Source organism: Diospyros lotus, chromosome 15, assembly GCF_014633365.1.
Source record: "Diospyros lotus cultivar Yz01 chromosome 15, ASM1463336v1, whole genome shotgun sequence".
Classification (NCBI taxonomy): domain Eukaryota; kingdom Viridiplantae; phylum Streptophyta; class Magnoliopsida; order Ericales; family Ebenaceae; genus Diospyros; species Diospyros lotus.
Genome location: NC_068352.1, coordinates 2,688,131 through 2,760,219, shown reverse-complemented (window position 1 = coordinate 2,760,219; position 72,089 = coordinate 2,688,131). Strand labels below are relative to the sequence as shown.

The 72,089-nt window shown below is 35.0% G+C and overlaps 3 protein-coding genes and 1 long non-coding RNA gene across 6 annotated transcripts; 2 read left to right on the top strand and 2 right to left on the bottom strand.

The window, feature by feature from the left end:
• Positions 1-6,984: 6,984 nt before the first annotated feature.
• LOC127792291 (uncharacterized) lies at positions 6,985-7,597 on the bottom strand. Its single transcript, XM_052322743.1, has 2 exons — positions 7,419-7,597; positions 6,985-7,233 (listed from the first exon to the last, which is right to left on the bottom strand). The coding sequence occupies exons 1-2, from the start codon at positions 7,509-7,511 to the stop codon at positions 6,985-6,987; spliced, it is 342 nt and encodes a 113-aa protein (XP_052178703.1). The 5' UTR covers positions 7,512-7,597.
• Positions 7,598-30,088: 22,491 nt separating this feature from the next.
• LOC127792312 (adenylyltransferase and sulfurtransferase MOCS3) lies at positions 30,089-50,055 on the top strand. The gene is made up of 11 exons (XM_052322767.1): positions 30,089-30,396; positions 33,932-34,024; positions 35,435-35,490; positions 35,685-35,749; positions 35,914-35,988; positions 36,106-36,184; positions 39,247-39,285; positions 39,430-39,538; positions 41,792-41,910; positions 48,639-48,755; positions 49,487-50,055. Exons 1-11 carry the CDS (start codon positions 30,159-30,161, stop codon positions 49,877-49,879), a joined length of 1,383 nt encoding a protein of 460 aa, XP_052178727.1. The 5' UTR covers positions 30,089-30,158; the 3' UTR covers positions 49,880-50,055.
• A 696-nt stretch (positions 50,056-50,751) lies between these two features.
• On the bottom strand, positions 50,752-54,325 carry LOC127791423 (aspartate carbamoyltransferase, chloroplastic). Of its 3 annotated transcripts, none has more exons than XM_052321296.1 (7): positions 54,202-54,325; positions 53,998-54,079; positions 53,341-53,898; positions 53,129-53,268; positions 51,679-51,852; positions 51,242-51,478; positions 50,752-51,110 (listed from the first exon to the last, which is right to left on the bottom strand). In XM_052321296.1, the coding sequence occupies exons 3-7, from the start codon at positions 53,864-53,866 to the stop codon at positions 51,003-51,005; spliced, it is 1,185 nt and encodes a 394-aa protein (XP_052177256.1). In that variant the 5' UTR covers positions 53,867-53,898; positions 53,998-54,079; positions 54,202-54,325; the 3' UTR covers positions 50,752-51,002. The 3 variants fall into 3 exon arrangements, with proteins under 3 accessions (XP_052177256.1, XP_052177257.1, XP_052177258.1); XM_052321297.1 differs by having other exon boundaries at positions 54,008-54,079; XM_052321298.1 differs by lacking the exon at positions 53,998-54,079 and having other exon boundaries at positions 54,202-54,279.
• A 4,606-nt stretch (positions 54,326-58,931) lies between these two features.
• Positions 58,932-68,735, top strand: LOC127792378 (uncharacterized). Its single transcript, XR_008021118.1, has 3 exons — positions 58,932-59,997; positions 65,642-65,695; positions 65,820-68,735. It is a non-coding gene; the product is annotated as an uncharacterized LOC127792378 (long non-coding RNA).
• Positions 68,736-72,089: the final 3,354 nt, after the last annotated feature.

Genomic DNA, 72,089 nt, shown 5'->3' with positions numbered 1-72,089 from the left:
CATGAATGCATGATGCAATATACTGGAACAACTCGTCGAACCCATTGGCCACGTCATCACGTGCCGTCACCTCTCAGTCATTCTCTTGCCATAGCTACAAATCCTAACTAGAACGTTTGAATGTTCTAGAGGCATAATCTAATTAGAAGATGAATCTTTTAGTGAAGGTTTAGAAACATGATACATGAATGCATGATGCAATAACATGAGCAATCATATGCCTTAGTGTAACTTTATTGGCCCAGCACGAAACCCTAGGCAAAATCTCGACCTACTTTCAGGATAATCCTAACGTTGTTCCATCATTTGCCCTTGGGAAATTTTGGCTACACTATTAAGGCGACATCCCAATCCCATGCACGAGTATCAATATGCCAATAATATCGTGCCATGTAAAAATTATGACTTTTCATGCAATATGACAAAATGATCATAACTTCAATAAATATCATGCATAATGAAGCAAACATGTCATATATAGGTTATCGGGACTAAATCACTCACCTTTAGCGTGAAGTTCGGAATACCTTGATTCTCGTGCATAGCCTCAATTTTTGTGTTGATCCTCGAAAAGCGTGCCTGAACAATTTTTCTTGCCAAAATCTCTAGAGTATTAATACATCTTCATTTCCTATTTTTCTGAAAATTTCCAACATTTTTTCACATTTGTTTTCCATTTTTTTCCTTTCCTTTTCTTTTTCTTTTTTCTTTTTCTTCAACCTTTCTTCTCCCGCACCTCTGGAACTCCTGTGCACGAACCAAAGCATCGCGGTCTCTGCTGCTGTCGCTTGCCAGCGCCACCGCCGGCCACCCCCTGCACTTTCGGCCGCCCATGTTCACTGCTCGTGGTTCCTGCGCATTGTTGTCGAGTCGCCCAACTGCTGCAATGGCAGCTCCGCAGTTGCCATGGCCACTTCCGCCGACGTCGATAGCCTCTTTAGATGCCCACCGATCACCACCTCACGCTGCCATCACCACGACCGATGTTGGTTGCTTTCGCGACCTCGGCTTCACATTGGCTTGCTGGAAGCTTGCGACCATGGCTGCCGCGAGCTGTTGCAGCCAGCTTCGGTCGTCTCTGGCCACTTCCTCGGCTGACTTGGGCCACTAGCAACGATTCCTCTCATTCCCTTGATCTCCTCAAGCTCTCGGCCATTCTTTCTCATTGCCTTGGTTGCCCCCCCGCTTGCTCTCTATTTCTTCCAAACTTCTTCATTTTCCATTCTATTTATAGAAAACCCACAACAACTTCAAGCTACCTTGGCCGACCAATCTCTCTATCTATGTGAAGTTTTTTGGCACCAATTGCTCTCAAATGAAGAGTCAATTTGTCTCTTAAGTGCTATAACTTCCTCATGCTTCACGGCCACACACACACACACACACACACACACACACATATATAATATTATATATTACATCAATATATTTAAAAATTACACATTTAAGTCCCAAAATTCATCTTTATTTCACTTATGCAACTCTCTAATTGCATTTATATTCTCAAACGTCAAATTAATTTGCGTTATGATACAGTAAATCCAAAATTAATAATTTTAAACTTACTCGATAAGGACAATTCCGCCCATACACCTACACCAGAGCTTTATTTAATCCCAAAACTACTTCAAGGTTGATCCTTACGAAAAATCGGAGCCCCCTTAAGGTTCTGTTGATTTTTCGGGAGTCCCCTATGATAATTCGATTTTTCAGCCAATTGGAATGACTATAAAAGTCTATGTGCTCTTTCTTGAAGTTAAAACTTGAAGGTTTTACTATAAAGCAACATTAACAATTTCTTGAACTAGAACCTCGTTACAAATCTCTTGCTAACAACGTAAGTGAGTTAGAAAACAATAAATGACTTACTACTCTTTACAATTATCAAAAATGAAGGAAGAAACAACAATGACGCAACTCAATTGAATACTTGGACACCTTCAACTTTGAACGAAGTGTTTGACTTGATAGAAACTTATATGAATTCGTTTGTTAAGATAAATGAGCTAAGTTTGACCCTAATTTTGAAACTCGATTTGTAAACAACCCAAGTTTAAGCTCAATAAATCTCAACTCATTAACTTGCGTATTGGCTAGATTAGAGGTTCACGAGTTAGACTCATTAGAAGTTCATGATTAACTTGTAAAAGCTGGCTTGTTTATAAATATATTATTTTATGGTAAGATAATATATGTATATGTTGGGGCGGAAGCACCTACAAAACAAGGTTAACCCCCAAGAATCGAAAATCTCAAAACCACTAAGCTTCTCGGCCAATCGACACCCCTCGCTCTAGCCATACAAGATTCCACACACAATAGGATTTACCAAGGAACATAGAGTAATCACGAAGATATGGGTTCAACAACGGCTAAGAACAACTCACCATTGAAGAGGCGATCGATCCCCATAAATACACCTCGTCGACAAATCGTCCAAGATGAACAAGGAAGGCGCAACACTCAACAAGGAAAAGATAGACCAAGAAAGAAAAGAACCCACAAAGAATTGGCCATACAAAGAAGGAGGCAAGGCACGATCAGCTGAGAAGAAGGGAATGAGAGAACACCATCGGCCGCCACACACTGGGCACAAATAAAGGAACAAATCCCTTATATGTGGGAACCCTAAGGCAAAAGGTAATGGACTTCCCTATCTCTTGAGCAAATGGGCCAAGGCCCATTTCTCTTCCAAAGAGAGGGTTAAGGGCTTATGACCCGACTTCTATTTGGACTGCCAATAAGGGTGTTGAATCGTCGGTTCAATCCCGGGCCGAAACTTATAAAGCTAACTCGAAACATCGTCATCGCCTTAGACCTCATTAGGAAACACAAACCCAACAATATATATTAGATATATATTTTATAAATATATTACTTAAACATAAGTACATACGCATACATATATTGTTATTTAACATTATTTATTAGATTTTTAGTGAGGACGGTTTCTCCATGAAATCCCATTCTTCTATGGGCTATTCTGCTTTCTCTCATCTCCTCTTCCTTTCGCGATTGTTCATTCATTTTTTTTCTCTAGAGCAGGCAGCAGACACATTTGTCTATTTTGTTCATCTTTTTCTTTCTTTTCGGCACTCCATGAACAACCAGTCGTTATTTGTCTTCCTATCGCCCCTGATTCTCTTGTCACTACCTCGCCTCTTACTTTAGACTATTGCTACATCGTCCTTCTCCGACACCTCTCGTTGTTGTTGCACACCCATCTTTTTACTGCTGCTACTACACAACCTTTTCTTTTAGTGGTATGGAGCTCGAGCTCGAGCTCGACTCATCAACCAAATTGATGAGAGTTGATTAAGCTCGAGCTCGATTTATGTTAACCAAGCTTAAACTCAAGCCTGACCTCAAATTTGCCAAGCCAAGTCAAACTTGACTCAATTACAACCTTATTTGTATCTTTTTCTTCGGCTCCTAAGAGAGGAAATTTGAATTCATGAAAAGTCTTTATTGGTCAGGGAAGCTATTAGCTTTGTACAGAAAAGAAATCTTAAAGATTAATCTTATGTTATTTAAAAATGAGTTAACAATGAGTACGTCAAAAACACTTAACCATACATATTTTTGTATGAAAAAATTAAGAGTGTTTGATTGTTTTTCATAAAAAATGTGTAATAATTACATATTTTTCATGAAAAATGTGTGCAATCAAACACACTCTTAATGTCAAAGAACATAGAAAAAAAAAATGGGTTTGAAGTTGGTTAAATCTCGAAAGATCTTTAGATAGGATTTTCAAGAAATAGATAAATAAATTAATAATAATTATTGACTTTACTCAAAATAGAAAGGGATCAATTTTGGGAGAAGTTTTATTTTACAAAAAGAAAATCAAATAAGGACAGTTTTTTGACTTATTAAATTGATTTTTTAGGATAATCATGTTTTGTTTTGGAAGATTTTGATTTACCAAATTTAGATTTTAGTCAATTAACTTGATTTTGAAATTTTTTTTCTTGAATTATACTAAAAAATTTTAGTCCACCACACATTATTTCTCTTTATAGTTAACACATCATCACGAGCCCCCTTATTGTTCGATCCCATAGTATCAGTAAGAGATTGAAATTAGACAATTCAGCGACCGATTTGATCCCTAACTCCATCGCAAATGTGAGAGCAACAAATAATTTTTAATTTTCAAAATCGCTCTAACTACTGAATTTTTTCCTTAGTCTAAACTTGAACTAAAAGATTTTTTCTTTGCCAGCGAAGGTATCCCTGGGGCAACCACATTATTTTTGGTCTATGAAACTGAAGTCCCAAAACTTTAAAAAATAAATTGCCTGTATGTGGTTTAGTATCTGTATAGTATTGGTCAACTAAACTAATGACCAAAAATCGTATTTTGCATTCTTTGACACTTCAGCCAACTAGACTTTCTCTGTGGTTGACCAAATAGTTACCTACTTTAAAGAGAAGTTGTCGGACATCTTTGTCCGATTAAAACAAAACTTTGGTAAACTAAACTTCTTGAGATTTTTCAAAAGTTGCAAATTGTTGTTTTTAAAACTTCGAGAGATATATTTAGACAAGAAAATGAGTTCATTTCTATTTTGAAAAAACTTTACTTAATTTTCAATGATATTTAAAAATAACAATTTTTATTATTATAAAAAATTATTGATTGTGACACTGAGGTTAATGCCATAGTATTTTAGTGTCAATATTAAATAAAAATTTATAATAACGCTAATTTTCTTTTCTTAATATAAAAAACATGCATGTCCAATAAAGAGCAAATGTATATAACACCTTATAGTAAATATAGAATTTTGGGTTCAAACTTTTACATACATTTTAACAGAACCATTTGTTATTTCACATGGTAGCGTTTATTAAAATGATCAAAATAAAATTGTATTAAGATAAAATTGAAATACTTTCTTAATTAAAATATGAAATAGTCAAGATAAAGGTGTGATGCATTTTAAAATTTTTATTAAACTGTTTGTTAAATTTTTTGAAATGTATTAGAAGACATAAACGTCATTTTTTTTTATTTGTAAATTTTAAAATAAATTTATTTAGAGTGGGAGAGATAAATTTATCTGAACAATCCAAGATAAAAAATTACGTGACTTCTTTTCCAATGATTGCTAGATAAATTTAACGAACACAATAAAAAAATTTTTATTTAAAATATTTTTCATATTTTATCTTTTTCAGCCCATATCTTGATTGACATACACTAGTTAAGTAAACTGGTTTAGAGTATGCTCGTTCTCTCTATCTGAAAAGTAATTTCTGAATAGCTATAGTTTTCTTTTCACATTTTCTAGCAAAAAAATAAAATAATTTTGTAAAAATTCCAATAAATTGCATTAAACTTTACAAAATGTCACTGTCTATTAACTTACTAGTTTCATTGGGTAACTAACCAGAATTGTGTTAATGAAGGGTAAAATTTTCTAACTCCAATTTTGACTTTATTTGTCAACCTTTCATCATGACTAATGTAGCCGAGGCTTTAGAAAAAGATGTCTATTTTGTTACACCAAATGTTGAAATTCTACTTAAATTTTTTAAATTTCAATAATGTCGTTCAATTTTTTTAAAATTTAAAAATAATTGTATCAACGAGTCACGATTCCCATGATTTTCAACTTAGAATAAGTGCTCCTTGTCCTCTCTAAATATTATTTAGGTGAGAAAAATATAAATATTTATTATCCTTTATAATTATTATTTAGATGAATAATCGAGTGTTAGTATTATAAAATGTTGACATTTTGAAAGATTTATAATATTTAGGGAGGTGAGAAGATGTGCAAATCCTGCATTCAAAATTGCTATTGTGGTCATTTTAAAGACTTTCCCGACATATTTCAAATATTCTTTATGTGAGGGGGAATTTATCATTTATATTAAGAGATTATAGTCAATTTTCATCTTGTATTCAATTTTTTTCATCACCAAGATTTAATCTCATGGCCTTGCAAATATAAAGGATTTAATCTTATCACTTAGTGATAATTGATAAATCATTAAATGTTTTAAATCATATTTATCAATCATCACTAAGTGTTTTAAATTAATTGTAAAACACTTCCATAATTATTAGATTAATAAATCATTATGCCATGGATTTTTCATAATTAGCCATGGAAAATACCCATGGCTTATTTGATATTTTTTGTACTAAATTATATAATTATGTATATTAATTTTTGATGTCATCGAGAGTTGGGACCCGACACAATACTTGAAAATTCCTTTCAAGTTGGGGACTTTAATCTCTTGGGATAAACTTTGATAATTAAGTTAATGTTCGATTGTAAAAAGATGAACGAAGAGGAGTAGAGCAACGAGTAAAAGAATACAATGATGGTCCAAACGTAAACTTTACTTGAGATATAATCTTGAGGTATGACCAAAGCATGGTGCTAATACATCAATTCATGTTGACATAGCCATACCTCTTAATGATTAAGACATAAGATTCGGTCACATCTAGTCTAGATACTTTTTTAGTGATATTCATATCATATTATTAAGATCAATTCTCCATTAATTCATGTGTCTTTTGTGAATTAGTCCACATATTATTTCTAGGTGCACATTATGATTTTTTAGTATGTTCTCTTACCATTGGAAACTCCCAAATTTGATGTAAGAGTTTGAACTCTCAAATCAAGCTCTTTTTCATTGACATCTCATCACTTACCAACAACTAGCATAAGAGTCACTAGAGAAATCGATTGAGTGGCCAACAATAAAAGTGGGTCAATCACTCCCTTGTCCTCTTTACTTAGAAGATTGAATGAACACTCCAAATTTTAGAGATAAAATCGATAAAATATAGTAATTTTTATTACCTATGTATTTATACACAAAGGAAATATAGATTGAGCAAACTTTTACAAAACCCCATTTAAGGATATATATAAAAATTTATCACTCCCATACAAACATTATTTATAAATACATATAGCGTCTCAGGGCGCTCGTGTAAATTAAGGAAAGTCAGTCATCCTTGGGCTTGTCGAAGTTGCCCTTTCCCGGCGGCTCCATATATCTTTCCTTGACACGGTCGACGGTGGCTTCGCCGGCGACCGCCTCTTCGGCTGCGTCTCCAGCCTTCTCACTCGTGTGGCTTGCGAACCCTTGCCTCGCCTTCTCTTCCGCCACCTTCTCGAACTCTTCCGCCGTCGTCCGCGCCTTCTCTATGTCCACTCTATGCCCGCCAGCGCCGCTTTGCTTCTTGCTATATCTCTAAGCAAAACAAGACCCAAAATAATAATAATAATTATTATTATTATTATTATTATTATTATTATTATTATTATGTTTTATTTTAACATTTTAATTGCATAATTATACTTTTATATGAGTTTTTATTTTTATATCATGCAGGTAAATGATTAAAAATAAAAAAAATAAATAAATTAATTACGTACTCTGATGGGCGTGGAGAGAGTGGCGGAGAAGCGGATGATCGGCGAGGCCCTACAGGAGGAGCGGAGCAGCCATGGAGTTAGATGGGTTCCCATGATATATGTAGTAGTAGTAGTAGTCTTGTTGAGGCGGAGCGCGACGGAGGACGGTGGCCGAGCGGCGGTGGAGAGTGAATGCGCCCACTGACGGAGAGAATCGATTCTAGTTTTATGTTAACAAACAACTTAATTTGAAGAGCAGAAGAGATGCTAGCTAGCTGGGGCATCAACACGTGGCACACGTGTCTTTGCTTGCCTAAGTGGCAGTCTATCATTTTGCCACCTCATCGGGTTGATGGTGGTTCGAAATTTTGCATCAACTAACGGGTATAGATTGGAATTTAATTTTGTATCTGGTAATAGATAGACTATTATATTTTAACAGTAGATAATTTAATTTTTGTTAAAAATTAGTTTTTTAGTCAAATTTATTAATGAAAATTGATGCAATATATATATTAATATTATGGTTATCAAGATAGAGCACTAAATTTTGTAATTACAAGGGTCGTGTTCAATTTCTAATCTTTGAGAGATTTATAAAACTAAAGACAGTCAGAAATATGAGATATTTCAAAATGGGTTTAAGCCAGTTCAACAGAGTTAACTTGGAGATTTCCTTATGTGTTGCTAAAAGGCTATAATAAAATGTTTGTCATACTAATTGATACATCTATGGTCTCAAAATACTAATCTAAGTAATAGTATTTTTGATTTATGGAAGTTAGAACCTCCATAGGTATGTCCATAATGAGGAAGACCATTGAGTGTATGGCTACAAAAATTTCGGTTGAGAAATGATATACCTTGAACATTAACTAATGACTCAAAACACACGAGAAGAGAAATGTAATGAAACCATATGCTAGTATTGATGGGTCTTTGTTGTTAGTCTATCAAGCAAGTTCCAATACAATTAAGTGAAAGAGCATTAGAAAATGAATATTTTATGGTATCTTCATGGTACCACTAATCTCTCGTCTTGGTGTTTCAACATAGGTGACTTGAAAATACGTGATTATTGTGACGTTGGTGACAATGTCTTTCCCTTAAAACAAACTAGTGGTGAACCGTGTGATACACGGAAAAATTTAATTTAAAAATAAAAAAATAAACTTGTTATTTTAAATAATTTTAACAAAATTGATAATTATATATTTTTTTGTAATCTTCAATTATTTATCAAAATTTAAGTTTAATTAATTATTCACTATTCGATATGCTAATGGAGAACACTTTTAATTCAATGTATTGTTATTTAATGTGTTAAAAAATAATTAATACATTAAATAGGTCATTGACAAAATATTTATAAATTTTTTTATTCATTATATTATATTTATTTATAAATAAATATTATAAAATCTATAATATATTCACTAAAAGACGTTTGTTATTTTCTATTTATTATATTATAATTATAAATATAAATTAAAACTCTTAAATATGGATAAGAATAAATTTTTTCAATAATAAAAAAAAATTAAAAATAAGAATTTTGATTTCTTTCATAGTCTTAAAAATGTGATACCTTAAATATTAATTAGCATTAAAAAAGCCTAGCATTTGACAACCTTAAATGATTTTTTATAAATTTGTTAAGATATCACATTTTCAAAATTATAATATAATTATTAAAGTAATTAATAATTAATTAATCACTACCTTTGGTTTAATGCAAGTTTTTGAGAGAAAAAATTCACCATTGATTGACACTTGACAAAATACTTTATTTGACTATCATATTTTAATATTCTATAAATATATATAGAATAAAGGTATAAAGATAATATTTTAAATAAATGGATAATTTTTTATAACTTAATTAATATTTTAAGTTGTCTATTAATATTTCTCATAAAAACCATGTAAATTTAATATAAATTTTAGAGACAAAAAATAGCTTGGCAGATTTTTGGAAGGAACAAAAATTTACAAACTATTCTACTTTAATATAATATATATTATATATTATTATATTATACAAAAATAATATAATGCAATAAATATTAATTACAAATCATTAATACAAGTTTTGGGGGAAAATTTCTTTTTTCAAGACTATCCTACTTTTATATATATAAAGGTAAATATTATATTATACAAATATAAGATTTTATTTAATGAATAATTTTTTATAACTTAGTTAATATTTTAAGTGTCTATTCATATTTCTCATAAATAATATTTATTTTTAATTAATTGACAGATTAATTGATGAGAAAATCTAACAGAAAATATTTATTTTTGATTAATTAATAGTATTGAAAAATTCATACAAGTTTAATACAAATTTTAGATTTAAAAAATAGTTTGACAGATTTTTGGAGGGAAGAAATATTTGCATACTATTTTACTATATATTATATTATTTTACTATAATATATAATATTTATATTATATTATATAAAGATAGAATTTTATATAAATGAATAATTTTCTGTGACTTAATTAATAATTTAAGTGTCTATTCATATTCCTCATAAATAGTATTTATTTTTGATTGATTGACAAATTAATTAAATATTTAATATTCACATAATAATATATTGAAAAATTCATGATTAGCATTGAAAAATTCGTGTATTTAAAATTTATTATTAATTTTACAATAATTAGTACATATTATTTCAAAATAATTGAAAGATTTAAATGAGTTTTAGTTGGTACAATCAACTATGAAAAAGTATTAGTTGGTACAATCAACTATGAAAATTGATTATGTTGCAAGTTAGTAAGTGAAGCACGAAAATGGTTCGGAGATGTCATTTGGGCATTTCCGAATTGTTTCCTATTTTGAAAACAATGAAGATGTTCCGAAATAGTTTTTGGGAATTTTCTATAAATTACAAAACATTCCAGGACCGTTTTACAATTTTCAAAAAAATATGAAAAATGCGTTTTCAACGACTACGGGGAAGCAACCATTTGTAGCGAGGAAGATGAGGGTTTCTAGATCCACAACTTGGGCCACTAAGAGGTTAGGTAACTCTTAGAGTGGAGGATGCAGCGGCAAGAGAAGCGAGGTAATGGCAAGAAATGCTAGACGTCGCAAGGGCGAGAGGCAAGACGGGTTGGTGGTGAGAGGCAAGGTAGCGGCTAGAATGACGAGAGAGGAGAGCCAATACGTCGATCTTCAGAAAAGCAACAGCAACGACAAAGATGGAAGATGCAGTGGTAGTCAGCGATTGGCGACAAGTGGTGAGATGGGTTAACGGCGAGAGCAATAGACACCCGAGTCGGCGGCGGCAGCGATACTACTCTGAACCTTCAGGCTTCAACGAATAGGCTGCAATTGTTTTACAAATTTGCAATTAGGGTTTAAAACTTATAATACTATTTATATCATATAAATTATAAGCTAATTTCACACACCCCTGTTTACTTTATTCTAACACTTATATTTTTAACTATTTTTCAATTATACCCCTATATTTTTTAAATTCATAGTTTACCCCACGTTTTGTTTCCTATTTTTTTGAAAAAAATACCATTTTCTATTTTTGTTTTGTATTGGAAAGGTTCTCTGTTTTCATTTTCGTACAACCTAGGTTAGTACTAGCATGAGAGAGAGTTTGTTTGAGTACCTTAGTAGAAGAGCTTGGAGTTACAACGCATGTTGATGAGATCTTTGAGATTTATACAGATAATAACTTTGCTACTAATTTTTTCAATGATCCCAAATTTTCATAAATAAAGCAAACATATATGAGATAGATATCATTATATTAGGAAGACATTGTTAGAATGATAATAAATTAATGCTAGACAAATCTAAATAATAGTGCAACAAATTAAATAATAAAATCAACAGAACCAAAATAATGTAGGGGTAGCAAATCGAGGCCTATGTGAGACACAGTGCCCTTAAAACAGATTCGTTGTCTCACTGAGAGTGCTTGAGGTTGGTTGGTGTCTATATACCATAGTACAACGATTAACGACTGGAAAGTTAGCACTAGCTTCGAAGCCTTACAATGAACTAGAACAACGATGAACACTATGTAAACAGAACAAAACATGAGAGTGGTATTTGGAATGATGGAAGTAAGAGTTGTGTGTTGTTATTTTTTTTTTCAAAGAAACATAGGACTCAATTTATAGGAAGCTTATTGGTGACTGGCATGCCTGCATTGGGCCTCATTTTTCTGGAGTGTGCGGGCTACTGTGCACACACGGGAAATTAGGAAAGCGAGAGAAGGGAAGAAAGTGTTGGGTTTATATAGATCTCATCAAATGCGCAGCGAAATTAAAATTTAGTTTGTAGGTATCCCATTTTTCAGAAATTATGATTTACAAATTGAAAGCAAAAATGAAAGGTTACCTCTTAGATGAAATTCAATTTCACCGTCAGGTTTCCTGCCGTATAATTCTCCAAGTGTAGGATACCGAGTCGGTCTTTAGAACTAATATCTAACAGAGAGAGCCTTAAGTGCACACAACATACTTGCAGGAATCAAGAAAGAGAGAGAAAAGATGGAAGAGCCCATGCATTAAAAAAAATGGGCTGCCAGCCTCTTTCTATTTAATATAATATATAAATATATTATATACATATGCATCATCACGGTAGCCTTTGGCTCCCAATTTCAATCTTTCCCATCCCATTTCGAATTCCAGTTCTCCCAGGAACCCAAGCCTCTTGCTTTCTAAATATATTATAATATTATATTATACACATGCGTAGCATATGTAATACTTCCCAATTCAATTTTTCATTCATCTATTTAGCATTTTGGTCATATTAATATACCAACTTGATCTCCTCATAACAAAGAACAAAAATCCATTTTGACCTAATTACAATATTTAACGGGTCCTACTTAAAATTTAGCTTCAATATGACATGTTACAATGCTTATTTGTGACACTTTTCCAACAATTCCCCACATAAATGAAAATTGATGAAGAAAATATTTTGACTCATTGATAGTGTTCAACAGTCGAAACTTGCATAGGATACGTAGGTTTTACCCCTTGAATCTTTCTTTGTGAAGAAAGACATATTTACTTTGCTAACTGTCTAGTAAACATGATGTCTTTGAACTATCATGTTATATGTGTAAATGATAACATATCTCACATAGGAATCTTTTTACCGTTGTTTAGTTCTCATGATTATGTTCGTTTTGGCTATGAACATTAGTTTGGTTTTGTGAGAGTTTCTAAAGAATTGAGCCATATACAATTCTTCTTTGAAGGGTTCCCACTTCTCTCTTATATATGTGATTATTTAATTTAGAGTAACCCGCTTACTTCACTTAAAATTTTTTAGTTTAAGAATCATTAAAGCAAGCATCGCTATTCTTTTTCTTACGGGTATCACCATTTCTTTATAGGAATAGACAAGGGGATAAAACTATTGGGATTACATAGATCTTATCATGTGCATAGCAGAATTAAAAAATTTAGTTTGCAGGTATCTCGTTTTTTAGAAAATATGGTTTAAGAAATTGAAAGCAAAAACGAAATGTTACATCTTTGATGAAATCCAATTTCACCATTAGGTTTTCAGCTGTATACTCCTCAAAGTGTAGGATGCTGAGTCGGTCCACCCGAAACCTCTTCTATCCAAGATTATCAAGAGAAATGGAAGTGGAAGAAATTTTTCTCAAAAATTTCTAACTCACTTCCCTGGATTCACACACAATTCCTCAAAACTCTCTCAACACTCAAAATGTTTTAAGTTATTGAAATGAAAAGTTAAGAGAGTTTTTATATAAGGTTTCATTAACCCTACTCATTAAATGGGTTGGGCTTCTCAAGCCCGTTCCATTTAATGCGATTGGGCCAAACCCAATCCAATGGTGTTTATTTGAATGCAATAGTGCCATTGGACCAAGCCTAATGTGCTAGCAAAAGGCTCAATCCAATTAATGATTAAATAATTATATTCATAATATATTCATTTAATTATTCTTATTTATTCAATAAATAAATGCACTATTATTAGTAAATTATAAAATTACTAATTTATTCATCTTCTCTTTGAAAGCGATTTTTTTTTTGGTGGGGTTTTCTGGGTTCACAAATAAATTGGCGACGAGAATAATCAATGATTAATTCTTGTAGATCATGAGTGACATCTAGCAATATGTCATGATTACCCAATTTATTGTAAAACGGGTATTGTGAACCTTTTACTACGTTACCATACAATACGGTCCTTCTATCAACCTATATCCCGACAAGATATGAGATCATGATTAGCAGGTCGAATCTCTTAATCTCGTTATATGACCAAATTCAAAATCAATTTTGACTAATTATGACACAACTTTTATGAAACAAATTCCATCCTTATATCACCTCGGCTAAGGATTTATCGTCAAGTGATTATTGGATCCCATATGATATCTTCCTAAAAAATCTCGAGGTGATAGATTCCATGTCTGATGCACACATACCTCATGTATCACTGAATTAGACACATAGATACGTATGATTATTCTTGATTAGAACAACCATATAATATCGTTGATATCCTAATCCACCAATACATAGATATCTATGTCATCTCAGGTCTAAGAACTAGTTGCACATCCGCAACTAATATTGAATCATTGACCCATGGGAAATAACCCATGTAATTCAATGTTAACAGTCTCGTTTAGTGAACCTATTATTATAACGAGCATGTAACACCCTGCCTTCCAGGGTATTAATATATGCTAGGATTTTTTTTTTTTAAACATAAACCGACAATAAATCCTCAACATAACTTTTATTTAATAACACTCTCAAATATAGTAAAGGAATGATACATTTCAAATATAACGGAAGCAAGATAAGAACCTATATGATACCTCAAAAACACAACATATGGGGGTACATACATATTGTTCGCTCAACATAACATTACCAACAATATTAAAATCTAAACAATACATTCGAATAAAGTAGATAGTCCTAGTCCCACATGGGACCCACAAAATTTCCACCACGATCATGCCTCAATCACTTCCTTGCCCTTCTAGCTGCTTGGCTCTCTTGGAATGTGGAATATTCTAGGGACATAATCCAATATCAGAAGATGAAATCTTCTAAGTGAGGGTTAGATAAGTATGAATGAATGATGCATGATGCATGGATAATTATAAACATATACCCATAATGTAACTTCCCAAGGCCCACTAGCCCGGCACGGAACCCTAGGTAGAATCCTGAACCTCTTGCAGGATAAGCCTAACGTTGTTCCATTAATTGCCCTAGGGGAATTTCAGCTACACTCTTAGGGTAACATCCCAACCCCACGCACGAGTTTCAATATGACAAAAATATCATGTCGTGCATATATCACGTTTTCCCATGCAACAGTATATGAACAAAAATTATCATAACATGTGAAAATATTATACATAGCAAGGAAATCATATCATATACGAGTTATAGGGACAAAACCACTCACTTTTCATAGTTATCGGGATACCTCGAAAATGTGCAAACTGCCTCAATTTGCGTGCCAATTTTGAAAATCGCACCAAATGTTTCTTCTCACTTCCCAAAGCACCCTAGGCAAGATATTTATTTAAATAATCAATAAAATCTATTTTTCTTTAATTTTCTTGCCTTTTTTTCTCTATTTTTCCTCAATTTTTCCTTACTAATATTCCAAAATAAATACCTAAACCCATTTTTCTCCAAATATTTTTACATAGAAAATTCTAAAATAATTTTCTAGAAATTATAAAAAGTTTCAAAGGAAAACCTGATGCGCACGCACCCTCACGCGCGAGGTGCGTGGACTGCGAGTGGGAGAAGCGCGCGGGGCCCACGCTCCGATCGTCTTCCTCGGCGACGGCACACCAGAGATCTAGTTTTTTTCGTCTTGGCTTGACTTCCTGCTTCATTCGATCATGATGGTGTGCTTAATTAGAAGCTCGAAATGAGGCTTGGAAGGGCTTCAACCGAAGCCTCAAACTCTCGGCCGACACCACCGCCTTCTTCTCCGGCGACCGCTTAAAACCTCTCCAAACTCACGCAAAAATCCTCAATTTTCTCCAGATACAAACCTCACACACACTAGAACAAAAGCCCTCTATTGATCGCTCTCAATTCGGCCTTAAACTTTCCTGATTTCAAGGTTTAAACTTTTAAAACCCTCGGCCGAAAATCCTCTATTTATAGGCCAAATCAGCCATCGAAACGCCCGTGGCCGCCTTCACCGAGGTCTCAAACCTCCCAAACCACCTTTGGGCGATTAAAAAGCACCGGCAAGACTCCTCAAAATCGTGATTACAAGTCGGCCATGGCCGACCCTTTCTCGACCGTTTTCTCGATTTTTTCGGTCACTCCCGCGCTTGCTGTCGGCTAAAGCTTGCTCCCAACGCGTGCTCGACCATCTCCCTTGGACTCCCCATGGTCGGAACCGCCTGGTTAGAGGCGTGCGTGAAGCTGTCGGCCATGGCAGCTTCATATTTTGAAAAATTACGATTAGGCCCTTGTCAGATTTGGAAATTTCGCTTTTGGCCTTTCTCACAAGCCCCTGAGATTTTCCTTGCTTCCACTAATACCCCAAGGTTCCAAGATTGACATTTACGCCCCAAACTTTCAGAAAAAATGACGTTTAGGCCTCCCTCGGGCATTTTCAAAAAAACTGCGCTTGGGCCCGATTGACTTATTTCATTGAAATTCTTTTCGTTTCCACCCGAAAACACTGAAAGGTTGCTTGAATTAAAAAAAACAAGGCCCCCTCAGGGTTCCGTCATCTTTTGGAAGCCCCCTCTGACGATTCGATTTTATCAGCCCGGGATGAAGCTGTATCGGAAACTATCTCTGATTCACTTTCTTTCAGCTCTTAAAACCATGATTAGACTTGAGAATCGATGATGCGATCTTGCTTTTGATCTTTCGAGTTTTGGGATACTCCCTTGGACCAATTCGGTGAATTTTTCGGGCTTTTTAGATACTTAATTTTCCCGAATCTCTATTTTTCCTTTAAAATAATAACCCAAAGTTCTTGGGTATTACAGAGCACCTACTCATCTTCCTTTTATATCTCATATAGAATGATAAGAGACTCACCAACCTTATCTTTTAGTATCTCATACTGAACAAGGAAGAAGATGCGCTGGCCTTTACGAGTTGCTATTATTCAGATTATGAACTCTACGGCTAGGAACTTGTTTATAGTATAACGAATTGTGGATTATTCATAACTCGTATTCTTAACTCTTAAGAATGGTATTCACTCTTTATTATACTAATAGATATATGTTTTATAATTTAAATTATATTGTAATTTAAATAAAAACATAAACTTTCCATTTAAATAATATTTAAAGAATTACAAAATTGAATCCCTTTGTGTTACTAGAATCAGTCTTCAGGGCTCATATCTAACAAACCCCCCCCCAGTAATCTAATAAAGTTTTTATAATTAAGTTGTCCCTTTGAACCTAGATCTTGGGATTTCCAGTCAACTAGGTTGGGTTTCCATTGTATCCACTTATTCTTTCATAGGCTTTAGTCCCATTCTTCTTGACAACTTTTCAACTAACTCTCTATTCAACCATTTGGTTAGTAGATCCGTGATATTATCCTCTGAGTTCACATAGTCAATAGAGATAATTTCAGTTGAAAATAGTTGTCTAATGGTATTATGTCTACAACATATATGTCTACACTTACATTATACATGTTACTCTGTGCTCTTCCAATTGCAGATTAACTATTACAATGTATACATATTAAAGACAGGTTTTTGCCATATTAGAATATCCTCTAAGAAATGGCATATCCAGATAATAAACTCAAATTCCATAGTAGATCTAGCTATGACAGTCTGTTCAGAGGATTTCCAAGCCACAGCTGCACCTGCAAGTGTTAACACATATCCACTTGCAGATTTTGAGTCTTTTACATCAAATATCTAGTTCGCATCACTATATCCTTCTAGGACATGCAGTTGGGTATCTGGTGTAGTGTAGGCCATAGTTACAAGTATACCGTAAGTACCTAAGTACTCTTACTATTGTTTTCTAATGGTTAGTGTTAGGATTACTCGTCTATGTACTTAGTCTATAGACTATATAAGGAATATCTAGTCTAGTACAACTTATTAAATACATTAGACTTCAAATTACTCTAGAGTACTTTACTTGAGAAATACTCTTACATCTATTTTTAGATAAATCAAGACTAATGTCTAATGGTATTCTAGACACACTAGAATCATTCTTATTGAATTTTTCCAGAATTTTATCCACGTAATGTGACTAACTCAAAATGAGACCATCTGATACTCTTGTGATTTTAATCCCTAAAATAGCAAATTGTAACCCCATATCTTTCATGTCAAAATTTGAATTTAACATATGCTTGGTAGATTTGACGATCTTGTTATCACTACCAACAATAAGTATATCATCCACGTAAAGACACAAAATGACATAGTCGTTTCCTATGTCCTTAATATAAACACATTTGTCATACTCATTGATCTTAAACCCATTGGTTATCATTGCATTATCAATTTTTTCATGCAATTGCTTAGACGCTTGTTTTAAACCATACAATGATTTTACCAATTTACAAATTTTATTTTCTTGCCTTGAAACTATAAAACCCTTGAGTTGTTCCATATATATTTCTTTATTTAGATCTCCATTTAAGAAAGCTATTTTTACATCCATTTGATATACTTCTAAATTTTGCAAAGCTCCAATTATAAGTATCATCCTAATAAAGTTTATTCTCGTTATAGGAGAATATGTATCAAAGTAATATAGGCTTTCTCATTGCCTATAACCTTTAATTACAAGTCTAGTCTTATACTTATCAATAGAACTATCTGTTTTCATTTTTCGTTTAAAGATCCACTTGGACCTTAAAAGTTTACACCCAAGAGGTAGATCTACTAGTTCCCAAGTATGATTCTGTAAAATAGAATCTACTTCACTTTTAATTGCTTCTTTCCACAAAAGTCTCTCTGAAGAACTTATAGCTTCTTTATAATTTTGTGGTTCTTTTTCTAATAAGCTAGAAAATCTGGGCTAAAAGATTTTTCTAATATTTTTCTTTTGCTCCGTCTAGATTCATTCTGAAGTTCTTGTTCATATTCTGAATCATGACTCTTTTTCATTCATAGTATCATATGTTCATTTAAAAGAACTTGAACTCTCCTTAGAGTTATAAGGAAACACATCTTCAAAGAATGATGCATTTCTCGATTCCATTAGTGTTCTTGTGTATATCTGGATTTTTAGACTCATACACAAGGAATCGATAAGCATTATTGTTATATGCATACCCAATAAAAATACAGTCCACTGTTTTAGGACCTATTTTCATTTTCTTTGGTGTCGAAATAATAACTTTTGCTAGACACCCCCACACTCTTAAGTATTTGTAGGATGGTCTCCTACTTTTCTAAAGTTCATAGGGAATATTTTCTTCTTTCTTTCGATGTATCTTATTTAAAAGATAATTGCTTGATAAAATTGCTTCACCCCACATGTTCTGAGGCAGTCCAGAACTTATTAACATCGCATTCATCATTTCTTTCAATGTGCATTTTTTGCGTTCCACAACACCATTTGATTAAGGTGAATAAGACGTTGTGACTTCATGTATTATTCCATGTTGTGCATAGAATTCGCCAATCATTGTTTCATACTCACCACTTCAATCACTTCTTAATACTTCAACTTTCTTATTAAGTTGATTTTTAACTTCATTCTTATAGAGAATAAATTTCTCTAAAGCTTCATCCTTACTTTTAAGAAAATACACATAACAATATTTTATGCTATCATCAACAAAAGTAATAAAATACTTATTACCATCTCTTGTTTGAACAAATTTTAAATCACACATATCTCTATGAATTAAAACAAAGGATTTAGTATGTCTTTCAATTGTTTGGAAAGATGATCTTGTTAATTTTGCCTCTACACAAGTTTCACACTTATATTTTGAATTGATATGGAAAGAGGGTATATGGTCCAAATTAATTAATCTACACAATGTATCATAATTAACATGACCTAGACTACCTTGCCATAAATTGGAAGACTCAAGCAAGTAAACCAAAGGCTTATTACTCTTATTCATGATGGTCATTACATTGAGCTTAAAAGGCCTATCTGACACATAACCCTTCCCAAGATACAGTCCAAATTTTGACAAAATAACTTTATCTGACTGAAATACTATACAAAATCCATGATTGTTCAATAGCGACCTGGACACCAGGTTCTTACAGATTTTCGGCACATACAACATGTTGTTTAGAGTTAGTTCTTTTCCAAATGTCATCTTCAACAACACTTTCACCTATCCCTCAATCTCAAAAAGAAATAGAATTTCCCATGAAAACCTTTTCCCCAACAAATGGCTCGAAGGTGGTGAACAACTCCCTGTTTGAGCAAACATGTCTTGTGGCATCAGTGTCAATCCATCATTCTCTCGGGTTAAACCAGACCAAGTTAACCACAAATACCATGGCTGACATGCTTATATTGGACACATCTTCAGTCATGGTATCCATCACATGTGCCTCATGGCCCCTGGTCTTTTTCTTCGGAAGTCTACACTCCATAGATATGTGTCCCATCTTGCCACAATTGAAACATTTCCCTTGGAACTTGTTCTTGGAGACTCCTCTTCTCGATCCCAACTTCGACTTGTTCTTCTTGTATTTGGAGTTTTGTCCATGCTCCAATACATTTGCCTTAACAACAGTAAGATTGAAATCTTTCTTTTCTGACCCTCTATTATCTTCTTCAATTTAAAGTTTAAAAATCAACTCTTCAAGGTTTATTTCCTTTCGCTTATGCTTAAGGTAGTTCTTGAACTCTTTCCAACCAGGAGGCAACTTCTCAATAACAATAGCCACTTGGAAAGATTCAATTAGGATCATCCCTTTTGCATGAATTTCATGTAAAATTACTTGAAGTTCTTATACTTGATTGACCACAGTCTTGGAATCCACCATTTTAAAATCAAGGAATCTCCCAACTATGAATTTCTTGGTTCCAACATCCTTAGATTTGTATTTTTGGTCTAAAGATTCCCATAGCTCATTAGCAATGTTCATTGTAATGTAGACGTTGTACAACGAATCATGAAAACCATTTAAAACATAGTTTCTGCATAAGAAATAAGAGTGGTTCCAAGCTTCAACTGATGTTAAACGTTTAACATTTGTGTCACTTAGTCTCAAACCATATTGAGGCTAAATCTACATAGTCTCAAACCATTTGTGCCACTTATTTGTGGCTCTTCATTGGATGAATAATGAATCTTTGAGAGACTTGGAATGCTTGAAAATTAGGTTGAGAGTTTTTAGGAGTTTTGGATGTGCAATATGTGCAATAGATATTTAAAAAATGAGTTTGGGGATATTTATAAGTATTTTATCCACTAAAGAAATAGTTAATATGAAATTTGAAATTCAAAAAATATTTAAACTTTATCAAACAATAAAAAAACATGTCTCACCTTTAATTCAAAATAAATTTACTTTTTGCATAAGAAATCAAGATTTAAAAATTCAAATATAAGTTTTTGAGACATAAATGATTAAACAAGAAAACATGTCTAAAAACAATCTCCTTTAATTTAAAATAATTTACTTTTTGCATGAATAAGAGAAAACATGTCTAAAACCGATTATCTTTAATTCAAAATAAATTTATTTTTTGTATGAGAAAGAGAAAACATGTCTAAAAATAATTCTCCTTTAATTCAAAATAAATATATTTTTTGCATAAGTAATAAAAAAATTTATCAATAAATGAAAATTCAAACATAAATTTTTGAAACATAAATGATCAAAAGAAGAAAACATGTCTAAAGATAATCCACGTTTAATTCAAAATAAATTTACTCTTTGTACCCACTTTTAATTCAAAATAAATTTATTTTTTATATGAAAAAGAAATACACTTATATCATAAAAATATTTTTGTTAATCATCAAAATTTAATTAATATGAGCAAGTTGGCTCAACAAGATATTTATTGCTAAGTATGAACATATATTTTTTATTTAGTTAATAGATATTTGTGATCTATTCATGATTAATATATAACTTTTTTTTGAATGTTAAGCTTGAAATGTAATTATTGCGACATGAGTTTTCTTTGTATATCATTAGGTTTTGATTGATTACATCACATGAATGATCACCTTACACTTCTATAGTGTGCAAGAAGAGGCTTAGTACATCTCCTAATTAGTAGGAGCTTAGTTATTGCATGTATACATACAACATGTGCTTGTTGACTGCCTTAGGGCGGTGACAAGATAGTTTTCTCTTTAATCATTATGTGAGACCCTAAAATTATAGGCCTTTTGACCTAGAGTCTTTTTATGAAGTTGAGGTTGGATTTCACTACTTTAACATACCATCCAATTACCAAAGATATATGCCTTTGTTGACCTTGTCTAGGAAATTGTTTGAGTTGAAATATGGATTCTAGGAAAAATTATCTAAAATCGCAACATGCAAATTTTGTAGCTTATTTCCCTTTTGATTATCTTTTATGTGATAATCATGAGTGCAAAAGTTTGGAATGATGATCAAATATAGTTTAGAGTTAGTTTTTTAAGGGTTTGAAAGCATTTGATTGGTTAGACATACATTATCTAAGGTATCAATGATATTGGCCTTCTTGCTAGTTGTATTATGTTAGTATAGGTGGTTGTTTGATATACTATTTTGTTCCATTCTCTATTATTGAGGTCGTACTCTAGTTTCATTTGTATGCTAATTGGGTAAAGAGATTTATTTGTCCCACATATATGAGTAGAAGATGCTAACATTTGGTTATGCATCAAATTGTATTCGAGTGGAATAAGATAAGTATTATCTTGTGGGATGTGAGTTATTTAGATTGGGAGTTATGTATTTATCATGAGTGATACATAGTAGACTCTTCCCCATAAATACATGTTTTGACGAGCCATATGAGATAAACACAATAGTACATAAAATTATACAAATTCTCTCTTATTTACTTTCTAAGACCAACCATCATTAAGGGTTTTAGGATTTGAAACGTGGACACCAAGAGGCACTTTAGTATGCTTTCGAGGTTGTCAAGCAAGAAGATCAATTTTTCCCTCAGGTACTTAAATTACCCTTATCAAGGTAACCTATAATTCTAGCTCTAATTTTTCTTGGATGTACGAGTTCTGTCTTACCTTTCTCAAAAATATTCTTTCAATTAATCTTCATTCTTTAAAACCTTTAGATGTTCATATATTTACCTATCAAATGAGGGCCTTATAATATCAATGACAAACTCCTAGTTCTCAAATCCTCAAACCTAGATAAAATCCCTAAGACAGGGATTTTGGCTCTACAAAATTCTAGGTCTAGATTAAGGGTCTTCCCTCGAGTACGATAATTCTTGAACATGCTAGAAAAATTACTAGCTTTATTGGTATGGTAATGCATGTTGATGAATAGTTTACAATGATAAATGCATGGTTTGTTCACCTTTGTGTTAAACTCCTAACCAACTTCATCAAATTGGAACTCTATTACCTCACCATCAAAGAATAAGTAATGTTATGCATCTCTAGTAGAGATGAACATAAGTGATATGGTAGCTCATGTGGACTGTATATTTGACATTACACATCTATTTAAAATATAAAAAATTAAAATCTATTAGGCGTTATTTCATCTTTCCTAGACAGTTACTGTCCATATGAATTGCCACATCACCATTGTTCTTCTCTACTAAAGATGAATATCATTACTCTCAAAGAATTGGCCACACATTGTCTAAAGCTAAATCTCACCTATGAATAATTAGGTGATATTAATGTTATAAGTGTAGTCTTATTAACCACCTACTCTTTGAATGTCCCTAACAAAATGACCAAACACCAAGCTAGAATTCATCACTTCAAGCTTGCATTCACAATCCTAACTCCAAATGGTTTTTACCCCCTCTCACCACATCGACCATGTTGCAAAACCCAATCAAATTAAGCCATCTTGCAATATGCAGAGTGTAATATCCTGAAATTTGAAAATAAATAATAATTATTCAAACCAGTGTTTGAGGACATTATTAAATATTTGAGAATTTAAGAGGAAGTATTTATTTAGGTGGTTTTGAGGAAAATAAGGAATTAAAGGTAATTAATTAAATTATTTTGAAATGGTTAATAATTATTAATTATTGAATATTTGTGGTGATTATTGAATATTTGTGGCTTAAAGGGAAATATTAATTTATTTGGGTATTTGGAGATTTAAGAAAAATGTTTATTTATGTAATTTTGAGGAAATAGGAAATTTAGGTATTTAATTAAATTACTTGGGAGTATTTATGGAAATAAGGAAATAATGATTTAATTTGTATTTTTGGTGATTATTGAGTGTTTATTGTTTAAAGAAAATATTTATTTATTGGAGAGTATTTAGGAAAATAATAAAATAAATTGAATTAGGAGATTTCTGGAAATTATGGGGTGAAACTAAAATAAAAGGTAACTGTGAAATGGGGGCGCAAGTGTCAATTTTTGAAAGTTCTCGGCGCTGGAGTAATTCTCGAAAATGGGTCGTGGATCACCTTAAATATAATCATGCGCATTATATGTACGAGGAACAGTAGGCGCGAGCGGCTATGCGTGAGCGTGTGCAGGCGGGGAACGCGGGATCGAGGCCTGGGGCATGCACGTGCGCTGTGAGGGATTTCTGCTGATTTTTCCGAGCCAATGGCGCCCAAAACGGCGTCGTTTTGGGCCTTAGGCAGTGGCCTCCCAGTTGCAGCTACGTGGCTGCATCCTGGCCGCTTATTTTTGGCCAATTTAAGGCCCATTTCGGGCTGATTTCACGCGGAACAAAAGAGGAAATGAAAAGAAATGAAAAAGAAGAAGAAATAGCGGCGTCGTGACGAAGAAATAGAGGAGTTTGGGAGTAAAATTCAAGATTAAATAAGATTTAATCAAGGTTTAATTAGCCAGGTACGTAAAGAATTATGTATTAAACATTTTCTACGGTTGAAATTTTATTTTGGGTCCAATTTTATTAATTTTGAGAGTTTATATCCATTTGCAGCATGTATTAATTTGGTGGCATTTAAGCGTAAAAACGTTGTAATCTACTTAAATGAGGTAAGTTCTCTTCTACCCTCGCGATCTCTTTCCATTTTGTGAATCCCACGCCTTTCCTTAATTCGTTTCAATTTCGTGTATTAATTATATGAATTAAGGATGTTATTGGCATGATTTAATCTAAAATAAATATGAGACTTATTGGGATTTTATTTATGGTGAGCCTACATGGGATTTTAAACGATTAAATTATTTATATTACACGGTTAGATTTAATTAATGTGAGCCACGGTTTTATTAATCGCTATTAAACATTTTATTTCGCAGCGGGAGCACAAAAGAAGCAGGAATCGGTCGATTTCAGGCAAGTTCCTAACCCTTTTCTCCTGTTCTTTAATTCCCGTGAGAGACTTTATGGTTTCTTGTATTTGATCCCTTCCCTTACTCTAATTTGGCGTCTAGCATTGTTTATTGAGTTATTATTCATTTGTTTTAAATTAAATCCGGGACTTCTTGAATTTTATTTATTGTGAACCTACGGGGGTTTGTATCGCCCCCACTCCTCTTGGGAATGATGTTGAACCCTACTTGGGGACTAGGTTTCTAGATGTGCTGGTTTATTTATGATTTTCTCGGGTTTATTTATGGTTCGGTTAGGGTTATCGAGTAGTGAGGTAGTGGTCGGCTGTTTGGTGACTTGGAGTAGACTATCGTACGGTTCTAATGTGGACCGTCGAGTGGACACTTCTAGTTACTAGCCGTTGACCGGTGCCAAACACTGCTAACTAGTTCTGCCAGTATGTGATTTACTGCACGATTAAATTCATTATATTACTGTTCATGATTTAATATGCATATGGGTACGGGTTACATGTTGGGATATTCATTTATTGAGTATGCTTGAACACGGACATTCTAGGTTGGTTAGGTTGCATCCAGCACGGGCATATGCATTGCGTGTGGTTTACTATGTGGGCGGAGTATGGCCTGATGCCTGGATGTATGGGCGCTAGTGAATCACGTTGATGCTCACTACGCCATTGCATTTTTATGTGCATTGCATGGTTATTGGTAGTTATCAGTTCTCGGACGGGAGGACTATTCCGAGAGAGCCTATGGCTCGAGTGTCGAGAGTACCGACACGGACACACGGGTGACGGGAGCACCAACCCTGGACAGCGCGTGCAGGTTTGTTGGAGATTTATGTTGCCTTTCAGGGCAGCGGCAGGTTGGTATGGGACTTAAGTGCCGTGTGTCTTGTGTGAGTTCCAATGACCGGTATGTGCTTTCATTATGTTATACTATTGTGTGGTAGCGTCTTATGACTTGTGTGTGCTTGGGGGTTAGTGTTCTGGGGGAGAGCTTATTGGATCTATACAGCCATCAGCCTTTCTTTCTTTATGCTTGCTGAGTTTCTTGACTCACTTTGCTTTCCATCATTCTAGGTAGTGGCAGCGTGAGTCATGGGCAAGGGAGTCAGCTTTTAGCAGCAAAGTCGGTATGGTATACAGGCAGTCCCGTCAATCCTTGTCAACTCTGATGTCTGAGTAGGATTTACTCTATTATTTTGTACTGTGCCAGGTCTTTCCTCGAGTCTCGTGTACGTCGGCATATGAGTCTGTGTTTATTTATTTATCATGTGACCGCTGTGTTAGTGGGGTACCCGTAGTGCATGCATGTGTTTAGCTTCGTTTCCGCTATTCTTATTTTTGTATATGCATGTCAAGGTGGTTTCTGTCTTGTGTCTCATTCTTTTCTCTTCCATAGGCGCTCCCGTTGGGATAGTCCGGGTGGTTGAGATATCCGGGCGGGGGTGCTTACGCAGAGATTCATCATACCAATAAAGATGAGATAATTCAAAAGGAAAACCTTGATCTTATCTTCAATAGTAACCAACAAAGCTAACATGGATTAGCTCTCAATAAAAAATGTGAATGCAAGATGGAATATTGAAATACATGTGTCGAGGCTCTTCTACTAACAATCTAGAGATAAGCCAAAAACTTGAATCTCGAGACCAATCTATTAAATGCATCTTTTTATCTTTTTGGTAAAAGATTAATTTATGTTAGTCGACATGCAAGGTCTTAGGCAAATGCGTTAAATGCATGCAAGGTAAGGTTCTATTCTCCCCAACATCAATCAACCACCATGCATATTGTGTGTCGATCTATCTTTTGATATTTAAAGCTATTCTTGATTGGGGTATGTTTGTTAGGATTCCTTGTTTTGTTATCTCATCATCCCATTCTTGTTTTTGTTGTTTTGAATGTTGCTTAATCTATTATTAGCCTTCGGTTTGTCTTTTCGCCTCGTTGGATCAATCTTGGTTGTTGGACCTTTTCTAGTACAATAAACTTTCCAATAGTTTTGAATTTTATTTTTATAGATTGAATAAATTCAAAATAATTAATTAGATATATTATATATTTTATTTTTACATTTAAAATTATTTTGTTATAGATAGGAATAAAAAATAAATTATTAGCCTTCGAATTAATCTAAAAGTAAATTTTAATTTAATTGGGATTGGATCGCTATGTTCATCTTAGATTGCTCTTGTTATGATTTATCTTGATAAGAGTGTACTTTTGGGTGATTCCTAATTTAACAAAACTTTTTTTTTTTTTTTAATTCAGCTGAGGTGTTCGAGCTTTCACTCGAGTAATATGTAGGAGTGGGTGGCCTTCCCCCTTAATACATCTCCCAAATAAATCCGAATGCGACTACAGTCTATATACACTTAGAGCTGGATATTCGGCGTAGTCTATGCGAGACTTCCTTTTCAGCTTTATTGCTGTCTTCCAACAATAATTCTATTTTTCAAGTTACTACACTGATTCGAATCCCGATATTCCATGTGCTTTATCCTCGTTGGTCTTGATCTTGCTTTGAATATGCTTGGTCAAAGTCATTTTCCCACTTGAAGTCTATTTTAACTAATCTTGAGTACAACTTATCTAGCTTGAACTAGTTTTGATTACTAACGTTGCTTAGTGACTTTATTAGTTGTGTTGATATGTCTCATCTTAATAAGATTCTACTTATTCAAGTATTATCTACAAACTATATATACTTTCTAAAATTAGAAAACATATTATATACATAAAAATGCACTGAAAATTAATATATACATAAACTAAAAATTTAACGTCACTGAGCGCACCTATCATTGGAGAAAAGAAAAACAAAGAGAATAAGTAAGGGAGAGATTGTCAAACCATACTTAGGTTTACCATCTCTAAGCATAGATGGGGTATAGATCTAGTGAAAAATGAGGAGAAGAAAGCAACGGGTAAATAGAAGGAAAAGATAGAGAAATTACCACGATTGTTAAAGAACGAGAGAAGTGAAAAAATAAAGTTTTACTTATCATGTGTGTGTGAGAAAGAGAGAGATTAAAGGCATTTTTAAATTTTAATTGTCTCTAACCAACAATATTAGGAGAGTGATACGCAATTTACAAAGTTAAGGCCAACCGCCAATGTCATTTTTAGAATGCGGGGAATATCACTTGCATTTAGTTTGAATCTCAAAGGCGATCACTATAATTCACCTTATTCATTTTTGGTTTTTTCAAAATAAAATAGAGTATTATCTAGGTTACGACCCAATAGGAACTCAACACACGAAAAGAGAAGCAAAAGATCGATGCCGACCATAAGATCAACAAGAACCCACAAGAAAAACAACAATCAATCGTAAAGAACCTAAAACACTTTTGGGACAAATTAACTCCATAACTTATACTTACACAGCCAATCGTAAACATAGAAAATGAAGATCAAGATGTGCCTACCTAGAAATTTACCCTAAATTATTGATTGTTCTCACATCAAAAACATTAATTTCAAAAACAATTGAGAGCTTGACCTAACATTTTATGTTTCAAAAAAAAATAATATTTATTTTTAAAAAACTTAAAAAATATCAAGATGTATGTTTTTTATTTTATAATATGAAGTTGTAAAATTAAAAAATTAAGTTTGTTACTTTGTAGTTAAAAATTTAATTATTCAATAAAAAATTAAAATTAAAAAATAAAAAAATATTTTGTGCAACCAAACAAGCCCTAATAGTTTTGGGGTAATATTGTAATTGTAACAACTTCTCAGTTCTCGAGATGTAATATCTGTAATGGAAAATTCTATTTGCAACCATACTTTTTGCTCTCCGCAACCTAATTTTAATATTTTTAAAATACTCTGAGATGAAAACTCATATTTGTCATTCATTTAAATCTTTAACGCTCAATCACCCATCATTACTCTTCAAGCGCGTTCACTCACTTTCTCGATCACGATTGCCACAGCTATTTTACTCACCCACAATTATAACTAAACATCGCACAATTACTATTATTCAACTCCGACCATTACACAACCACTATTATTCAACACCAAACATTGCTCAGGCCAGTTGTCCTTGCCATAACTAATTACTAGTTACTATCAGCAGTTACTATTAGCAATGGAAGATATCCACTATTATTTATGTATTCCAATGAGAAACAACACAATTTACAACACTTATCATTAGTTAAATCACATAATTTACATATAAATACATAAGGGATGAGTTAAAAAAATAAGATTAATTAAAAAATAAAAAATACGCTTTGAAACCCCAAACCTCGAGGTTCGGGGGCTAGGGGATGCCCCGAACCCCGAGGTTCGGGGGCTAGAGGGTGCTCCGAACCTCGGGATTCGGGGATGCTGCCAAACCCCAGGGTTCGAGGGCTAGGGGAACCCTGAATTTCAAGATTTAATAAGCACCCCGAATCTATGAATTCGAGAAAAATCAATTCTTCTAAAGTCATGAGTTCGGAAAAAATCATTTTTCCTGAAACTATGAATTCTTGCATTCTCCAGAATTCAATTATATAACATATTATATAATTAATATAATGTTAACATATTATATTATATAATTAATATAAGTTAACATATATTAATTGAATTGGAGAGAATTGCATTCTCCCCAAATGTATATAATATATTATATACTATTATATATTATAACTATATACATATATATATATATATAATGGTTTTATATATAAATTATTCTGAATCATCGTGTTTCGAATTTTTGGATTAATATTATATTTATTTTTTTTAATTAATGTTACTTTAATTTTAATTTTTTTTAGTTAAATGCTTATGTTTATTTTTATTTTTTAAAATTTATATTAAATTTATGATATTTTGTCATAAATTAAATAAAATCTAACAACAAATACTAAAATAAAATATTATTACAAATAACTTAATATATGTTAAAAAGTTATAATTATAATAATATAATAAATAACAACAAATAATTCTAATAAGAAGAAGAGGAGGAGGAGGATTTGATTTGCGTATATTAACAAATAATAACAAATAATTTTTTGGAATGGTGTTTGGAGAGTATATTTGAAATAAAAATAATTACAAAAAATAATAAATATAATTATAAATAATAAAATCTAATATTTTACCTAGTTGTGAAAATCTAGTATAAAATCTAATATAGTTATAAATAATAAAATCTAATAAATAAAATCTAATATTTTACCTGGTTACAAATAGAATTTCCCGTCTGTAATATATGTTCGGAACATTTCATTTCATTTCATTGTTACCGAACTTAGAAGCCCTGCAAAGAAGCTGCTCTTGCCCTGTCGGAGCACAGCACAGAGCCATGGAGCCCGGTGGGGACGGCGTTTCTCTGCTTCGTGACGAACTAGAGAAATTGAAGTCCAGTAAGATAGAAATCGAGCGCCGAATATCGATTCTCGAAGCTCAGTTTCGAGAGGAGGAAACGACTAGGACCAATTCGCTTCCTTCTGACGGCGGCTCAGGTTTTGAACATGGATTGACGGCGGATATGATCTATCGATACAGTCGTCATATGTTGCTTTCGTCCTTTGGTGTTGAAGGTTTCGATACGATTCCCTTATAATTTTATAAATAACTGCTGCATTCGCATGCATATGTCTGTAATTTATTTTATGTTCTTATACTGCTTGAACCGAAATTGTTGTTGTGAGCGATGTTGGATCAACCGTCTATGGAAGGGGACTATTACTCGTGAAATTTGTTGCATGTAAATTCGTATTTGTTTAAGGATAATGGACATATGCAGTACTAGTAATTGTTAAAACTTTGCTGTTACTTTTTCTTGTAAAATTGGTGATGCCTCGAAAATCGAGCACATTGATGATCTGGCTCTAGTGGTGGAAGTATTCCTCAGGCTGGGCTGGCCTGCTGGCTGCAAAACAACTCTTTAGGACAGTCCAGGGGCTTGCCTGGAGAGGTTTTCCAATGCTTAAGACAGTTTTTGGGTTAGGGCAAGGGCATTTGAGAGGTTGCTCGGAGAGTAAGATGGAAAGCTAAGTAGCAGTAAGGCAAAAGGGGGTTCAGTAATACCAGTCACTGGAGGGTTGAAGAAGAAGAAGAAGATCCCTTGCCAATCTCCCATCTGGGGTACTTGTAGGAGTTGATATCCCTGTGTTAGAAGGTCCTTGATTTCCATTACATTAACATGATTGGGGTGGTCTTGGTTTGTTTGGGATGTTGTTATCAGTGGTCCCTATTTTATTAGGAACGTCATTATTGGTGGGCTCAGTTGGTTAAGACAGGCTGCCTTAGGTGGAGCATTATCCACAATTGGGCTGAAGATTCAGGCAAGTCTGGTGTTGATTCAACCGAGGATGAAGTTCGTTGAAACAAGGTAACGTTTGTGGACTTGCAGCCGAGGACGAAGCTTATTGAGCCAAAGTAGGGCTCATGGGACTGTATTAGGAGCATACCTACTGAGCAGATGTGAGGAAGTTGACCAGAGCCGTATCTTCACGTGGCAGAACTTGATGAGGGCAAATGTGCCAAAGTTGGTGACTTTGTCCCATGCAGCATTCGTGGCATGCTGACCTGGAGGCTATATGCACATCAATTGGTGTCTTTATTAGATGGTAACATGAAACATGGAGATTTGAGATAAAGTAAGGAAACATAAGAATGATAGAAAAGTGACTGGCGAAACAGGTCATTTGACTGTTGTGGTTTAACTGGTTAAGAAACAATAAGGGGCTGGTTAGCTATGGAAAATGATTCCTAGTTTTTTTTTTTTTAATTTTATAAAATCTCTAGTTTTCATTTTTCATAGAGAACTTGAAAAACACATTAGATTGCTAGAAGTACATAAAACTAATTTTCAATCTAGAGAATTGAAAGATATGTTCTAGAGGGAGGGAGGGAGGAAGGGAAGGAGGGTTTTTTTTTTTCCCCTCTTTTGTATAACTTGTGTTAGAGAAGGAGATGATGATGATTTGTGAAAAAGTTTGTGGAGAACCATATTTTCCAAATCTCTAATTAGTAAGACAAATTTGGGAAACTCATTTTAGGAGTTTTCCAAGTTCAATTCAATTTTGGAGAATCGCCTTTTCCAAATCTCCATTTCGATATGGAAAATGTTTGTAGTTGAACAAGTTTTCTAATTCTCCATTTTATGTGAAGTAATTTTCTGAAGAACTTTGAATGTTTTCCTCAACTAAACAACCGCTAAGCTTCCTAGAAAGCATGTAGTCTACTATATATGCCCTTTGAAAATTTATTTACTTATTAAATTGCTTTCTTCTGAAGAAAATGTTGCTACAATGATTGGTTAATGACATTGGACAGATCTGGTATTCTGAGAATACTTAGTGATTGGAGGCTTGTTTAGGGTTAGAAGCCTAGGGAAAATTGTGGAAGGGGCTAGGGTTTTGGATAAGTAACAAGTCGGTGGGCAATTTTAGGGATAAAATATGATTGGAAAGAGACAATCTAGAGGATCAGAACAAGGCTGGAAGTAGGGTTACGGAAACTAAGATGAAATTGAAAGATTAGGGATAAAGAGAGAAAGAAATATCTTCTAGGCATCGCACCAAGGGTTAGAATTGCATCATGCAATAAAAAAAAAAATCAATGCTTAGAGAAAACCATTCAGTCACTAATGAAAAAGTGAGATTACAATATATTTATAGAGTTCTAGTAACCATATTCTTACTAGGATTAGGAAATCCTTTTCCTATTGGGAAAGTAAACAAAATCTAGACCTATTAATAATAAGATTATGAAATGACTAAATAAAACCCTAACACATAATTAGAGTTACCAAAAAGACTTTTGGAAACATTATGTAAAATGATCAAAATGTAGCCTATCAAAACTTCTAGGAGGGCTTTTCTTCATAAAAAGCATCCCAAATCAATGCTTGGGCCTTGGAACCAATTTCAAGACGCTTCCTTTGTGTCTTTAGAAGTTGCTTCCAATGTCCTCCATCAGTTAACTAGTGTGAACATTGAGGTTATAGAAATGAAAAATTATAATCCCATAGGATGTCTACTACATAACATATAACTGTTAGATATTAATTCAGAAAATTCTAGATCCTAGATTCATAAAGTCTCTTCCTTAAAATAGGGACTTCCTCTTAGATATGGTACCATGTATTATTCCAAATTTATGGCTTTCTAGTTCATGTTTATAATTAATGATTTGTTTCTAAGGAAGTCCTAGGAGCTGTATAGAAGAGGAAGATGCATGAATCTCATGTTTTGAAAATATTCAATATAATGGTGACACCATGTCATTGTATTGACGTGCTGTCATAATCCAATAACAAGCTGATATGTATCCAAATTCTCAATACATGGCAGTTGGTGATTTTTTTGATAAATTTAAAATTTAAAATAGAGTTTATCATTACAAATTGCTATGTATTGAGGATTTGGGTACATGGCAACTTGTTATTGGATTGTGATATCATGCGAGCATGATGATGTGGTATGACTGTTATGTTGAATATTTTCTCCTATGGATGACCAAAAAAAGATTAGAAATACAAGTCCCTTCAGTTTGCAGATCAAATCTGGTCATTTTTCAAGGCCTTTTCATATTTCCTCTAAAATGAACTTGCTCATCTCTGAGACGAACAATCTTTTTCTTGATCATATTGGTTGTTGCTCTTCTAGGCTTTCTAGCAATAACTGTCACCTCATCTTTACTAAATCAGACTTGATTATGCTTCATACATGCTCCTTTTATCATGTATGTCATGCTTTGACAAAAATATATAGCACGTTACTTGAAATAAGGACAATTAGAGCAGTTGGATCCATGTAATAATTTCTGTTGTATACTTTGTTGGAAATATGAATTCATCGATTAGAATTTCTCGTACAAAAGACATTTATTAATGTAAAAAATTTTCCATTCATGAAAAAGTTCTTTTTTTCTGGACTGCACTTTCCTTTGAATTTTATTATAAAATGGTTTGGAATTCTAAAATGCATGTTATACAAAGTTGGAAGCCGGGCTTTTTTTCCAGACAGAAATGTAGTTTTGTTGTTTTTTTTTTATATATATATCTTTAATGTAAGCTTGATTTAGTACCACCTGATCTTTTGCTTACTATTTTCTGGTTGACCACAGGGCAGTCAAAACTCTTGAAGACTTCAATACTAGTTGTTGGAGCTGGAGGGCTGGGTTCACCAGCTCTTTTGTATCTTGCTTCTTGTGGGGTTGGTAAGATGTTTGCTCTTTCTGAGGTGATGTGACATTATTGAGAAAAGAACAAATGCTGATGTTCTTGTTGCACATCAATATTTTCTTTTCTGGTTTCCATTAGTTGATTGAAATCACAATCAAAGGTAATGTGAAAGTACCCACTTTGGAAGGATTATTGCTTAAGTGGAACTCATGGATCAAAATTTATTTCCATATGTTGTTTTGGTTAGATTAGAAATGACAATGAACACAATAGAAATGGTAAAAGAATTTTAAAAGTGCAAAATGTTTGGAAATGGAAACTGTTATTGGTTTAAATATTTTTGACATATGGACATCTTTCTACATTAATACAACAACAATAACAACAATCATAAGCCCTAATCCCACTCTAATTCGTCATGTTTTAATCCAATGAGTTTTATATGGGCCATTGGCTACGTAATGTAATCTCTTCCTTTATTTGGGCTTGAGACCAGCTGTAAATAAAAGAAACAACTCTAGCATTGAAGGGAATTACTAAATCCACAGGCAGAGTTTCTCTCTGTGTAAACATTGCAAATTAAATAATTTAAAAGTAAATTCACACACAACTTCAAATTATTTATAGGAAAATTTTTAAACATGAAATAGATTCCAACTAAACAGTATTTACAAAGATAACAATAGTTACAACATAATTTATGCTACAGCCAATAAAATAGGGTGCTTGATCAAAATAAGGTTAGTATTTCTTTTTTTCTTTTTGATCTTGTAACAACATCAAGAATAAAATTCAATGAATATTAAGATTTGGAGTCAAAAGCTGTGTTTGATTAGTTGTGAAATATAGTTTACAAAACCTAGATTATAGGTACTAGTAGGATGGAAAACAAAGAAAGAAAGTGGGTGTTGTTTGTATAGAAAAGGTATCGATTTGAAACAAAAAATAATGGAAATTAATAATGCCCAATATCTCCTTTTGTTTTATATCTCTCCTCTATTTTACTTTCTTTTTTTGTTTTTTTGTTAAACTTCCTAATATATTTAACTTTTGCAATTTTCAAATGTACTTTTTTTGCCTACCCTACCTAGTTGCATTAAGGCTTGGTATGTTGTTGTTTGTTGTTTTCTTAAATGTACAGTGTGAACATTTTTATGAAAAAAAAGATAAATAAAAGTTATTCTCCTTATGTTGCGGGAATAAGTTAACTATTTTGGAATGCTTTCTAACATTTTGGTGTGTTCTGGAATGTTTGGTAGGAAAAAAAATAAAATTTTAACTTTCCAACAAAGTTCCATTCCATTCTCTTAGGAAACGGCAATGTTTTTGCTATTTTGATGGAAATGGAATGAGATTTTGTTCCTTGGTGGAACCATGATATCTATCTTATATTAGAATTCTCTGATTCTAAACTAAATAATTTTTTGTTCTCAAAATTATTTTAGGCTGCCTAGGTATTGTTGATCATGATGTCGTTGAGCTTAACAATCTCCAGAGGCAGGTGAGATCCTCAATTCTATGCTTAAATCTGTAATATTATTTATATTTATTGATTTCTAGGAGATGGTGGTGCTCTTGTTGAAGTTCTTTTCTTCACCATCCATGGCTTCAATTGTTGATATCTACTTTGTTTGCCCACTAATCATTCTTTATGCTTCTGGTCTTCATCAGCTAACTTCTGTTGTTATACTTCAGATAATCCATTCTGAAGCATATATTGGCAAGTCTAAAGTGGAATCGGCTGCTGCTGCTTGTCGCTTGTATGTAGTTCTGTCTGGATAACCTATCAACTTACAAAGTCCTGGTCATGAGTTCAAGTGTCTCTTCGACAGATGCTCTTGCATTGTCATGTCATCAATTTTGTCTTCAAATTATCTACTTTGATATAATTCTTTTACGTGTATCTAACTCAATTTTAACTCAGGATTAACTCTACCATTCAGATCGTGGAACATAAAGAAGCTTTACGTACATCTAATGCCTTGGAAATTTTAAGCAAGTATCCTTGACAATGCAAACTTAATTTAATTTTGTTCTTATGTAATAGTATATCTGTTTTTATTTTGGTCATCACAGTTTAGATTATGATGATTGCCTTGACCGTGTTACTTCCTAGATATGATGTAATAATAGATGCAACAGACAATGTTCCTAGTCGATATCTGATCAGTGATTGTTGTGTGATATTAGGGAAGGTAAGCTGTTGATGTCCCTTTTTATTGAAAGAAGAGAACTTGCAAAAAGAGATTGTAAAGATAAGTTATAGTTGTTGACCTGTTTGGGAAATAACTTAGTTAAAAAGGTTCTTTGAGACCCTCATTTCTTTATTGATTGGGTCTTCTGCACCATTAAAAAGGTACTCTGAGCCCCTCATTTCTCTATTAATCTGGCCTTTTGCACCATTGGTTTTATCAATTTAAGCATTTTTCTATTTCATCAACATAGTTCCATTATCTTAATTTTATACTTAAAACACAAAGCATGATTGGTCCACTTGATTAAGGACATGAGAAATTGCACTGACAAGTGGCAACTTAGTAAGATCACTGCACTAAAATTGCCTAACATCCCATTGGTCCCTACTACTGAACCAAATATGTGAAACCTATCACTTCCTTCCCTAATCCTATAGCCAAATGCATACTCCCAATGAGACATCTCACAAGTCATCCCATCCTTACTCATACTCATGATTGCACTCCATTATTCCATTCAACTCTTGCTACCAGCTTTGTCAACACTCCTTTCTCAATCTCAGAATGACAAATATTTGTGTTTTACCTTGAAAAATATTGAAACTAATATAATAAAAAATTCAAAAACTTTGTATATATAGAACTCCAATTTGGGGCTATTGGGTGCAAATCTGAGTCGATAGTTTCTGTTAGGGTGTAGATCCAATTTGAGCTTGTTGGGTTTGTGTGCTGCTTCTTATTTATATGAACACAATGACATGTGACATATATATATATATACACATTTGAACTAAATTAAGAACTTTCTATAAATAAAAAACTCCTATTTGGGGTTATCGTGCATGTTTTATAAACAACAACAACATATTCAGCCTTTATCCCACTATGTGGGGTCGGCTACATGAATTCTAGACTTCCATGTATTTCTGTCTTTTGTCATATCCTTATTTAGATCCATATATTTCATATCAAATTTTAATGTCTCTCCCAAAGTCTTCTTAGGTCTACCTCTACCTCTTTTTGTGACTAATTGTTCCATTTTATCAACTCTCCTCACAGGAGCGTATCTTAGTCTCCTTCTCACATGACCAAACTATCTTAGTCTAGTCTCTCTCATCTTCTCCTCGATTGGCACTACTCTTACCTTATTACGAATAACTTCATTTCTAATTTTATCCTTTCTTGTATGTCCGCACATCCATCTTAACATCCTCATCTCCGCTACACTCGTCTTTTGCTCATGTTGGTATTTGACTGCCCAACATTCTGAGTCATACAGCAAGACTGGTCTTATAGCTGTCCTATAAAATTTTCCTTTCAATTTTAATGGGATTTTACCATTACATAACACCCCCGATGCATTTCTCCATTTTAGCCAACCTGCCTTAATTCTATGTGCGACATCCTCGTGGATTTCTCCATCTTTTTGAATCACTGATCCCAAATATTGAAAATGGTCTTTTCTTTGTAAGATTTGGTCTTCTAATTTTATTATAACATCATCCACTCTTGCATTTTTACTAAATTTGCATTCCATATATTCTGTTTTCTTTCTACTTAATTTAAATCCCTTAGATTCTAAATTGTTTCTCCACAACTCAAGCTTAGTGTTCACTCATTCTTTTGTTTCATCCACCAACACTATGTCATCTGCAAATAGCATACACCATGGCACATCTGTCTGAATATCTTTAGTGAGTTCATCCATTACTAGGGCAAATAAATATGGACTTAGTGCAGAACCTTGATGCAGTCTTATTGTAGTTGTAAATGGTTCAGTATCCCCTCCGCATGTTCTGACCCTTGTCTCTACACCATGATACATGTCCTTAAGGGCTTGTATATAGGCTATTTTGACTCCTTTCTTCTCTAAAACCCTCCATAATACTTCTCTAGGGACCCTATCATAGGCCTTTTCTAGATCTATAAACACTATATGTAGGTCCTTCTGATGATCTCGATACCTTTCCATTAGACGCCTCAGTAAATATATAGCTTCCATTGTTGACCTACCAAGCATGAAACCAAACTGATTTTCTGACACCTTTGTTTCCTTTCTGAGCCTCTGCTCTATTATTCTCTCCTAGAGTTTCATGGTATGACTCATTAACTTAATTCCTCTATAATTTTCACAGTTTTGAACATCTCCTTTGTTCTTGTATATAGGAACCAAAGTACTCTTCCTCCACTCAGAAATTAAAAAATTTCTACAAATAAAACTCTTATTTGGGGTTATTGGGTGCAAATCTAAATCAATGGTTCCTGTTAGGTTGTGCATCCAATTTGAGTTTGTGTACTACTGCTTATTTATACGAACATGATGACATGTGCGTGCGCATACACACAAACATAGAAAAATAACAAAAATGTGGAAGAACTCCTCAGGAATGCTTGCAGTTCTGGTCTGGGTTTGTGTTGGGTTTGGGGGTTGGGGTTGTGGGGGTCTTGATAAAGGAGTGGGCTTGGTGTTAAGAAGGGGGCAGACTTGGTGGTGGTGGTGATAGGAGTCGAGTTTTCTTGTTGGGTGTAGTGGTGGTATTGGAGTGTTAGTGATTGTCCTGCATGGTCATTGATTGGCAGTGGTGGTGTTGCTGACCTAAACTGAGTGAACTTAGTATGCAGTAGTAAGAAATTTTAGTGTGTTAACTTACTGTTATAATTTACTATGACACATTCCACGTGTATGGCATGCATCACTCCTTGTTTAATTTGCTTACATCTTTTATTTGACTAACTCTGTATACATTTTTAAAGTTAAATTGATGCAACTAGGAACCAGCTACTAGTTAACTGTGAAAATGAGGCCTAAACTATAGGGACCAGTTACTATACTTGGCCCTTATTAATTTAACTCCTCATTAAGTTATCATCTAATTATGCCTAGTTTAAGTCAGACAAGTTAATATGAAGTCAGAAAATTAATTACATGTTCATTTATTTATCTTCAAGAATCCTTTATGGATAGACAGATTTGACCAAGGTCTTGTGTACTATCCAATGAAATAACCTTGTTTGCATGTGTAAGTTCTTTTCTTATTAACTACTAAATGTTTATTATGCAGCCTCTTGTATCAGGCGCTGCACTAGGACTGGAGGGTCAGGTAAAAGTAGTAGGAGTTTTCTCTATGATTCTATTGTTAACGCGTGGGACTCTGAACATGGTTTGGGACCACATAATGTGATTAACTCCTTGTTATATTATTCATGTTCTTATTGTTACTGCATCCTCAACATCACTTGTGCAGCTCACTGTATACAATTACAATGGAGGTCCATGCTACCGGTGCCTATTTCCAGTTCCGCCTCCTACAATAGCATGCCAAAGTTGCTCTGATAGTGGAGTTCTGGGAGTTGGTAAGCTATGAACTTGTTGGATCTTAGTTCCTCCAATTAGAATTTGTCCACACTCTTGTGTACACTTCTAGAGGTCCCTCTTGCCATAATTCTGGTTTGCTTTGCTGCTAAAATCTTGATTTGTGAGCAATAACAATGAACATGAGAAAAGGCAAATATGAAAGTGATATTTAAAGTTTGTCAAGACTTCTGACTTGACTCTTGGAGCCCTTATATCAAATATATAATTTTTGAAAGTGATTTCAAAGTTGTTTATTGCTTCATAACATAGTGAAGGATGTAATCATAATCACATAAAAAAAAAAATAAATTCCCCATATCCACTCTGCAAACTCAGAAATTTATTCTACTGATTACAAACACAGCCTGGCTATATGAAAAAAATATGTCCTTGGAGGGGAAAAGTTTAGAAAACCTGAAACAGATTAAGGTATGAGTTTCACTAGTGATTAGACAACCTCAGAAGTGGTCAAACCAGAGCACAGAATATGGTCTATGGGTTTTGAATCCTACTTGCATATTTTTTCCAACCTGAAATCCCAATACAAATCTTGAATTGACGTTGTAGTGATTTGAGGATTCTTGTTTTTGAAATTTTCAACTGACTCAATTATTTGAGTTTACATGGACCTTGAGCTAGTGGTGTGAAGGGATATGCAGACATTGAAAATGATGGATAGATGTGCCATTCATTGTATGTTGGGGGTCTGCTGTCCACTGCATTATCTTCTTTCAAGTTCATCATGTTTTCTTTATTCTCCCAATCTAACTCCCATCCAATTAGCATGGCTACAGATACGGGATATGATGAATCAGAAAAAAAAGGTCATGTTGACACCACGGAAACATAATATATTCACAAATCACCAGAGATTAGAAATGTGACGACTCGAAATTTTCCTAAATCATTATCTACAACCAGCTAATAATTTAAACGCATGGGCTGAAAATTTGCCCCATTATTGTACAACAACGGAAGCAAAATAAATATAAATATACATCTCAGGGGCATTTCCTGACTCAATAAAGCATCAATCAATCAAATACCACATATACATAATCAGATCCCTTGATCACAGCTCACACTCCAAAGATTTTTTTGGTTGGGATTGCCTTGTACACACAGAATTCAAAGAAAATAATAACAATCGTCATAGTCGAGCGATAGGAAGGACCGGAACAACTTACCCTGATGGGTCTATGTGAACTTCCCAGGGGTCACCCATCCTTAAGCTTCACCAGCTCAAGCACGCTTAATCCGAGAGTTCTTTACCTACATTCAGCCCAAAAGGTATTTAGCTGGTCTTGTTTCTTTCCTTACTTATCCTCGATATATACTACCATTCTCTGGGCTGTTGGGGCATTACATTCTCCCCCCTTTGAGCACATGACGTCCCCGTCATGCAACCTTACAACTGGTCCTAGATCTTCTCCCCTTTGGCAGCTGCCATCCTAGAAGCCTGCCAGTAGCCGCTCCTTGTACAGGCCCTCGAGCCCCGACGCCACTCCCCGCCCTCATCGGACTGCCTTCACTAAGGGTAGGCTCTAATACCACCTGTAACATCCCGCATCGAGCGATAGGAAGGACCGGAACAACTTACCCTGAAGGGTCTACGCGAACTTCCCAGGGGTCACCCATCCTTAAGCTTCCCCAGCTCAAGCACGCTTAACCCGGAAGTTTTTTGCCTACATTCAGCCCAAAAGGTATCCAACTGGTGTTGTTTTCTTTTTTATTTATTCTTGATATATACTATCCTTCTCTAGGCTCTTGGGGCATTACAAGAAAAGAAAAATCATTAATTTAAATAGGAGTTACTATTCTATTAATAGAGCAAATATCATTTTAACATCCAAAAGTGGCATTGTTTCATCAATAATAGTAATTATACTGAAGATGTAAAAATGCTTAAATTTAGAAATAATAAAATAATGCATTGAAATAGATATATACAAGTGAAAAATCATAATGCAACATTTTGTATTAGAAATATCAATAGATATAAATAGTTCTTTAAAAAAAAAAAAAAAAGAATGAGGCATCACCATTGATATTCCATAAGATGTATGCAACACTAATTTTGACATGTCTAATGAGTATGCATGTGATTCATGTTGGACACTTGTTTGGTACCATTTGGTGTAGCCATCCTTCACATCCCTCACCACATCTATTCCCAGCTGAATCGAAACACAATAAAACCTTTTTGTATGTATCCTTTCACTTATTTCCCCTTTTTGTGTATAATTTTACAGTTCCTGGTATTATTGGCTGTCTCCAAGCCCTTGAAGCTATAAAGGTTGCAAGTGCTGTTGGTGAACCACTCTCAGAAAGGATGGTTCTCTTTGATGCATTGTCTGCACAGTTCCGCTTTGTATGTAATTAAACTTTGTTTCTGAATCCATGCGCTGCTTGTTTTTAAATTAATATGCATCCTCTGTTTTGTTCAGCATTAGTGGTGTTAGCTTATTTTTAAACTTTATTTTGTGAGCAGATCTACCTTAATCTTCTTTAGACCTGAGTGGGATTTCTAGGTTGAGAACTAACACCACCCCCCCCCCCCCCCCCCAAAAAAAAAAAAAAAAAAAAACACCCATTCGTAAGGAAAATTATTTCCCGTTGGTAGGGGAACCTATGGTAAGGAGCTAAATTTTTTCAAAGTGTATCTCTCCACAACTGGAAAAATCTATACCAGTAGTGTCAATGGTCTGTTTGTTTCCCTGTGGAATTCATTATTTAGGTGTTCACAAAAGAACTGAATAATTGAACTGACTTATTAAACTCAGAGGGGTTCCAAGTCTCAGATGGAAGAACCAATGAAGGTCAGTTCCAGCTCTTGATCTTTGTTCCTGGGGACTGGACTGAAATAGATTTGAACAGAACATGCTATTATTTATAATTTTTATATGCAGACAGTACACCTGATAATATTATTAGTGTAGCCATGCCAAATTATCTCATAGTAGTTATATACCAATAAAAACCTAACTAAACCAACCCATGTACACCCCTAATTATCATATAATAAGAAGTTAATTTTATTTATATGCTTTATGCTTAAATACATTTTCTTGGACACTCGAATCTTCTCTGTGCTTGATTTTTCTCTTAACTTTGCAATAGCCAGTTCTAGCCTCAGCACAAGGATGGCTTAGCCCTGGATGGCTAACTGTTACCTCGAAATGTTTGCAGCCTTATATGAAGTCCTGGACCTAAATCTTCAGATTTAAGCCCAAAGAAGAGATGGCCCCAAATAATTGGAATAAGACTTTGTGGCAAGGCAACCATTTAGATCTTAGATGACAGCTAAATTATTTACACTTTTTGTTCATGTTTCAGATATGGCCATGGATGAAAATGGTTGGAAAGCTAGAATTCACATAACCAATCTTGCCTAGTGGGATTAAGGCTTGTGATTATTGTTATTATTGCTTTCTTCTTGCTTCAATGCTTGTTACTTGAAGAAATTTGGTTGCATGGGTATGCACAAACTACATGCTGAGCTCAAACTCAGAGCACCAAATATGTTAACCTTCGATTGGGACATATGTTTGGGTCACCAGATGTTAACCACGGGTTTGGAGGTCAACTAAATCAAATCGTAGGAAACCAGGACACTTTCCAGTGTCATAAGTTCATTCGGTAGCCAAGTTATATGACTAGGATAATAAAGGTGAGATGAGGATAAGCGTTACCCTTGAAGCCAAGGCAGTGCAGATACCAAATGTCTAGAATTTTGGGGTCATGTATAGGGGTGAGCATTTGGTCGGCTTTGTGACTGATCTGCCAATTCAGTTACAAAGCCAAAAAAAACAAATTGTAATTAGCATAACTGAAGTGGAACCAAATATGCATATTTCTGATTTAACCAATTTAACCATTTATTCTGAATTAACCCAACAGTTACCAAATTAACCCTTTTTTATCAAAGACAAAAATTTAAAATTATCCAAGTAAATTCTTAATAAAATGTTCCAAGAATCTGCCAACTGTACAAGTATAATTGCTGTCAACAGATAAGACAAGCACATAATACTATTATGATAATAGTTCAACAACCTGCCAAATTGCCAAAATACAATATATTAATATAGTAATATTAGGAGGGTCTTATTTGTAATTAGATTACGAATATATGGGTACTTTTGCAGGGGCATTAAAAATTCAGTTAATTCGGTTTTTAACTGAATTTTTTTTGCACAATGAACCGAACCGTTTTCACCGAATAACCAAAAACCAAGAACTGAAGGTTTTTTTTTTTGGGGGGGGGGGGGGGGGGGGGGGGGGAATTATTCTCACCCCTAGTTATGTGGCTTGAAATCTTGAGATAGAGGCTAGCTATGACATATCACCTGAATGGATAATTCAATGTCAGGAGGTGTCACAACCCCAAGGATATAATAGTAATTGTATATTACATGTATTTCTTTCTTCTTGTACTCTAGTGCTGCTGTCCATTTTGTACCTTTTGGTTTACAACTAACTGAAAGTTAGAGAGCCTATAAATAGGCTAAATCTTGGAGGATAGAATCATTGTTGAAAGATATCAGAATTCAAGACTTCTCTCTCTTCAATTCTCTCTCAATTTTCTCTCTATTCTTTCTCTCTTTCTCTGTTCTTCTGAATTCTCTCTCCCTTCCTATTCTCTCTCCCTCAATTTCTTCCAATTTCCTCTCAAAACCCTCAGTGAAGGCTAGATTCCTAACATTTGGTATTAGAGCTAATCGATTCACAGGAGACTGTAACAGAGCCGATCTATTCTTGACTGTTGATTCAGGTGATTCTTATTGAAGGCAGGCAGAGTGAATTTCACCAAATTTGAACTGTGGAGATGGCCGAAGGGACTCATGAGAGAATGCAGATGCTGGAGAAAGGAATCAAAGAAGAATGCACTAAAATTGGCCAAAAGCTGGACGACTTAATGAATATGATTGGAAAGAGGTTTCGAGTCAGTTTACCAGTGGAATTTCCTCCAAGTTCCACTGTAGAACCGATTCTAGGAAGAGCTGGAATCTTACCTAATGCCAGTTTGCAAGAAGCTGAAGAGAATTACCTGAAGTGGATCAGACAAATCAGGATGTCAAGAAAGGAATGGCAGTTGCTGGAAAAGTCACTGCAACACCATTGGAGGAGAAATCTGTTGAAAATGAAAGGTTCAATGCGATGGAGCGACCTGTAGAACATGAAGATCTGTCCAAGAGCTACTTGGTGGATCTTCAGAAAAAAAAAGCAGGAAAAAGCTCCGGAGGAGTATAGGCAGAATAGATTAGAGTTCAGACAACTTTTGAAAACCTGCAGCTTAATCAAAATGAACATCCAATGAAGGAAAATTAAAGATCAGTTAAAGGATGATGAAAGATGTTTACGTTTGGAAAAATTTGACTGCATTGAAATTTTCCAGGAGTAGTATACCCATGATTTGGAGCAGAGGAGGATGTAGAAGGAACAATTGAAGCGAGATGAAAGCCGCGATGAAGAGATCTTTCATGCATCTGATGAGATGTATGCCCTTGGCATCTATTCTAGGCTGGATCAAGTTTTTGATGCTCCACATGCAGTCGGAAAAATTCTGATTGGGCAATTCGGACTGGAACCCTCTTATATTGGTTCCATGGAAACTGATCATAAGGCTGATGAGGTCCTAAGACTGGGAATGTTGGACTTTTGGACTCCAGAAAATCAGTACAGGCGGTTTAAATCTAGATATGGAGGTCAAGTTTCAGCCATTGTGGAACCTCGGTCCTAGATGGAAGTTTGAAGTTTCTTCAGACTGAAATAAGACATGCAGAGGATGAAGCAGATAAACTTCACAGGCAGCGCGAGAAGATTATCAATATTGTACAAATGGAGAAGAGAGATTTGCCAAGGAAAAAATCAAGGAGAAAGAAAGAGAGGAAAAAGAAAAGAGGAAGGAAAAAGAGATGGCGAAGGAACAGCCTAAAATAGATGAATCAAATAGTGAAAGCAGGGATTCGATGATGAAATATTGGTCCAGTTACTGAATTTTTTGGGGACAAGAAATCTCTCAAGGAGGGGGGAATTGTCATGGCCCCAAGGATATAATAGAAATTGTATATTACATGTATTTCTTTCTTGTTGTACTCTAGTGCTGCTGTCCATATTGTACCCTTTCAGTTTACAACTAACTGAAAGTTAGAGAGCCTATAAATAGGCTAAATCTTAGAGGATGGAATCATTGTTGAAAGATCTCAGAATTCAAGATTTCTCTCTCTTCAATTCTCTCTTGAATTTCTCTCTGATTTCTCCCTATTCTTTATCTCTTTCTCTGTTCTTCCGATCTTACTCTCTCTGTTCTTTTGAATTCTCTCTCCCTCGATTTCTTCCAATTTCCACTCAAAACCCTAGGTCAAGGCTAGATTCCTGAGAGGAGGCCAGTTCAAATTAGGATTATTTTTATCCACACAGCAATCATCGCCTAAAAGGATTGGGTTATTCAGCTGTATATGTCAGAGGCTTTCACCTTTTGGAGATTCCCTTCATGAACATGCATTGATTTGGCCTCCGTAGAGAAGAAACAAAATTGTTTTACCTGTCTATCAAAATAAAAATGCTTCCCCTTTCTAAGAACCACATGAAACTTCATTAGGTTGTTGAAATTTTGGTGTTTTCAATGACATTTCAGAATACATCAAAAACCATGGACTTGTTTCTAGATATAAGAAGATAATTTTTATTTTCCCTTTTTCATTATAAGAATAGATTTGAGAGTAAGATATATTTTAGAAAATTTGACAAAAGGTAAAGTGGAGAAGAGGTATAAAATAGAAGTGAAATTGGGCACAATATATTCTATTTTTTGTTATTACATGTAGGTACCTTTTCTATATATATTTCAACCTCAAATTTTTTTTAATGCCCTTTTCACAATCTAGGTTTTATATTCCACAGCTAATCAACTATATTCATTATCCCCTTGAATTTTATTCTTAACATTGTTATACAGGGAAAAAGAAAATTAATCTTGTATCACTATTACCTCAGTACCTCCCTACATTGAAATGTTGTAATATTTGTGTACAAATTGTCGTAATTATTGTTACTTCCGTAAATATTTTTAGTTGGAATATTCAAATGTTTACATACTTGTGGTTCATATGATTAATTTTAACACAGTTTGAATTTACTTCCAAATAATTTGATTGCAACCTTTTTCTAGGAAGATGTATACAGCAACGATAATAATTATTTCTTTGTTTTTTCATCTATTTTCTTCTACATTCCTCAATGTCTTTTCAGTTTTCTAATGGAAAAGGATCATGAGCTTGGCATGCGAGTGTATTATAAAGTTCAACATGTTATACTAACAATAAGCAAATTGAGGCAAAATGGGAACGGTAGAGGGTTGTAAATTAAACACAATAAAATGATAAGATTTACATAGATAACAGCACTATATTCAATCATAGTAATAGAAATAAAGCATTTATATGATGTCAACTAAAACTAATGAAAAAGTGATTTGTAATTTCACAAAAATATAAGGATAGATATAGACCAGTAATTACCAATATATATCTAAATGTTTATGCAATAGCATTCTGTAGTAGTGGTAACAACAATAAAGAATCAATTAGCAATAAACCTCTTCTTTGGTCATTCTAATTGTAGTTATATCAATTAACTACGGATACAAAATTGGTAAATAGTTAATGCTGTTTTTCATATTTTACAGATTAATTAAATATTGATCAAATTTGTTCTCACATGGCACACTAATAAATGAAGGTGTGCCTTGATACAACACTAAAGTTGCTTCATTGTGACTTGGAGGTCATAGGTTCAAATTGGGAAACAACTTCTTTGCTAGGCAAGGGTAATGTTGCTACAGTTGACCTTCCCCAGAGCTTGCAAGGAGTCTCATGTGCTGGGTTAACCTCTAAAATGCACTAATAAATATTAGTCACTTTCTCTAAATGTACTAACTTTAATATCATCAACCTAAAACAGTAATCAAGAAGCTAATGAACTGAATATTGTAATTTTTATATTATAATTGGATTATTTTCACTTTTGGATTAATAGTATGTTTTTTCGCTATAAAGAGGATGAAGAAAAGAAGAGAGCTGGGTTAGTGGATGCTATTGTAAGACGTGATTAAAATGGTTTGGTTATGTGAGAAGAAGATTTATAGATGATGTGAGGAAAATGAATGCAATGAACAAGTTTTTTTAGCAATAGAGGTAAAAGAAGAAAGGCAAAAAAAAACTTCATGGGGAACTTTTGGACATGATATGCATTATAATGGTCTTATAGAAGAAATGGTTACAGGTAGAGATTGTTAGATAGAATCCATATAGTCAACCCCACTTAGTGAGGTTTAAGACTTGATATGTTGTAGTTTAACTCAACCAAATATTAATTTATTATCATCACCTAATTCATGTCTAATTAATACCTAAAATTTCTAACACTAGTAAGAGGGATGTAGGAGGGACTAGTGAGATACTTAGGGTCATGGAGATTTTCTCTCCAAGTTCCTGTATTGATTAACACTTATCTAGCATTAGTTAGTTATAATATTTATTCAATATTTTTGTTAATATTTTTAATTTATGCCTACACTTTGCTTTTTCTCTCATCTCATCCTGTTTATTTGGAATTGGAGTAAAATTCATTTCCACCCTTGTGCTGGCGATGACCGAAAAACACAATCCTTTAACTAGTTTCCATGTTAAGCATAACCACAGTGTGCGGTCTTGATTGAGCCAATTGAATGCAGAGGCTTAGGGTTTTAGGAGTAAATTGTAAGGGTGAAAAGTGTAATTAAATAATTAATCCAATTGTCTCATGACAATTTCTTTTCCTCTGTTTAGACAATGTTTTTTCTTTCTTTTCTTTTTTTTTTTTTCATTTGGGACAGGTGGTAGACCTATGCTAATCAATTAGATTACTTTCTTCTAAATTCACTAAAAAGCCTTGTGCCAACCACTTGAGGCAGCTACATGGAATGTCTTTCTCCATTCATTCTGGTCCTTTGGATGATTTTTGGTATTTTGTGGTCATGTTGCAAGTTCATTCTGGTCCTTTGGATGATTTTGGTATTTTCTGGTCCTCAATTAATCTAATGTTACTTATGCTTAGGTCAAGATTAGAGGGAGGTCAATAAAATGTGAAGTATGTGGAGAAAATTCATCATTCAAGCAACAGCAATTTCGAGAGTTTGACTATGAGAAATTCACACAATCTCCTCTCTCCACGGTATGCTTGTATTGTCCCATTACCATTTTATGGTCCACCTGTTCACTTGTTCGCTTGGTTGAGATTTATTTGTTCTTAAAAAATAGAAGTTTTTGCATTTGCTTTTCACTTTTTACTTCAGTACATACTCAGCTATTTTCGTAAATGACAATTGAAACTGATTTAAGCTGACATTCATCTCTTCATGCCACCGAGGTGGTTGTATTCTATAATCAAAATGAAAGTGTGAATTGCTGTTCAATATTTTATTATCTCAACTCCGTGTGTGCAAATTTAATTGCCTCTCTTATTAACCTCAGATCCAAATCTCTTTCCATGTTTTAACTTTTGGCACTCATGGAACGTGCTTGTAATTCATCCACCCTAGTCAAGGTCTGGAGAAACAACTATATCAGATAAAAAGGTGAACACAATGAATTTCTTGTTGATGGTGTGACGAGCTTATCATGATTGTTCCATGCTTGAGATACCGAGCATCTTGTATAACATGAGTGTAGTCATCAGTTGTCATGATGCTACTGGTAATCATTGAATTCCAAATGGTATCCTGTTTTCATTTGTCATGACGTTCCTATGGAGGTACAATGCATTAAGTACTCTGAATTTATTCACTAGAGCTCCCCAATGCCAACCAAATTTGCTCACTGATGGCTATTTGTCAACGCACTGTTTTTGCTTTCTTTTATTTTCAGAAGTTCCTAAGTTGAAACTTAAGACCTTATGAACTGCAGTGTCCATTGAAGTTGAACCTTCTCCCAGCAGAAGCTAGAATAAGCAGCAAGGAATACAAAGATAGAGTTGCTAGAGGAGAACTGCATGTGTTGATTGATGTACGCCCCGAACACCACTACAAAATCACTGCAATTCCAAATTCCTTGAGTGTCCCGCTATCGAGTTTGGGCGCTAGACTTCCAGAAATATCGGCTGCTCTCAGGCAAGAGGGAGGAGACCATGGCAGGGATTGCTCTGCCACTGCTTCTGTATACGTAGTATGCCGACGAGGTAATGATTCTCAGAGGGCTGTGCAGTACCTGCGCAATATGGGTTTCAATTCAGCAAAAGATATCATTGGGGGGCTTGAGTCATGGGCCCGTGATGTAGACCCCAGCTTTCCTATATATTAGTAAACTTTCTTAGTGACCCTCCCATAGCAAAGCTTTATGTTGAAGTCCTGGGAACAGCAGTAGTAATTTATTTCGGGGGGTTTGCCTATTCCAATCTTTTGACAAAGCTACTTGGTATGTGCGCTAACCTGTAGTTTTGTTTCTTAATGTCATGCCAAGAAAAGCTTTCCAATTTTGGTCTAGTTAGTTGTCTTCTTCTATTCTACTTCCATATGCTTCAATGGGCGGTGGACTAGTTAAGAGAGAAGCTTAAATCCCCAGCTAGACCCAATGCCGCACTTCACTGAATTTCTTCACATCATATGCTGTTTGGAATGTGGGTGATGTTTGTGTGATTAAAGGTTAGGAATTCAAGCTGTAAAATTAGTCTTTGTGGGTGATGTAAGACCCAGTCGTGAGAGGCATGAAGGTTTTTAGAAGAAATCTTTGATTTGCATTTTTTTATTGTAAATAAAATTTTCACTGCAAAAATCAAAAAGCGTTTATAACTTTAAAAGTGAAAGAACATTTTACTAAACTAAAAGAAATAATCTATATGTAACTGGCTGAGGAAGTTAAAAAATATATATATATCCATTTACGTTCCAATTTCCGAACTCTTTTTGGCGAACTTCTCTAAACACTTGGAAATTTTTGACATAAATGTTCACATTTGTTTGGAGAGGATCATTTAACCATATCATTTGCTGTTTCAAATTTAAGTTTTAAGTTTTTAGATCTATCGTTTCGTTTGGTTATATAATTGTTGGATGCATTTAAATCTCTCTGCTCAGATTGCCATCTTTCAATTTTAGTGAAATAAGAATTCTTAAAATAAAAAATTGTGGGGAATGAAGTATTGAAGACCCAAGCGAATGAAGGCGGCCCAAGAATATATAATATGGCATTTTCTTTCAATTTTGACCATCTAAATTATGCAATCCTTGAACCAATCGAGTTTGAAATAAATCAATAGAGGACTACGCCCGAAAATGAAAAAGGAGAAAGAAAATAAGATTAGATATTTGCAGCCCAAGCATCCTGCAACTGCAAAAACAAACTATTTCTGCAGCTTCCTACCAAAATCAAAATCCCCCCCACACATCTTGTTCACCAAAACTCAATGGCAACAAACTTGCCCAATTCACCAACCAAGAAGTAGAAGCTTCAGAAGGGCCATCCGAATGTAGAGCCCGTTCTTGGCTTGTCTAAAGTAGGCAGCCCTTGGATCCGCATCAACATCCACGGTTATCTGCATAACGTCGTGAAAAATATTAGACGACTGTGTATTGCAGAATTGTCCTAATGCTGCATAGTGGGATAAAAGCTTGGCATGTTATTCTAATGCTGTATCAAAATCAATAACAAAGTGGGCAAACTAACCTCATCAAGCCTTGGGAGGGGATGCATCACCACAGCATGCTTTTGCATCACATTCATGACAGCCTTATCTATGATGTACTTGCCTCGAGCCTTTTCATACAGATCAATTCTCTCTCCAAACCTTTCGCGCTGGATGCGAGTTTGATACACCACATCGCATTTAGAAGCAACTTCCATAAGATCATCACCTTCTTCCCACTCTACTCCCTTTAAGCTCAGATAGTCTTTTATGTCATCCTGAAATAGAGCATAAATGTGAGTAATTATACCTCCTTTCACATGTCTTAGAACATTTCCCAACTTCTGTTTCAATCTTTCATTGCCTCAGTTTGAATCAGAAACCCTATACTCCGGGTATTCTATTTGAAGGTAGAATTTTGAGTTTAGATTTTAAAAGAGGCAGCTGATTACCAAAGGAAACTTGTTTTCCATTGTACCTTCATCTTTACCACCTCAGGTGCGACGAAGTAGATTTTCACATCCTGATATTTAGAAAGGAGATATGCAAGCGAGCGAACTGTCCTTCCATTAGCTAGATCTCCAACAAGTCCAACTTTAATGCTGTCGAGTTGTCCTATCTCTCTTTCAATGGTGTACACATCTAAAAGAGCCTGTCTCATGGCCATATACACAAGCAGCGATTAGGGGTTTATGAAAAGATAGAGAAAGATTATAAACACAAATCTATTAAATCAGTTTGGCACACCACAGCTACTCCAAACACCACACAAAAAATTCATCTTTGATCAGAAAAATCCAAAGAATTTGTTAGTATAGAATTCTAGACCAGCACTGTAGGCCAAATGGCCTGAAATCCACATGCAACTACTCTGTTAGTTTACATTAGTGTGTTATTGGTCACTTTCCATAGCGACCACCCATTTTTAAAATTGTTAGTTCACAGGACACATTTTATAAGAGCTTTAGAGGTGGGCATAGGCTCCTACTCTGGTTCTTCGCTCTTCAGGCAGGACATCAAGATTTCCTACCCAGCTCTCCAAATGAATTACTCAAAGAAAAGTAAAAAGAAATGTAATCAAAACAAATTTGCCATCATTAGTGCATCATTCATAATCAAAAAGTAGTTCTCTGACCGCATGCCATACCTTTAGGGTTCACACACAAAAGAAACACTATATAAATTTAACAATAGCTATTCAGACATAAAAAAATGATAGCAGGAATACAGAAAGTCAAGAAACGGGCAAATGAAATACAATAGAGTGGCAAGAAAGCCCGACACAGAAAATAAAGGAAGAAAGAAAAAAACTTCTGAAAGCCTGTGTAATCAAAGAGTAATGAAGCATGTACTTATCAAGAATGATTATATAATGCTGTCATCAATTACTTTTATACCCATTGCCAAGTCATGCAATAATGGTGCAAGACTAAATGCACAAAGAAGCCGGGCATAAAAGTGACACTAGGTACCCTTCAAAATGGCAAAAAATTTATTGCACCGCTTGATCTGTTGAAAAGAGTAAGAGGTCTAAGTCATTAATTATGATCCTTCATAGAGGAGACAGAATACTTGTGATCCACTATGGACACAACAAAGACTTTGAATGTTGCTTAGGTGTAGTAAAAGTAAATCCTTCTTCTCAGTGATGCTTTTTGGCAAAATACATTCACTAGTGCAGGACACAGGCTAACATTTTTTAGCCCATAACTGCTATAGGACTACCTCATTACACTTTCACATGAGAAATTAGCGACAATCTTATATTCCATCACTCTTAACCATGTCTTGCATGATGTCAACTACATGTAGAAGAATGCATTGGATATTGAGTGAATGTACATTACTTTTCAGTAAGTAAACTGCCTAATTGAATCCACCAGCACTTGTATTTAAATGAAAAAGGAAAATGAAAGAATCGTTCTCACCTGAGTTGGATGCTGTCCTGGACCATCCCCAGCATTAATAATAGGAATACTGGCTGTAGCTGCTGCTCTTCGAGCAGCTCCACTTTCAAAGTGTCTCATCACAATTATATCAGAATACCCCTCTACGGTTCTTATGGTATCTGCAAATAAAGCACCAAAATCAGAATTACAACGCCATAAACTACCTAAAAAGCAAGCAAATCAAGAATTACCTTCAAGTGTCTCTCCTTTTGCAGCTGATGAAAACTCCCGTGCATTTTCTGTTGTCAAAACTTCCCCACCCAACCGTTTCATAGCAGACTCAAAAGAGAGCCTTGTCCTGGTTGAGGGCTCGTAAAAGAGGGTGGCCATTAAGAACCCCTTCAGAATTTGGCTGCTGGGTAAGTTCCTCGCAACCTTCTCCATCTCACGCGCCACTTCAAATATAGCACTCAGAATATCCCTATCGAATTGCTGAGCTTCAATCACATCATCAAGTTCAAACTTATTCCCAACCAAAAGTGAAGGTTTATCTTTCACCTCAAGGGCTTGACATTGGAACTTATTGCTTGCTAAGAGCCTCCCACCTTGCCCAAAACCCACTGATTTCACATTAGACAACACCCTTGACTGTGTAATTTTGGCAGATACAGCAATTAACCTAACCTGAGGTGATTGCTTTATGGGCCTCATAGAACTAAAGGGGGATTCTCTACATCCTTGTACTGTACATGTAGAATATGAAGAGGACAAAGCCATTGCAACTCTGTTTATTCAAATGTTTTCAGACCCTATGATCAAACAAAAAACAAACGAATCAAACTCAAAAGCACCACACTTGAAACAATGAAATTTTTGCAATCATAAAAACTGAAATGCACTTCAATTACAAGAAATTACGTATGTACGAGTATCACAGCATGAGCGTATGGCTAGATTCAAAGGAGCTAATACCGTTTGGCTGCTGAGAAACTGTCAAGACAGGAAAGTGGAAAAATTTTCAGGAGGAGGAGAAAGACGCAAAAGCAGACAAATAGATCAAAACTTGTGTACACGAACGCATGTAAAGGGAAGGATGATGGAAAGAACGGTACCTCTATGAGTCTCTGACGAAGGAAACCTTCAATGGCGGTGTTTGTTTGCCGCGAAAATACGAAGGAAAGGAAATTAGAGATGGATAGGGTTAACAAAACGAAGAAATGTTAAGCTACATCTGCACCCCTCAAATAAAATTATTAAAAAATAAATTTATTATTTATTAGTCATTATATTTAGCAAATAAATTTGTAAAATGACAATAATACACTTCTTTGTATTACTAAGACAAAAATAAGTACCGTGATAAGCCACTAGCCGAGAAAATTATTGTGACAATTTTTTTAGTTAGAAATAATCATTTTTTTTAATTTACCTTTATTTATGCCTACTCTTAGATAGTAATACTACGAGAGAAAATCACCAAGCATGTTGATGTCCAAACTTTTGTAAGGGTAAGGTTCATCTTGATATAGCCTTTGAAAATTAAATTAATACTCGAAAAAGAGTTAAAGTGAATATTCATAAATCTTTGAAGTTAGGTATATTTACATGTTAAAGTTTTATGTATTATATAAATCAAGCTTGTAATTATTGGATAGGATTCTCAGCCAGATCTAGAGATGGCAAATGGGTCGGTTGGCCCATGGCCTTTCCCCTGGTCGACTAGCCTCTCAGCCCACCCAGCCCGACCCAACCGGTACTATAGTAAATAGGTCGGGCCAGCCCGGTATTATAGCAAACGGACGAGGGCGGACCAGTGCTTTGTAGCCTACGGCCCAGCCTGATCCATCAAAAATAGGGGTGGCCCACCAAAATATTCACCAAAATGGGAGTGGCCCACCCAAATGGCCCGTCCGGCTCGCCTTGACCCATTTATTAAGGGTCGTATCAGGCTCCCGATTTCCTTTACCTTACCCAGATCGCCTTCCTCGCGGCCAAATTCGACCTGTCCCACCAAATGAGTGGACCAAGCGAGAGATGGGTCGACCAAGTCTGACCATTTGCCATCTCTAGCCAAATCCCTTAATTGGGATTTTTGGACTTTGAACAAGATATCTTAAGTATGAATTGCATTTCTAGATAATAAAAGAGCTAATGAGTCGCACTAACAAACATGGCACCCTATATTTTACTTATCAAAAAATATTTTATTTAAATGCTCAAAATTTAAATTTATTTATCCAAAAAATACAATTTTAATCTAAAATTTCAAATAAAATAATATCAAATGGGAATGGTTATCTTTCAGTTAAACGGATTGCAATCTTTATTATGATAAGTAGAAACAAGAGTGAAATCTTTATTATGATAAGTAGAAACAAGAGTGAAAACTTAGGCTTCGTTTGCAGTGGCTTATAGTGGAATTTAAGTTTTAAGTCTAAATTAATTTTATAAAACTTTAAGGTATTTAGCTTATGAATATTAAAAAATTATTTTTAAAAAAATAAAATCCAAAAATCTAATAAAAATTGCTCCTAACTAAAAGCTCAAAAAACCTCTCAAGATAACATAAAGGGTATGTCGTATGCGTTCGAAAGCTTAGGATACCGCAAGGTCGTGTGTTTGATTTTGTCTCCGTGCAAAACTGTATAATTGTTTGTGTCTACTCGAGAGATTAGGTCCTAGGCTTCAGCTCGTGTCTAATCTATCCATTATCCAACCAATGGTATAGATAAACTATGGGTTTTAAAAAATATGGAATAATTCGAGCCGAAAACCATCTATATATTAGGGATCCCTCAAGTTTTTGTACGTTACAAAAAAATAAGTTCACAAAAATAAGTTAAGCTTCTCAAAAGAAAAATAGCTTTTGAAAATTATAATAAACGTTTGAAGCATTTTTATAGGTTTAGCATTTTAAATAAAAGTTTATTAGATGACAATTAATAGTTATAATTTAGTTTGTATACTCTATTTGTCTTTTCAAAACAAAATATATAAAGGTTATTTTAGAAACTTAATTTATGGATAAGACTTCATAATATCAAAATACCATATTTGATTATTACCTAATAAAGTTAACGATGAGATAAAATAGTAATAGAACCAAATAATGGTACCTCTCATTATTATTTTAGATAGTATTACTATCATTTAATTCGCGTACCAAATGAGACTATAGGATACAATATCTTTTTTTTCTTTTTCATATTGAAATTATCTTCCATTGATTTTTTTCCTAGAGATTTGTCTTCCATTGATGACAAGGTTAATATGTCATGGATTGTCACTTTCTCATAAGAGTTAGCCATAGACAATGGTACTCTTCATTATTTTTTATTGGTTTTTATCACGCGTATAGGTATATTATTATTCTCAAGATACCCTATTTTCTATTATGTGTATATGTAAATTTATCTAATGCACACTTGAAAGTTAGTGACTACGAGATAGGTTACATAGAAGTAGAAATGAATACGATACAAAATAGAAATAATGAAACATCATTTTTTTCAAAAAAGTAAGAAACAGAAACGCGTAAATAAAAAAAATATAAGGGTCTTTTGTAAATAGAATTTTTAATATAAAAAATTATAAAAATAATTATTCAATTTAAAAATAAACATAAATTCCATAATGCGTTCAAACAAATTTTAGAAAAAATTAAAAATTTTGAGTTGGAGACAAAAAAAATTTCATCTCTATTCATGGATTGATATTTTCTTAATATTACAAAATGATCGCAAAAAGTTTTTGAATTACAAAAATAGGATTGATATTTTCTTAAAGTTTTTGAAATGGAAACTTTTTGGAAACGTTGAAATGGCTCCCCTGATAAGTTTCTCTTCATAGTCTATGAGTTTCTTGTTAAAAAATTTAAAAAAAAAAAAAAGCACATGTTAGTTTAAGGGCGACTCTAAGTTCATAAACTTCTCCTGTTTGTATCGAGGAGAATTATTTTTTTGAATAATTATTTCTCTTACTTTAAAAAGAAACTATTTTTGAAAAGACTCATCAAGAATGTTAGAGTGTGTTTGATTGCAAAGGTAGAATTTGGATGGAAAGAAAATGAATTCTAGGAAATTAAATTACCTAGAATTAAATTCTAGGAAAAATATCAATTAAATGTGTTTGATTAGTTTAATTTTCTAGCTAGAAATTACTTACAAATAAATCAAATATACCATACAAAATATTTAGAAAACCACTTCTTCTCCTTAACCGGTTGCAAATCCCAGCAAGCCGGTTGCAGATCCCATCACCGCCATACATACACACACCCAGCAAGTTGCAGCACCCATCACCGTCGTCATTGTCGATTGCAGCACCCATCACCGCCGCCATTGTCGATTGCAGCAACCATTGCTCTGTTTTAGAGGAACAGAGCATCACAAAGAACTCTGGAATTTATCCTCAATACTAATAATCGAAGCAACCTTAAATAAAAAACAAACACAAATAATCGTCAACATACAGCAACAACAAAAGCCATCACCACTTACAGTGCTCAAAAGCCTGTCATGTCATAGAGCTTCATCCATATCCCACTGACTTCTTGTTTCATCCATATGCACAGAATACATGTACACACACAGTCAGAGAGGCAGCAGCGAGAGCAAGATCGAGGCAGCGAAAGCTAGATCGAGGGCGATGGGCGAGGCTAAGGCGGCGAGAGAGAGTGAGATCGGCGAGAACGAGGTCAATAGCGAAGGGCAGGGGGGTGGCCCGCCGTTGCCATCTTCGGTACCCATCTCTCTCTCTCTCCCCCCTCCCTCCGTCCCAAACCTACTTCTTCTCCCTAACCCATTTCTTCTCCCGAACCCACTTCTTCTCTCTCCCAAAATAGTTTTCTAGGCTGAATTCCTGCTCATCCTTCTCCTCGTCTTCTTTGGAATGGTGACCGTGTCTGGCGCCGATGACTCTGTCTACGGCGTTGCAGCCCTCGTCACCATGGCGCGCTTCGACGTGGACTCCCCCTCGCTGCCATCACCCCCCTCTCTCTCTGCTTCGCTCACTCGCAAATAAGGGCCATCCTTCTTTAACGCTCACTTGGAAAAGAAATTCTCGCCCCTCCCAAAGGAATTGATTTTCCACCAAAAGTGGGAAAAGAGGGTCACGTGACCCTAAGTGGGAAAATATTTTCTATAGAAAATTTGACTAATCAAACACTCTAAAAGTTGAAATTTGGGTAGAAAATCATCATTTTCCATGAAAAAAATAGCCAATCAACAAACCAAGCTAGTTAATTAAGCAAATGAGTACTTGATGCACAAATAACCAAGGGAACAAGAAGACCCTACCTTATCTTCATAAAGGCAATTACAAAACCATTATATAGCTAAGGGGAGAGAAAGGGCTCAAGCAAGGCAACAAAAGGCACCATCACATAGCTAAAGGGCTAATTGAATTAGCTTTTGCCTCACTAATGAGGGTAGGGAGATGACCTCGAAGGGTTGTATCAACGGGTAAGTCATTTTCAAGCCAATCAAAGCTAGACATTAATCCCAATAATATTGCCGCCATAAATATAAGCAAAATAAAGGATAGCCGCCCGTATAGGCAGCCCAGTTGGTCAAGAAGGCGGGCACAAAGTACCTTTCGTGGTGAATATTGGATCAAGACCAAGGATCGAGTCTCGCAAGCGGTAGTGTAGGGTACCTCTTTCCAAAGTGAGGGGGGCTCCTTGTGCGCGGTGAGCTCGGGTCTAGCCTCTACGTCCGACTAGATCACCATAATTAATCTCCTCCCACGTCCTGTCAAGTCGAGTGTAGGGGGCGCGCGGGGTGAGCGATTTCACCATTGAACCAAAATAAAGGATAGCTGAACAAACCCAAGGGAGTTAGAGAGATAAGCTCTCAGCCAAGGGATGAATTTCTTCACTTGGTCGTTCCTCACACTGAGACGTTCTGATTTGGGGGTTATTCCTCAATTTTCTTGCTTCAATCTGTTTGTCAACTTCATTCTCGGTGTTTTAATTTGGTCATGGGTCCTCGCGAATTCCAAAAGTGGGTTTTTTAAGTTTGAATCTTCAAAGTTTGAATTTTGAATTCTCGCCTCCGGTATTCCGACCTTCCAGCGGTCAAGTGAAGTAGCTCGGATTGATTCTCGTCATTCCACTAGAGATACATGGCTTCTCTTTTGTGTTTCTAGTGGGAGGTGGTTCTGGATTCCAGCAGTTGCCTTGTTAATGTTCATGGTTGGTCCTTACCACCATCAGGTTTTATTCCTTCTTCGTTGAATATTGTTTTGTTTGCATTTACTTTCCCATCTACCTAGAATTGGGTAGGAAAAAAGTCAAAGCAGCATTAAAAGTGGATTCGCCATCTATCAATGAGGTCCTACAATCCTTTGGGATTAATCTTGATTCTAGTAAGAAGCCAACAGTGAAGAAGGGTCTTACCATAGACAAGAAGGTCAATAAAAGCCTTCCATTTGGTCCTTTTTCATCGAAAGTAGGGCTTAAATCAACTCATGCTTCGCCTCAGAAAGAAGCATCGAAGGGACCGTGCACTCCAAATCAGATGTTGCAGCTTCTGAGTTGTCCAAATGAGGAGCATTTGAAGAGGAAATTGAATCCCCAAGTGTGTCTCGGACGTTGGGCGAGGTCAATACAGACTTGGAGTGCAATTTGGTCAACCCTCGAACTATAAGCTTGAAGGGCAAGGAAGAGATTAAAATGAAAAGCACTTCAACTATAGCCGAGATAGCAAAGATTGAACAAAGACCGATTGACAAAGGTAGGGCCTCGCGGGTTGGATTGTTCAAAGATAACAGGAATCAAGATAAGGGATTGACCCTCTAAACAATAGAAAACGTTCCATATGTTATTGAGATTGATCAACAAGAGCTGGATGATATCAAATCGACCTAGGGTTTCTGCTTGGTTGGACATTTCGTTGGCAAATTTCAAGGTAAATCTACTCTTTTGAAGCTATGTGATTCATGGAATGTTAAATATAAGTATTTTGCCCATGCTAGTGGATGGTTGGTTTTTAAATTTGATAAATTTTTGGATAGAGATGAAATTCTATCGGGGGGCCCTTACTTTGTTTGTGGGAGGCCACTAATGCTAAAAGTAATGCCTCCATGCTTTGAATTTGATGAAAAATAGGTGAGCTTTATGTCGGTTTGGATTAAGTTACTTGGCTTGCCTCTTGATGGCTGGATCTCTGTTATTTTGAGTAAAATTTGCTCTAAAATAGGTAAGCCGTTGACAACAGATAAACTTACAACAATTAAAGATCGTGTATCATATGCAAGAGTGCTGATATTAAATTGATGCATCAAGAGAATTGGTTCGGTCTATTTGAATGAAACTTCCTTCTAGGAAAGTAAGGGATCGGCAAGTCATTTATGAATTCGAGCCCAAATATTGTTCTGAATGTAAGGTCTTTGGACATTAGATATGGAGTTATAAGTTAAAGCAGCAAGGGTTGGTAATCCACATAAAGGATAACTCAGAGGCCCTCCAGTAGGTCTCATAGCATGTTTAGTCTACTCAATTGAAAAAGGATCATAGTCCTCCAGAGGAGAGTCAGGATTCAAGGATGGAGGGTCAGGGGCCCCCAAAAGAGGATAAGGATTCTACGAAGAAACCCAGCCAGAATGCCCACTCGTTTTTTCCTCCAATTGAGGAGGCTTCGCTACATCTAGAGGATCAGCAAAAGGTTCCGCTCCAGATGGTTGATCGTAAGAAAAAGAAATCGAAGCAGGCTCTTTCCTCAAATCAAGAGAAGCAAGTTGAGGCTAAGGATGCCAATTTGAAGAAGAAAAGTGACCACAAGGGTTGTAAGGACAAGGGTTCCCTTGTAAAGAAACCAACGTTTATCCCTAAAAAATATATCAAGAAGGGTAATGCCCTTCTCATATCAACATGATTATAGCTGGCTAGAATATTAGGGGCTTCTCATTGCCCCTAAATTAAACACAATGGGGTCAGACACCTCATCAAGAAGCACGCAATTAACGTCTCAGATCTTTTGAAAACAAAAATCAGTCATGATAAACTCCAGTGGATTATGCATTATAAGTTTCCAAATTGGTATGAAGTGAATAATTTTTCTTCTCATGAAGCGGGCAAAATCCTTGTGATTTGGAACCCAGCTACTGTCTCCCTTGATCCGATTGAGATCACAACTCAAGCCATTCACTGTAAGGTTGTTTGCAAAATTTTGAAGGCTTATTTTCTTATTAGTTTCATTTATGGGCTCCACTTTATTGTTAATGGAAGACCTTTATAGAATAATTTGAAGGAGTTTGGTCTGCAGAATATGGTTTCGTGGCTTGTTTTGGGTGATTTTAATAGTGTTCTAAAAGATGGAGACAAGTATAATGGGTCTAAGATTACTCCTTATGAAATTAGGGATTTTTTTTTTATTATTTCCAGCATGTTGGGCTATCTGATTTACATTATATGGGATGTCGATTTACTTGGACTAATGGGTTGGTCTGGAGTAAAATTGATAAGGAAATGGTGAATAACGAATGGCTACTTGAAGGTTTTTTGGGGAGTGCTAATTTTTTGCCTTCAGGTTGCCTCCCGTATCACTCCCCAGTGATTGTATCCCTATTGGACAGCTTCCAAGCTAAAAGAAGACCTTTCAGATTTTAAATATATGGGTTGAGCATGGTGATTTCCAAGGCATCGTTAATTCTATTTGGAATTCCAGTGTCCATGGGTCAAAGCAATTTATGTTATGTATAAAGATGAAAAATCTTAAAGTGCATCTTAAATAATTGAATAAAAAACACTTCTCTCATATTTCAGAAAGAGTTAAACGGGCTTATCAGACCCTTTCTGAGGCTCAATTGGAGTTGTAGGAGCAACCCACAAATGTTGAGTTACAAAGGAAAGTGATGAAGCTTAAGAAGGAGGCCAGGAATCTTACGAAAGCAAAGAGGCACTTTTATGGGCATCTTGCTAAATGTTCTTATCTTAATAATAGTGACAATAACACAAAGTTTTTTCATGCTTTGGTGAAAAGAAATGCAAAGAGGAATTTTATTACTTCAGTGATCAAAAGGGATGGTTCTTCTACGTAGGTGGAAAAGGAATTTATTGGTTATTATCAAGGTCTGTTAGGTTCGGAAGCTTCCTATGATCCTATTGACCCTATGGTGCTCAGCTCGGAAGCCATGATTTCTAACAAGCAGGCTCTTAATCTAACCAGGAATATTTCTAAAGAGGAAATTAAAGCAGCCCTTTTCAGTATTGGGGAGGATAAGTGCCCGGGGCCGAATGGCTTCACATCATGTTTTTTTTAAAAAGGCTTGGAATTCAGTTGGTGATTTTTTCTATAATGCAATCTTGGAATTTTTTTATTTGAGTTCTCTCTTAAAGCAGGTGAACCATACTGCAATTGCTTTAATTCCTAAATCATCCCTCTCTTCCACAGTGCAGCATTTTAGGCCAATCTCTTGTTGTAACATCACCTACAAAGTCATCTCTAAAGTTTTGGCATCTTATCTAGCTCTTATCCTTAATTCCTTGATGGACCAAGCACAATCTGCATTTGTCCAAGGTAGAAGCATGGTTGATAATATACATTTGGCGTAAGAACTATTAAGAAATTACAATAGAAAGCGAGTCTTTACCAGGTGGCTGGCTAAAGTGGACATTAGGAAAGCCTATGACTGTAAGCTGGTCTTTTCTTAAGAGCATCCTTATTGGTATGGAATTTCCTAACAAATTTATTTTGTGGGTCATGGAATGTGTGACTTCCAATTTATACTCCCTTATTATCAATGGCAATTTTTAGGGTTTTTTTAAGGGTAAAAAGAGATTAAGGCAAGGAGATCCCCTATCCCTATTCTTGTTTGTCTTATGCTTGGAATACTTTTCCAGGTCGTTGAAAATTGCTACAGGTGATCCAGATTTCAACTCCCACCCCAAGTGTGGCAGGTTAAAAATCACACATTTAACTTTTGCCGATGATTTAATGTTGATGGCTAGAGGCGATGTTCCTTCGGTTAAAATTGTTATGAAGTGTCTAGCAGACTTTGGCACTAAGTCCGGTTTATATGTAAACAACCTGAAATCTAACATGTTTGCTACTGGTTTGGAGGACCACGAGCTTGAGGAAATTATGTCAGTAGCTAATTAATTTTCCAAGAGGGGTCATGCCATTTCGTTACCTGGGCAGCCCTTTAACAGCTGAAAGATTAAGAGTTATACACTATGCTCCAACTATTGATATGATCACTGCTTACATTAATTCTTGGAAGTGTGCGTCAATGTCTTATGCAGGTAGGACAGAGCTGATAAGATCTATCCTCCAAGGGATGGAATGTTTTTGGCTCTCGATATTGTCAGTTATTGCTTCTGTTATGGATAAAATTATTTAGATGTACAGAGCTTTCTTGTGGAATTCTAATCACTCGATAGTTGCATGGATTGATATTTGATTGCTTAAATTAAATGAGAGGGTGGCCTTGGTTTGAAAGATTTAAAAAGCTGGAATTCCGTCTTTCTTTTCAAAGTCTTATGGAACATACACCAAAAGAAGGATTCTCTTGGGGTGATCAGGTGGGTCAACAATGTTTATCTCAATGAAGGCTCGATTTGGGGATGGTCACCAAGGAAGGGGGACTCACCATTACTTAAACGAATTTTCTCTCTACGAGATTTTTGTTTCCATAATGAAGGGTCTGTGTTGGCAGCAATCCAACTGTTATCAAGCTAGGATCAATAAGGTACTATTTGCCTTTCTAAAGTTTATGACTATTTTCATCCAAAAGGCGAGAAGAAAGTATAAGCTAATGTTGTGTGGAACACATCTATTATTCCCAAGCATTTGTTTATTTTGTGATTGGCAATGAAGGCAAAGCTTCTCACCAAAGATAAATTGTACTTTCTGGACACGAATAAAAGATGTGGTGTAACGACCCGTTTAATAGGTCTTAGATGATAATTACATTTTTGGTGTAGAGCATTTCATGTGAACCTTAATTGTTAGATGCAATTAAATAAAAAATAATGTTTTGGTTAAAATTTTCTTGAAATAAATTATTGTGAGTGTGTAAAATAAAGCATAAATGGTGATTTTAAGTGGGCTTGGGCCCAAGTGTTTAAGGCCAATGAAAATGGTGGGTTCAGAGAAATCTCATGGGCCTAAAATGAATTGGGCTTGGATCATGAGTAAAAGTGGGCCTTGCCATAATTATGTGTGTGTGATTATGTGTGTAAAATTGGAGATTAAAGAAGAAGGGTAAGAAAATGTTATTGAAGCTAAAAGATCAAAATGGGTAGGATAAAGTAAGTATTATGTGTGTGAGTGTAAAGGGCAAATCTGGAAAATGGGGCAAATTAGGTGGGATTTGGTGGCTGGCGAGAGGGCTTGCCATGCCCTCTTGCTTCTTCTTCAATTTTTCTTCTCTTTCTCTCTCTTTCTCTCGACAATTTCCTCCATCATCTTCCTCATCTTCTTCTCCTCTTCTTCTTTCAATAGTTGTGATAGAAGCAAGCTCTCAAGGTGGGGAGGTTTGAAACTCTTGAAATGATTCTCCTTCTCTTGATTTTCTTCATCAAAAAGGCAAACATCCATCTTCATTTCTTCTATTTTTTAATGTAAGTTATATCCATATGAGTAATCCAAATTCATAAGTTCATATCCTCAATGGTGTTTTGAAAACTTAAGTTAAATGCTTTGTCTCCATCTTTTCTTAAATGTGGGCTTCTTTCAAATAGGTCATTGAGTCTTGTTTTTGGTCTCTATGAGGCTTGTTTTCCTAATCTTTTCTTCAAGGAATGGCAATTTGGGGGTTAGGAGTTTAGCTATGGATGATTTTGGGTGGTTGGTGCTCATTTCGTGCACTTCGGGTTGAGTCGAGTCTACTTGTTTGATGGTTAAGTCAACTCGGTCAAAACTGATTTCTTTTGATCATTTTTCCCCATTGTCGGCCAAGTCGACTTGAATTTCCCCCAAGTCGACTTAGCCACGACTTGACTACACTACGCGAGCTTTGATGTTTCGACCATAATTTTTTATGCAGAACTCGGAATTGAGATCCGTTTAAAGTTTCATAATCTACATTTTGAGGGATTTGATTTGATATATAATATCATATATTTTGGATGTGTTTTGGTTCATTTAAGGATTTCCTAAATCTATATTAACCATAACGATCACGTTTTGGGAAGTTGTTAAGTAATGTTTTTGATTGGCATGTCCACAAAAATCTCTTCTCTTGTGTGATGCATTGCTATCATTATCTTTGCGTCAATACCGTATTTTGGCACAGCTACTAAGTTCCACAAATGTGAGACGAGATATATCCCATTGAGCGTCTGACGGTACCTCCATAAATCTAGTAGGTGATGCTCATGCCACTGTGGTGGCTGATGAATTTGTTATATATATGTATGCATTTTAGTCATGGATATGAAGACCTAGAGAGCCAGTGTGGCGCATGTATTTTTATCATTATATAAAATTGCATGAGCATGACTTGGTGGCTTTTTGTACGATGAGTCATATATGGAAAAAAAAATGGGTTTTATGCCATTATTTAAATTGTACGAATATCACTCTATGAGTTTCATATGTGCCTTTATAGGTATTGAGGTATTAATAATGGAGAAGGCATGATCAGCTTTGTTCTAAATGCCAGGTAAGGGTTTTCCATTGATTCTTATCTTAAGCATGCCTTTACAGGTCCTTTTTATCTTTATTCCTTTTGCTATATTTATACTTCCTGAGACTTGTAGCTCACTTGTTACTTGTTGTCATTTCAGGTAAGGAAAAATCTATAGCAAAAAGGGAGTCTAGTGGGGCTTGAAATGGATTTTAGCTGTGTACAGAAATCTACCATCGACCTAAAGATTTTAGGATTTGTGTGGAGGGCTGGTGTCAAAGGTTATTTATTTTTGTATGTTGTTGGCGCCCTTATTTATTTTGAAAAGTATATGGCTTTTAAAGCCTTAAGAAATGTTGTATGAATTGTAATACCCGGGAATAATTTGAGGATAAAAATGATATTTGATAAAGGGCATAAATGGAATTTTGGAAAAAATAAGACTATAGGGTACACTAACACAGTTTTGGACGACCGAATTAGTCGGAGGGAGTACCCCAAACCCTAGATAGCCAAGGAAAATGGTATAGTATCATCGAGTAAAATAAATTATGATTTTTAGTGATGAAAGAAATGAGATCGGGAACAGTTTTTGGTACAGCAAAAATACAGCTGCCAATTAGATCGTATTATCGAATTGTTATAGACGATATCCGAAAAATCAACAGAGTGTCTAGGACTAATATTTGATGTATAGAACAACCCTTAAGTGATTTCAGGTTGAATCAAGTGGATTTGAAGTCAAAATGATCAATCGGGCCTAAGTATAATTTTCTAAATTTGCCCGAGGGAGGTCAAAACGGTAATTTTCCAAAAGTTTCAAGGGAGAAATGAGAAGTACTAATCTGGTGGGTCTTAGTGGTATAGTTGGATAATTAAGGGGCTTGAGGATAAGGGCCAAAATATAAAATGAAGTTGAAGGGGGGCCAAAATACAATTTCTGGAAATCTGCCAAAGTATGGCAGATCTAGCCGCGGATTTGGCCAGAAAATCTGGAAGATTGGCGGCCAAGTTTCATCAGGGCATGGGCAAGGACAGCCTGGGAGGCGTGTGGGAAGAGATTTAGTCGGAAATCGACCACGTGGGGGTCGAATTTGGCCTATAAATGTCAAGGGTTTTTGGCTGAATTTGGAGCATCAAATTGCTCGATTTTGAGGGTAAATCGAGGGAAGCCAATAAGGGGCTTTTGATCCTTGAGGGAAGAGGATCATTTCTGGAGATTTTGGGAATTTTTGGAGTAGTATAGAGGGTGTTTTCGCATATATATACATTCGGCCGTATATATATATATATACATATTGCGTGAAGTTTCAAATCGGATTGTAAAGTGATCGATCGAGCGATCTAATAAGGGGCTTTTGGTCGCAAGGCTATGGGTAGAAAATCTGGAAAGTTTCATGTCAATCGGAGTTCGAATCGAAGGCCAATTTGACTCGTCGGAGTTCGGTGGCGGGATAGCTTCGGCCGACTGTTTTCGACCAAATCGGAAGGCTTCCGGTGGTTTTTTTCAAGCAAGATAGGTACCATTGGGATCGACTAAGGGAGAGGAATAGCCTAGTCTCGACGCTTCAATTTTTCGGTGTGCCGTCGCCGGAGAAGATGACTAGAGGTATTTTTTGTATTTTTTTAAATTCTGAAAATATAGAAAATTCGATAAAAAAAAATAGAATTAAAGGAATTAAAATTCTGAAAAAATATCCAGAAATTCAAGGAAAAGGAATAGTTTATTTTGATAAATTTTTATCTTGGAAATTTCTTGAGGAGATAATTAATTTGGATTTTTGAAAGGAAAGGTAAATAGAAAATAAATAGGAGAAATTTTTATAAAATTCTAAGAAAATTACATAAGGATAAGGAATTTATTTTATGAATTTTGGTGATTTTTCTTGAAGTAGATTCGAAGGAAATCAATGAGAAATAAATTTTCTCAAGAAAAAGTAATTATAGAAATTTGAGAAAATAGGAGAAAAATCTGGAAAATTTTCAGAAAATTCCATAGGCTTATAAATATTGTTTTATGAATTTTTGTGAAGAAAAATTTAGAAAAAAATGCTTAAAGTGGTATTTACTTGAAATTATTGAGAGAAAAATAGGAAGGAATTAGAGAAAAATAATAAGAAAATTTGAAAAATAGATATTAATTTCCCTTTGAATGCATGTGATGTCTAGGGTATCGTTGAGACTCGAATTTAAACTATAGAGCGCCTGGCACGAGAATCGAGGTCAATCGGGCACGCATTTTCGAGGAATCTTGAATTTAGCCCAAGGTGAGTGGTTCTACCCGAAAAGACTTTAAGTAACATGTGAATGGTTTACTGTGAGTGTTCATCCCTATGGCTTGGTTTATTGTGATGGATTGTCCAAACGGTTATTTACACATGCATTAAATTTCGTACGGCAAATTGCATACATCGAAATGTTGATTTTAAGCTATGCATGTTATGATTTTCGACATTGGCTTATTTTGTGTCATCCATGTGGGACGTGGGTTGGTAACCCGTGACGTAGCCCAGAGTGACAGCACTCGGGATGCATACCTAGGATTAATGCTAGGTGACCCACTTGGGACGGGGTTGAGACGGACTTCACCCTACGGGACCCAAGTGGCGGGGCTGAGAGTGGACACCACCCCGGTTGTTGGCTCAAGTGGCGGGGTTGCGAGTGGACACCACCCCAGGTTCCTTTGAGCAATAGCATTAATGCCGAGGTGATGTTAATTCCGAGGACAGTGCTGATGTGACACTCTTGGGGCTAGGGTTGCGTTGGGTTTTGGAATGCTTTTGAGTTGGAGCGTAAAGCCTAACAATGACAATGGGGTGATTCCCGGGTTCATATGTCGAGGTTGTCCCTCTTAAGCAGGATTGTTTTGCCAATAGGCCGAAGTGGTCGTTTCGTCTTTAGAGAGATTGCATTTTTCCCGGTTAGGGTTAAGTGCTAAGTGGGATTCTCTTAGGCTGGTGCATGTCGGGATTTATCGATTTTGTATATGATTTTTCATATCTGCATGAAAACGTTTTTGAACTTTCACTTAGATGATTTAGCATCTAATTTGGACTATGTCCCTGGAATATTCAAACGTTCTAGGTGAAAGCAGTGGCGCCAAGGGAAAAAATGTCATCGAGATGTAGCTGCTATGTTTAGTTTTCATAGGTTTTGTCTATGATTACGATGTTCAGAGGTTATGTAATATTTTAATATTTTCATGTGAAACATCCATTTGGTTATTGTAAAGGAATTGTCGGTTATATATCATTGAGGTTTCGATCTTGCTTCCGCTGATGTGATTGTTAATACTTGTCTTAGTTTATTTATTATTAAATTTTGATATGCTAAGAAGGTACGATCGGGATTGACGGGAAATGATTATGATAAAGGTATATGTATCGAGAGACTTATGTTGTGTGTTTGATATTGAAAAAATATATATATATATATATATATTCCTGAAATCTCGAGGTAATGCACGTTGTGGGAAAACAGGTCATTACATGAATGATTATTACTCCTAGTAAGAGTGAATCCGTTTATAATATAAAGTTTTTGGGTTATGTTGGTTTCTATATTTCATTTTGGAATGACCTTCTTTTGGATGTCCTATGCTAGGGGGTATATCCAGAAGCGGGCCCTAACATGTGGCCTTTGTGGGGCTTTTGATGAATCGATTTAACATATCTTCTTTAATTGTTTGGTTAATTCAGAGATCTGGGGGAGTATCAAATCTTGGATTCGCATCCATGTCTTCTTTGGCCAATGGATTGAAAGGGCTTAAAAAGGATGTACGATGGACGTCTTGGCAATTTAAGGCCAAAAAGATAACTTTTGCTTGTATTGTTTATCTCATATGGACAACGAGAAATAGACATAATTTTGAAGGCTAGCTACCAGTTGTGGATTTTATTATTCATAGTGTAATACTTAAGAAATTTGGATTTATGAGAATAAGTATTTTATTAGAAAAATGAAATTTTGAGGAATATTGATATCTAAATAGCCCAAAAAATTGACCGAATCGACTGTAGGGAGTGCCCTAGAGTCAAGATGTCTAGGGAAATTAATACGGTATTGACGAGTATCCCAAGATAGGATTTATGGTATTAAAAGAAATTGAATCGGAGACGATTTTTGGTACAGTTAAAATACAACTATGATTTAGGCTAAAAAATTTAATTGTCATAGGGGGCTTCCGAAAAGTCAACGAAACCCTTAAAAGAGTTAAATTGAGCCTGATAAACAACCCTTAAGTGGTTTCAGGGTGAAACAAGGAGATTTTGCAAGCAAAGCATAAGTCCGCGCCAAAGTCTAATTTTTGAAATTACCCGATGGTGGTCGAAATGACGTATTTCCTGGAACTTCGAGGGTCAATCAAGAAATTTAGAACGTAAGGGTCTCAACAAAAATGTTGGAAAACCCAGGGGCCTTGTGGAAAGGGCCAAAAATGCAATTCAAAAACGAAAATGGGTGATAGTGTAATTTTCAAAAGAGTTTGGAAGTCATGGTTGATCAAGCTCCATCCCATCACTAAATTCGGTCATAGGATACCCAAAAAAGTAGCAAGGTACCTCGGGGCAAGGCCCTAGAACTGATCTTGGCCAACAATAGGCCTTGACATGGTCGAAAACGGCCAAACTTTTCAGCCGAAAGTGCCCGAAAAGTTAGCCATTTAAATCGAGTTTTTGGGTTGCTTTTGGTGGGTTTTGGACTCATTTAGGGCAAGAGGAGACATCAGAGGTCTTGGGTTGCTCAAGATCCGTCGTTTAGGGGTTTGATTTTGAGTATAAAATGGGAGCTCAAGTAGCCAAAAGTTTAAAGAAGTTGGAGCTTCAAATTGACCCCGTTTTTAAATGAATTGAGAGACCAAAATAAGGGGCTTTTGTTGCCCATGATATAAGAATCAAATCTAGAGATTTTGAAACATTTTGGTAAAGGTTTGATGGGATTTCGAGGCTTAGCCAGAGAAGGAGGTGAACGCCAAAACCAAGAGTTTGAGCGATCGGTTGAAGCCCTTCCGGTGTTCCTTTCAGGTCAAAAATGGTGCCATGTTGATCGAATGGAGGAGAAGAATAGGATGGCATCAGAATCTCCCATCTCCAATGTGTCGTCACCGGAGAAGATGACCGGCACGTAGCCTACACGCGCCGGTCATCACGTGCAACCCACACGCCAGCGCGTGAGGGCGCGTCCTTGGCTGAAAAATTCGTGGAAAATCTAGAAAAATAAATGATGGAGGTTTGTGCAAAAAGTTTTTTTGTTTGCCTTTTTTGGTTTCTCAATTTTTGCAACGACCAGTTTCGTTTTGCGTGCAAACGAAGCTTGGAGATAAGTTTTGAAATTTTCCTTTGAAGTTCTTAGAATATAATGAATTGTTGTAAAAAAATAGTAGAGAAAATAGTCACGAAAGTATTTATTTAGAATTTTAGAGAGGAAAATAGAAGAAAAATGGTAAAGAATGTGAAGAAATGAAGTATTGATATATTTTGTAAATAAATATAATTTATAGGATTATTGTGCTAAAGAATTAGTGATGTGTGCAATTTGTGAGGATTGACACAAAAATTAAGGTCGGGCACATAAATCGAGGCGATGCACGTTTTTGAGGTATTCCAAACTTCATGCTAAAGGTGAGTGTTTTTTCCTAAAAACTCATATGTGTTATGTCGAGCATGATAATCACGAAATTTATGATCATTTTGTCATTTTTGTTCATATTCAATTGCATGGAAAGTAGTGATTTTTGCATAGCACAATATTATTGGCATATCGATATTCGTGCATAGGATTGGGATGTCACCTTGATAGTGTAGCCGTAATTCTCCAAGGACAATTGATGGAACGGCATTAGGATTATTATAAGAAATGTCGGGATTCTACCTAAGGTTCCGTGCCGGGCTGGTGGGCCAAGGAATTTACACTAAGACATATGATTGTTCATATTATTGCATCATGCATTCATATATCTGTTTTTAGACTCTCACTAGAAGATTCATCTTCTAATTGGGTTATGCCCCTAGAACATTCAAACGTTCCAATTGAGACTTGCAGTTTAGGTAAGGAAGAGATTGAGATATGATGGCACGGGGTGACATGTCTGATGGATTCAGCATGTTATTCTGATATTTTGTTATTCATGAAGATCCGAATATGTTTCAGATGTGTTGAGAAATAACAATGTAGGTTTGAGATATCATTTGATTGCACCTGAGGTGTTTAGTTGTTATCTGATAAGTCTCCATGTATTTAAGTATTTGATAATATGATGGTACAAATTCTTATGTTGTGATTAAGTGAATTCAGTTATGTACCATATCAGATTTTGATTTTAGTTTCTGCATTTATGATGATTATCTATATTAGTTTATTGATTCTCATTTTGGTATACTGAGAAGATAGAGTGGGATTGTCTGGAGATGAATTATATTGAGTTTATTTTTTT

Bases quoted from the DNA above. Each gene is read 5' to 3' on its own strand.
- LOC127792291 (XM_052322743.1), bottom strand. From the start codon at position 7,511: ATGGGAACCCATCTAACTCCATGGCTGCTCCGCTCCTCCTGTAGGGCC. The intron at 7,234-7,418 runs GTACGTAATTAA...TGTTTTGCTTAG, and splicing joins CTCTCTCCACGCCCATCAGA to AGATATAGCAAGAAGCAAAG.
- LOC127792312 (XM_052322767.1), top strand. From the start codon at position 30,159: ATGGAGCCCGGTGGGGACGGCGTTTCTCTGCTTCGTGACGAACTAGAG. The intron at 35,750-35,913 runs GTATGTAGTTCT...ATTTTAACTCAG, and splicing joins GCTGCTGCTGCTTGTCGCTT to GATTAACTCTACCATTCAGA. The intron at 35,989-36,105 runs GTATCCTTGACA...GTTACTTCCTAG, and splicing joins GCCTTGGAAATTTTAAGCAA to ATATGATGTAATAATAGATG.
- LOC127791423 (XM_052321296.1), bottom strand. From the start codon at position 53,866: ATGGCTTTGTCCTCTTCATATTCTACATGTACAGTACAAGGATGTAGA. The intron at 53,269-53,340 runs GTAATTCTTGAT...CTTTATTTGCAG, and splicing joins AAAAGGAGAGACACTTGAAG to ATACCATAAGAACCGTAGAG. The intron at 51,111-51,241 runs GTTAGTTTGCCC...GACGTTATGCAG, and splicing joins CCCTCCCAAGGCTTGATGAG to ATAACCGTGGATGTTGATGC.